Source organism: Scomber scombrus, chromosome 5, assembly GCF_963691925.1.
Source record: "Scomber scombrus chromosome 5, fScoSco1.1, whole genome shotgun sequence".
In the NCBI taxonomy this organism is placed as follows: Eukaryota; Metazoa; Chordata; class Actinopteri; order Scombriformes; family Scombridae; genus Scomber; species Scomber scombrus.
Genome location: NC_084974.1, coordinates 4,081,139 through 4,153,227, shown reverse-complemented (window position 1 = coordinate 4,153,227; position 72,089 = coordinate 4,081,139). Strand labels below are relative to the sequence as shown.

General features: G+C 40.4%; 3 protein-coding genes across 4 annotated transcripts; 2 read left to right on the top strand and 1 right to left on the bottom strand.

Annotated features, from left to right (window-relative positions):
- Positions 1 to 18,463: 18,463 nt before the first annotated feature.
- Positions 18,464 to 32,174, bottom strand: LOC133980242 (A disintegrin and metalloproteinase with thrombospondin motifs 15). Its single transcript, XM_062418902.1, has 8 exons — positions 31,203 to 32,174; positions 28,373 to 28,505; positions 25,688 to 25,855; positions 22,645 to 22,928; positions 22,376 to 22,553; positions 22,027 to 22,202; positions 20,816 to 20,991; positions 18,464 to 20,094 (listed from the first exon to the last, which is right to left on the bottom strand). The coding sequence occupies exons 1-8, from the start codon at positions 32,172 to 32,174 to the stop codon at positions 19,317 to 19,319; spliced, it is 2,865 nt and encodes a 954-aa protein (XP_062274886.1). The 3' UTR covers positions 18,464 to 19,316.
- A 1,747-nt stretch (positions 32,175 to 33,921) lies between these two features.
- LOC133980241 (A disintegrin and metalloproteinase with thrombospondin motifs 8-like) lies at positions 33,922 to 48,163 on the top strand. Its single transcript, XM_062418901.1, has 9 exons — positions 33,922 to 34,903; positions 37,187 to 37,426; positions 41,174 to 41,306; positions 41,486 to 41,653; positions 42,535 to 42,827; positions 44,236 to 44,422; positions 44,876 to 45,045; positions 45,456 to 45,631; positions 46,167 to 48,163. The coding sequence occupies exons 1-9, from the start codon at positions 34,163 to 34,165 to the stop codon at positions 46,933 to 46,935; spliced, it is 2,877 nt and encodes a 958-aa protein (XP_062274885.1). The 5' UTR covers positions 33,922 to 34,162; the 3' UTR covers positions 46,936 to 48,163.
- A 2,499-nt stretch (positions 48,164 to 50,662) lies between these two features.
- zbtb44 (zinc finger and BTB domain containing 44) lies at positions 50,663 to 67,817 on the top strand. Of its 2 annotated transcripts, none has more exons than XM_062419427.1 (6): positions 50,663 to 50,916; positions 53,181 to 54,281; positions 54,784 to 54,868; positions 55,971 to 56,122; positions 58,776 to 59,076; positions 64,351 to 67,817. In XM_062419427.1, exons 2-6 carry the CDS (start codon positions 53,219 to 53,221, stop codon positions 64,751 to 64,753), a joined length of 2,004 nt encoding a protein of 667 aa, XP_062275411.1. In that variant the 5' UTR covers positions 50,663 to 50,916; positions 53,181 to 53,218; the 3' UTR covers positions 64,754 to 67,817. The 2 variants fall into 2 exon arrangements, with proteins under 2 accessions (XP_062275411.1, XP_062275412.1); XM_062419428.1 differs by having other exon boundaries at positions 58,776 to 58,859; positions 64,351 to 64,520.
- Positions 67,818 to 72,089: the final 4,272 nt, after the last annotated feature.

Below are 72,089 nucleotides of genomic sequence, written 5' to 3'. Positions count from 1 at the left end.
CATAATACGATTAACCACATTAAAAGTAATATAAATAGTTAAATACATAAATATGTAAATAGTTTACATTGAAGACTATAGCTGGAATAATGCTTCTCTGAAGATACACATTTAACCCTCCTGTCGTCCTCCTGGGTCAAATTGACCCCATCTCTTTTGACTGTTCCGTCTTTCCTTCCTTCCTTCCTCTTTCTTTAATTTTTCCTTCGTTCTTCCCCTACTTCCCTCTTTCTTTGCTCCCTCCTCCTTCCATACTTCTTTCCTCACTTCCTTCCATCCTTCCTTGCTTCCTTCCTTCCTCCCTTCCTTCTCTCCTTCCTTCCTCCCTTCCTTCCTTCTCTCCTTACTTCCTTACTCTTTCCCTCCCTCCCTCCCTCCCTCCTTACTCCTTCCCTTCCCTTATGTCCTTCCTTCCTTCCTTCCCTCCTTCCTTCCTTTCTTCCTTCCTCATTTCCTCCCTCCTTCCTTACTCCTTTCCTTCCTTCCTTCCTCCTTTCCTTCCTCCTTTCCTTCCTCCCGGCCTTCTCTCCTTAATTCCTTCCTTCCTCCTTTCTTTCCTCCCTTCCTTCCTTCGTTCTTTCCTTCCTTCCTTCTCTCCTTACTTCCTTCCTTTACCTGAGGACAACAGGAGGGTTAAGTGAGAGAAGGGTTTTTATGGATAACCACAGGTAGCAGAGACTAACTGAGGGGGTTCCATGTTCACACCTTCCAGATCTCAACATGTAGTGTGGTCCTGCACAACAAGGAAGTTGAATGCTGGATTCAGTTGCTGTCGGAAGGCTGGTTAGAAATGGAGACGAAAACTAATGGAAATGTGCTACACACACAACAAAAAGAAATGACCAAACATGCATCTGCGAGTAACCCTTATGCACATTCAGCTAAATGCGGCCCAGAAGACCCTTTATTAGCCTTTATGCTAAACAGTGACAAATAATGGACAGAATAAACGGAGACACAACCCAACAAACACTGTGCAGTAAGAGAGCTACCCTAGCCATCGGCAGAGCAGTGAGATCTTAAGTCACTATGGGGATCCTGATTACACAAAAGCACTTAGATGTTCATAAGTTTTGTTTCGTATCAACTCATCGTCAACATGCTAGTATCGTCCAGTTTGGTAGATATTCAAAATGGTTAGATGGATTTATTGTAGTTTTGATTGGGCATTCAGCTGGTTCTTTTTGTTTTAAGTTGACCAAATTCTCGTGCTCTCAAGGATACAACCACCACCACCACAATAACCACATCCATAATACAACTTTGGATACAGATGGGAATCAAGGGAATGGTGTGTACATGTCCTTTGCTACAGTAGCTCTGCCAGCATATGAAAGGTGAGTCCCGGTGTGGTCACAGGGTTGGTTTCCACGATTTGAACTGCTGTTTGTTTAGCCACCACCACATGTTCCTGTCTTCACTGCTGCTTCAGAAGTTGTCTTTGTGGCTCGCCATAATCCCCGACCACAAATCCTTCACTCCTTGAATAAATAGAATAAATGTAGCTACAAAGCCACCGCTTCAAATCTCCATAAGATATATTCGATGTTCAGTTTTGCCTCAGTGTGATGAAGATTACCCTTTAAAATGCTTCATCTACTATGTCTGCCTGGAGCATCCAAGCGAAATAACATGTTCCTACATGACACAAAAGTCACTGTTTGATTATTTAGCTTTGATCAGCAATTTGTTGATAATACTGGAGTGGATCCAGATGCTTGTTCACTCCCTTTCTTTCTTTCTTTCTTTCTTTCTTACATGAACACAGACTCCACAGTCTCTTGATGCAGCTTGGCAGAGTTCACGTGTAACGTAGAAGAAAATAGTGTGTAGATTCCCAAGAGCAGAGTACTTTTTTAAACAAGGGAACCACGACATAAAAGGAAGACTCCGTTATTGGTTCCAGCGCCTGAGGGCCATGCACAGTTCACAGATTACAAGGTCTTCATGTCCCTAAAGTGTTAGCACATTTTACACAAAATGTCTCAGGATCTTTTCATATGCAAAGTTCAAGTTATATTTGGAAGGTTTTCTTTTTGGAACACATCTGACCTTAAATGGTTGTACAATGTAGTAAAAGGGATGCTGCCACAGATACGGGTGATATAAAAAAGTAGCAACATAACAACTGATGTTGGGTAATTTAATTGAAAAGAGTTATCAGTTACTCATTACAATAGCAGAAGCCATTAACACTCTTAACATTACTTTCAAAAACTCCAAAGTTCCCAAACCCAATATACATCTTTAATATGTGGTGGAATTAATGTGTTGCTATAGGTAACTAACTTCCTCATTAGAAAACATTATCATTCACCTATTTTTGATGGGAAGCAACAATTAAATGCCATGTCAGAGTTATCAGTTGATTGATTCATAAGATAAAAAAAGAAATGCTATCTCGATTTCTAAATAATATATTGGCTCAAATGTAGTTAATGGAAACACACACTGATTTACATTTTATTGAGTTGGAATTTGCTTAAAATGTGCACAAAACATTGTTTAAAAATAATAACAGAAAAGAAAAGAGTAGAGACAAGGCTGAACCTGCCTTTGGGCAAATCTGCTGTATATGGTTTTACTTTGGATCTCACTTAGTTCCCATCCCGGCTGGACTAAGCGGTCCAGTGTGTGGCATGAGACTGCTTTGAAGACGTCAGTGATTAATGGTCTGTGTAGATCCAATCCATGAAAGTCTGCTGTTGTGGTGGTTACATCACTCTGTCTCTCTCTCCAACGTGACACCTGATACCTTGTCAAACTGAAAAAGATCATGTCACCGGCATCGGACTCTAGTGATTTCATATGTTTTAGTGTGGTGGTCTTTGATCCAATGTTGTCACATTGAAAACAGACCCTGTGGATAGCATGAGAACACTCGTCATAAAAGCACCTTTTACTGCTTGTGCGTATGCAGGCTTGACCGCATGTTTTCCTCACTCCACTATGTTGTTAAAATCCAATAACACACACACACACACACACACACAGACACACACACAGACAGGGCAGTTTAATGCCATGAGCGTGACTATAATGTATGTGCACGTTTCCTGCATGTGAGAAAAAAATGCATTATGTAATATAACTCTCAACCCTGTGATTTAGACAAAGGTGCTCCGCTGAGAGATCAAAACCAGTGATTCATATGAAAATGTTTTGTTTTTGGCAAGGAGAGAAAAGGAAGTTACTAAAAATATGATTGATAATAACCATAACATTGGCCTAAATCCGTGGCCAGAATTTAGCTTCAGATGATACTGTCTGGACTGGAGATAACTCGGGTTCAAACCCGGTCTGTCATAACAGCAAAAGACATCTGTGAATTTATCCTGATAGACTATATGGAACAGAACAGGCTGGTTAGACACCAGAGGAAGAAATAGAAATACATCCAGATGTTGAACATGTTCTGATTTGCATATTTATAAAAATGGGACCAAATATTCAGTCTTTTTCTTCCTAGCGTACTGTTGCTGTCATCAGAGAGAACATCAAGTTTGACAGAGCAGGTCACACCAAACAGGAAGTCAGACACACAATCAGCATAAAACTTCCGGTCAATTTAAAAAAATAAAAACGATCCGTGCAGACTCCCGATCGTATCTCAGCAACAAACACAAATAAAACAGACAGGTAAAGAGACAGTTCTTCTACGTAGCCTACTGACCCACAGTAGAAGCACGAACATCAAAGAAAATGACCAAATCAAACTAAATTTGAACAAGTTAACAAAATCGGACTATTTAGTTGTGATGCTACTTACGGTAGCCTACGGTTGCGGATCGGATTTGATTGGGCTGCTGTAATTACTGTATTAACAAGACAACCTGTTTAAAAGGTGGATTGCTGCCCTAACTACACTCCGACATCGGGCAGAGGATGGAGCGTTCCCCGGGTAACATGTTTTTCTCACAGTGTCACACACGTCACCTCGCATGAGCACAGGAAGCAAAACTAACGAGCATCCAATGAATGCACTTTTTGGATTGTAATTTACAAGGAGAGAAACTATATGATAGTTTTGTCTCCTCGTTTTTTGACGAAAAAAGAGATTTTATTGAAGTTTTTATTTAATGAAGTAGGTTTAGTCTTGTTCTTTTTTTGTCAACAAAAATGTGTTTTAATTTAGTCACAGTCATTGTTTGAGGACATTGGTGCCGTCTCGTCATCGTCTCGTTTTAGTCATGGAAAAAACGGTTGTTGACGAATATATTTAGTCTAGTCTCGTCTGATGAAATTAACACTACTCAACAGAAAGAAGGAGAGGTTTAATTTCTTTAAATCAGTGTTCTTGTCTGTGTGATTGCTTCTTCCCTGCCCGACGGACTTGCTGTGAGACAGTCCTCTCAAACGTTGCCTCCCCTCAGAGAGGCTCATCAGCGCGGGCCGAGGCAAAGTGCTCTAGTGTGAACTTGTTAAGCAAACACAGCGAGTTGCCAAGCTGTCTCACTCCATGCCTTTACAGGATAGCACCACTCAGCGTTATTACAGCTGAGAAACAAGCTCCCACTCTGCATCTCTCTCCTTTTTTACCTCCTTAAACTTTTGATTATTTCTCCCTCTTTTCTGTCTCACTAAAGCAAGTCCAGCTCAAAGTTTCAACGCGCCATGGCTGAAAGCCAAAGTGGTGCAGAGGCCACTCTGTGGGATCAAAGCCTATTGGCATCTTTGGCGGATTCCTGCCATCCATCAGTTCCATCTCCTTCAGATAACAAAAGGCGTTTTTGTTGTGTGAGAGCAAGCAAGCGTTTAAAATGTGCAAAGTCTAAGTGGGGAGAGTGAATCACCCATTGTTGATGTCTTCAGCAGGACAGCAGGCTGGGTCCCAAAGGTGCTGCTCTCACTTTTTCATCAACTCGACCTTTGCTAACCAACTGGGATCCAGCGTAGCATCTCTGAACACACAACCTTAACACAATATGTGCATGGATAAACTGTTTCGGAAAAGCTTGTAAATAGTATTGAGATGTTTTATACAGTATACACGTAATATTCACAACATTTAAAGAGTCCAAACTGATTTGTAAAACTGTTATTACAGGCACAAAAACCATAAAACTGAGAGAAACAGACTGTAAAGACCTGGTGACACTGTCCTGATTTTTTTTTTCTTTAGCATGCTGCTTTTCATTACAGCCAAGATGATTGCTGAAACATTAGGAGAGCAGTTAACTAAGCCCGGCCCTTATTTTGCAAAGTCTCCATGGCAACTTAAATCTATGTAGGCGCTGGAAAAACCCCAATTTAGTCCTCATTAAGTTTTTCTCTTTTCTTTGTGGGGAGCAAGGAGGTGGAAGAAGTGAGAGTAAAAGGATACAGCAGGACTAATATCTTTTTAGATTGTCATGAAGGCAGATCTCTGTGGACAGCAGACTGAGACAGTTGTGTTATACAGTTGTTTAAGATGGAGATTGATGTTTGAAGTGTGTTTGTAGTGGAGGCTAAAACATTTGCAAGCTAAGATGTTTTGTGGTCAATCATTACTTCTTAGAAGCACCACTGGCAGCGTTTATTAAATCCTTTTCGGTTATGAATCTGCTGTCTTCAATCTGGATTTGGGCGGCTTCTTTGTTGGAGACTGCCTCAAATTCAGGGTGTGTCAGTAAACTGTAATCTGCAGGTTTCTGTTCTGGTATTTTCAATCAAATTGGTGTCTGAGCTTTGGCTGAGAGACAAAAAAGACATTCAGAGAGTCATTCTGGGACAGATTGTCTTCATGGATGTCTCCATATTAGACTCAATTCATTTCTCTCTGGTACATTCTTCCTACTCAATAGAAAAACTATTGTTCCACTGACCATACTAGTTATACCAACTCTACATCAACTCTATTTTTCAAAGATGGAGACAAGTGAGTTTTCGCAATCTTTCAATGCTGTTCTAGATATTGGTCTGTACACCTCAACAAAAGTCTATCTTTTAAGGAAAAATATGGTTTACTACATTTTATGTTTTGTGTTTGTTGCTCTTGGTGCCATCACTTATGATGACATTGTATCCAAAAGGTAATTACTGAGAGTTTAGAACATGCCAATATTGCCATTATTTAGAGGTAAATTTAAAAGGGAGCATACCTGTAGTGTTGCTAATAATCCATTATTGCACAGAAAAAATGTGCATTGGTACTTTTCGGCCTCTGTGGTCCACTGACTGCTAGGGCTGAGTATCATAATAAATTCGATACCGTCACCAATCCAAGTACCCTTGAAGTGATACCGATACCAATTGAGTACTTCATTCTATACCCATTACACATTTTGTGCACTTGCTTTTATCCGGTGTAACAGTATCTATTATCATAAGATGAATGTACATCTTGCATGGGTCTGTTTATAATGTGGCCGAAAGAGTGGCATATAAGAACATAAGTGAGCCAATGATTGAACCCTGTGGAGCCCCAAAGGTAAAAAGGTCTCTGACGAACTAGAATCAGGCACCCTGTTTTGCAAATACCAATAAAAGGTTCATAACCAGACTTCAATGAAGGGTTTGGGACATTAAATCAAAGTTTCAATTCAAAATAACAGTTTTGAACAGCAGACTGAGGATCCAAAAGAACTGAAACCAGTGTTACATACAGAGCAACTTCTTTCCTCGGGGTCCTAAACTCATCCTCTGCACTTCAATATAAAAATAGATTTATTTTAATGACTGTTATTATTTATTCATCCATTTATATCATTTCTGTTTTTGTGAGCATAAAGGGACTAGACAACTACATTTAACTATACAACCTTGTATTGTAAGATGATAATAATAAATGAGTCTTGACTCTTGAACTGTTTCAAAGCTATTTAAGATCATCAAGGCCTGAAGATTTCAGATCATTTTGATGTGCTGTCGACTGCCAATAACACATAATTAAAAACAGTCACTGCTGAAATGACACATGTGGCTGTGGCTTGAGTGTATATTACAGTATATCATCTCCAGTTGAAGGCCCTCAACCCTTCACTTTAAAACAGGACTGGTACAAGATACCACCAATAAATTCTTGCAGATGAAGTCTACACTCTTAACCCCACATTCACAACCCTGATCCTTTAGATTTATTGATTTTCGACCACAACCTCTCCTCCACCAGAGGAAGGACTCCTGTCTGACATGAGCCAAGATTGAGATATGCAGACACAGGCGCCAGCAAAATCAGCTAAAGATGTTTGTGTTGACTTTGAAGCCCCAGCTGTATAATTTAAGGTTCTAATAAACAAAGAGATAAATCACAACAAATCTCTAAGAAGTTCAGGTGGAACATCACACTACCACCAAATGACAGCGCTAATACCAGTCACCATTAGTCGTGAGACCTTTGACCCCATTGACCCCACATTGAAACTGGAATTATGCTTCTTTAAAGATACATGTGAACATCTCTGTGATCCTACACAGTAAATGTGACACAGTGTTGAATATCATCACATTCTATCCAGATATTAAACGGTTTGTCCAAGAAGCATTTGAGATCTTTCCTCCTCCCAAAGTACCCATTTATAGGTGCTTCTTAACAGTTAAAGTAACACTGAAATGATCCATTAACCTTCCTGACAAATACAAGGTGAATTTAACACATAATGTTTACAGAGGGTGTAAACAACCTAGGTTGTACGAAATCGACAATACGACAAGTATTAAAGAATACAGCGGCCTTAACATGCTAATGCATCATTTTCTATTGTTTTCAATGATAATAAACTTGTGTTTTTGGACCGTAATTTGAAATTGTTAACTTGGACTTCAGGGAATAATTACCAGCATTTTCCCCCATTTTTTGACATTTTATAAGTATATATAAGTATTTATATAAGTATCATACTGAGAAGGAATTGTTGCAGCCTTATAGTTCTCCTCTTGCCCTAGTGTGGTTTGATGAAACACAACTTTATAACAACTGAGCACAATATAAACTAAAACAATTCAAGTATTAAAACTAGATTTTGACACAGGGCCCATCTGTTAGACCAGGACCACAATATGGAGTATGGAATACCTGCCATAATTGATTGTACTTCATTGGTGCAAATTTGCATTTAATCAAATTATATAGACCCAACCGATATAGAGGAAACATGGACCTCTGGTCAGACTCGATTGGTCCAGCCTTGGGGAAAACCAAGAAAACTACAACCTGATTTGTACTCTGGCCAATGGAGTTGCATATATGTAGTTAAATGTAAATCAATTATATATTATATATTCTACTGCTGTGAGTGTTTTTTGAATGCTCCTTTCCATTTTGAAGCAGAATGATCTGTCCTTCTACTTTTCACTGTAGTCTTGTCCATCTCTCTGTCGCCTTCTCTTGTAACACTAATGTGTTCATTCCATTCCCAGCTAAGTTAACATTACATTTACCATTATTCATTTTACTAAACATGTGAATAAGATGTATGTTGGTGGGATTGAACATGAGACTTAGCAGGTACAGTATGGAACAGTCTTTGAAACTTCATAATACACCATGCAACCAGCTTCCATTTGTCAGAATAACATCATGAAAGGCCCGATCCCCTAAAAGCACTAAGCACCAAACAATTCCCATTCCCAGCATGGAAAAATCTGTCTCCCATTCCCTATAATGGTATATATTCTATGCAAGGGGAGTTGCAGGACAGGAGCTACCGTATAGGTCTTTTGAAAAAGCACAGAATCATTTGTCACACTCAGGATCCTCTCGAAGATCTCAGGTTGTCCAAAAATGGTCTTGGTGTCTGTGGTCATGATCACCTTATGAATCCTGTTAAACTGGAGCCGGACAGATCAACAGAGAAGTAGAACTCTTGTACATTACCCTTTAAAGATATATAGTTTATACCGCTCAATTTAAGTAATCACATACTTAAGAGTACACTTCAGTATAATTGGGTTGGGCAGTGACCCATTGTATTGCTGCAGGTCTCAGGTCTGTATTATTTAGACTCAAGATGAAAAGTGTGACCATGAGTTGCAGGGAAAATGACATGCTATACATCACACTGCTGCCAGTGGTCCCTCTTTACTTGGGGCACTCTGGATTGACCACATTTTTAAGTTAGTTGTGAATGTTCCCAAGTACTTTTTAGATCAGTTTCCTTCTTGGATATGTATTCCAAAGGTCAGTTCTGAATGGTGTCCACAATTTTAGATAGTATGTACCTGAATGAAGGATTCATTCACACACAAAATTTGAATGTATTACAGAGCAAAATACAAATATATCATTACATAGAAGTTAACATGTTTGTTTTAACATCACATGGCTTTGCTTTAAAAGCAACATGGTGCATTACAAACTGAGCATGGAGGTTAGTATCAGTTGTCTTGTTCTCTGGAGAGAATATGTAGAATATGTCATTTGGACCCAAATTAGAACACTCAAAGTAAAAACATTGTAGTTTTGGTGTCTATGTACTTTTGTATAGCACAGATTCTATCATGTCCTATTGTACTCCACAATGCATACCTAAGTGAATGGTGGTTGATGTCAGTTATTGCTTGAATTCATTGTTTCCTCCCCACAAAGAGCCTCTGTTAAACAAGTGGTGATCTTGATGTATGGATCCTTACGTCTTGGCTTAGCAAATTAACTTCACAGCCAGTTATTTACAGCCCTCCACATGTATTTAATTCTGCAACGCTGGTCATTCTGACTTTGCGGTTCAGTCAGTGTAAAGAAAGGCCAACTTAAAGCCTCAGCAGTTCCCATGGACTGGGAAACATTAACCCTTTATGCTCATTAGCCACGTGAGCAGGGTCTGAATAGGTGGACAGACCTCCGGTGGGAGAAGAGGGGGCAGGGGGAGCAAATCAGAATCCCCTCAGCTCTTGGCAGAGGCCACTGTCAACTGCTGTGTTGTTGTGTAAAGCAGATAATGTGATTTCCGGGCGAGAGCTCTCGTCACACCTCTCTGCAGTAGTGGCCTACTGTGAGTTAAAACTCCTTAAGATGAACTCCAAGAGGGTGATTTACTAAATACACTGGACCAAAGCTCATCCATTCAGGATGCTACAGGCAAAGTCCAGGCCCATGAAAGTAACTAAAACCAACAGTAATGACACAGGAAGACATTGCAGGTTATAATGCTCCTTTTACTATTTTTAAGCCCAGTGGTGTGAGGAGATAAAGTGGGTGTAGGTGAGTGGAACCGAAAAGTAATAGTTGTCTCTAGTCACTTAATCTAATTTCCAGACACATTGAAATCAAAAACTTTATGGCTGCAGTGTCATACAAAAAAGCATTTCTCACACCTCACCAACAAGACGTCCAGATCGCCCACTGAGTCACAAACTCCAATTATTATTTTAGTACCAAGAGCATTTTTAATCTACTTGGTCACTGTGGTCATGGCTCATTGAACCTATTCTATCCTGCCACACCCATCATTATGAACATGTGTTACCTATCCGAGCTTTGTCCCAGACTCTTGGAATCTCCACTGTCATTTAAAATAAAGTTAAATCATTTACACAAATACAGAATGCGTTAGGCTGTCTTACAAGGCATGTTGAATTGTTATTGGTAATGACATCCTGTGCTGTAAAGTTTCAAACAAGCTACGTCACAGAGTGGAACAGAACATTGACATTAGTCGACCAGGTACTCAAATGTGGGTATTTGCTGGACAAAGCAAGATGAGCAATGATTTAGCAATGTAATGTGACAGTATGGATAATATCAGGTTTTAGGAGTCTAATTTAGTCAGACAGTGAAGTCATTTAATACAGTTTCAGTTTGCACTTATAGACCACCTTACATGCTGGAACTGAGCACTTCACTGCTGGCTGCATTCCATCTGCAGTGAGTACTTGCTGAATGAAATGTTTTTCAAATCAATGGCATTATTAAAACATAATAGAGAACTCAATTTTTATGTTTTTTATACTGTTTAAAACCATGTCAGGTAATAGTCATAAGGTCTCATAAGGCACTATAGCTACAGATACACGTTTTAACATAAGATTAAGAGTTAAAGGGGCATTACACTGATTTCACAAACAAAGTCAGTTTAGCAGTCATGGTAAGTGTTACTACTCGCTCGTGGAAACAGTTAGACCGAATCACCATGACAACACGCTAACAACAACAATCACCTCCAGGTAAACAACTTGTGGTAAGCTAGAATTGCATATATATGTGAAATTAGCAAACTTGTTTATTTCCGTCGTCATTTTCAGCCACGACTGGAACATTTAGAGATATATAATTAAACACGGTGGTCTGACCTCTCTGACGTTCCCGCTGTGCTTATTTTATTGTGTTGCTTTGCTTGCGTCTTTGCTTTGTTTTGTTTTGTGGGGATCAGCAGTAAATATAGGAACTATGAGTTGTCTTTCTTTTGTAAAACTGGATTCGGGGTTGTGGGGAAAACAAAACAGACTCTTTATTGAGTTGACTGAACTCTGACTGCGTGGGATGAGTTACACACATACAAACCTTGGATGTATAAAGAGAAATGGATACAGGGTTGGGGGGCCTATCCCAGTCCCATCCTAACCCATTCCTATGAAAGTTGCTCAGTGGCGCATGAAGCCAAAAAAATACTTTTGGGTGTGATATTACTCAAAACTTCTGGATCATTAGTCCCATAGAGCAGGGGAGTTCCTCCAGTATTTCCAGTTTAGCCCTCCGACTAACTTGAATAGAGATTTTTAGAATTTCCAAATGTGATCAAGTTATGATAATTCAGGAAAATGTAAGTCTATGGGAAAAAAATTCTTTTTGGGCCCAATAGCATCACGTGATGTTGTAATTGCACAGTCTGGCCACTATGTCAGTTTGTTTTCAAAGCCCGTCACTGTTCCTGGGGGCTTGGTACACATTCACACACCGAAAAACCAGAACCCTTCTCCACTCGTTATCGTTACCCACATATCCTCCATACACAACAAAGACTTAACCATGTTCTCTACAGTTAAGAGCATATATCGCTTGTTTCTTGCCCCCATTTGCTGTACACCATCAAAAATATATGTACGTGATGTTTCTTCTAAGAAATTATTGTAAAAAACATTGTGATTGGTTCTATTATCAGGGAGGGTCAAACAAAAGACAAAGAATCTGAGAGGGAAACTGGAGGACAGGGTTATGTTGGTATTTATAGGAATGCCGGAATAGAATGGTGTAGTTCAGACTGCAGGGGGAAGTATCACTGTGACAGCAAAGCGGATGAAACGAGAGATGATTACACATTGTCGCATCATATCCTATTCAAAATGATTTAAATCAGAGTAACCTGATCACTCCAAATCCCAACTGATTGGATAAATGTATGTAACATGCCAAATACTGTGATGTTTAACAGGAAGAGAAAAGAGAAGGGTTGTGATATCATAAAAGAAGAGCTTTTTGACATATATTTGGGCTATACTAAGAGAAAAATTAACACCAGGGACACAAAGATTAGAACTTGGAAGATGTATTTTGTTCTCTCTGTCTGTTTTCTCACTGGATGATCAGGCCCCATAATCACAATCATACACACACAATAAACATGGCCAGTGTATTAGCTTTTATCTCTAAAAAAAAACACTTGAGATTAAAGCCATTGTTCCAAAATGGGGTCAAGAGTAATGGAGAAATCTGATAACTGACCTACTTCATGTTGACAAGCATTTAATAGTACTGTAGTGCACAGAGAAGGAGAGAGAAAACACCCATTCGAATCTTATCCAGCTTTGGGTTCACTGATCTCCATTCATCGCCCTTCGTCCTGGTTCAACCTTTCCACCCAGCATGCCATCACATCACTTCATCTCACCAACATCTTCTAGAGATTCTCCAACAAATGATTTAACCGTCGCATGAGGATCACTCTGTTACAAGACAACCAGGACTTATAAAATGTGACATCATTCGATTGGACACAGTTTACCAACCCAGCCTGTCTGTACTGCTCTACTAAAGGAGGAAACCAAAAGAAAACATCTAACACTGATAAAAAAGCTATTACAGTTGAAGAGAGTGTGTTTTAGTTAAGAACTTCACCTACTGTGGTTGGAGAGAAACACATATTGGCACCACAGTATCATTCATGAAAATCTACAGCATCTCAGTTAGTAGATATGGGTTTCTCTTCTCTAGCATTCAGGCTGACAAGTCTGTTTTGGATAATTATAGTGCAGCTTTAAAAGACAGCTTTTAGATGTCAAGGGAATTGTGTTTGTGTTTTTAGCAAACTGCCCTCACAGACTGCACTGACGCACAGACTAAACCTGCCCCCATCAGACATCATCTACAAAAACAAAGCAAAAAAATCACATCTGCTTCACTGGCTCGGTTTTTTAGGCTTTTCAGGTGATATCTGGTGGAATTCAGAGCATGTGGATATTTGGTTTAGTTGAACATGGACTGGATGCTTGGCTCGACATGAAGACTCACTTTACCAATAAACAAGTGAGTCCAAGCTTCGCTCTCACAGTCCAACACGTCCACTTTAATCTCCTACAAACCCACAAGCCGATAAATATTTACAAATAAATTGTGAAGAAGAACAAGAGAACAAGACAGCGCGTCCTAATTAGGCTGCCCAACAGAATGGAAATAAATGGCATTAAAACTACAAAGAGAGAGTAAAATGTTTGGGACATGAAGCTAATAGTACGTCTGCATTAAGCCAGATGACATTGTAAAATGCATCATTTTCTCTCAGTTGCAGAGCTTTTCCAAAACGGCCTCCAGAGTGAGAATCTTAAAACTGAACACGCAGGTGTCGTTACTTTTGTCAGATGACATCACGATTACAAAAGAGTGGTTTTATCACCACAGTGTAGCAGTTTAGATAAACAGGTAGAGTTTATGATGTGTGATTAAATCACTGTTTCATTTCCACTGTCTGACAACAGAAACAGAAAAATATGCAAATGGGAATTATATTGTGAATCTGAGTAGCAGAGGACCGAATGGAGGTTTATTGCTTTGGCACTCACAGAGTAAGCAGCTGTGTCTGTAGCTGTGTCCGGTCAGGGTTGCATCACGCATTTTAAACGTCAATATAGCCGAACATACAGCACAGCTATTGTCGTTAACCTATACTTCAGACAAACAACTTTCTTGTTACTAGATTTTAGCTTTAGTGCAGTTTTGTTGTTTGCCAACTGAAAAGAGACCAAAGAATGGAAGATTTAGCAATTTTTATGATGTTCAGGTGTTTCTATGTGAACAAAGGTCTCACAAAACGACTTTACTTTAACTTTAGAGACTTGGTGTAGATGTTGTTTCATATCACACTGACAGTCACAAGTAAGTCCCAAGTCTTGGCTACGAAGTCCTGAGTCCAAAGTTAAATCAAAGTCCTTGACTTTGTGTTTTAGGTGCTAAGCAAGTCACTTTGCATCTTTCCTCAAATGTAATGCCATGAATTAGTTTTGATCAGCGTAACAGTTAGTATATAGCATGTTTACAGGAATAGAAACCCTTTACTCTATTGGCCTTGTTGAACATCAAAAACACACAATCCACTCCTGATTGTGGAATGATGTTACAAAATGATGTTTCTGTGAGCTCTCAACTCATATCTTGATGCCAGCTGGCAAAGGGGACATTTGCCAGACAACAGACTAAAGTTTTAATTTAGCTTTTAGGCAAATGAAGCATGGCAGTAATGTGAACTAGCCACAACGGATATAGTCCGCCGCACTAGAGAACCTGCCTCTCCCGCTCAAGCTGTCGAATCAATTATTCAAAATATATGTTGTGGTCACCTTTTTTGTATTACATCAGTTTTTATTGAGTCATTCCAAAGCTGAGGTCCAAGTGAAGTAATGAATCAGTGGTGAAATAGTCAAATTTGAGTTGCGTGTCTTAAGTGTAGAGTCATCAGAGTCATGACGCGAGTCCACACCTCTGTGCACCAGATCATAAATCAGGAAATTACAGGGAGTGTTTAGATGATGCAACGGTCTCAGTTCGGGAGACGGTCAAGAAATTTACTGGATATGGACATTCATTTTCCGTTTTTGTAATGACACTAAGCATGACTTTCAAATTAATGTATTTAAATTGCAAATATCTTTTGTGTCTGGACAACATTTGAGTGACAGATGCTATGGCGTCGACAGAAAGTGACAAATGTCCATGTTTGGAGGTGGTGGGTTGGCAAAACGTGGAATTTTGCTGCAGGAGATCACTGTTCACATCCTGTTTCCAACCGCGAGTGTCATGTTTACGACCACACTTTGGAACATTATTTTAAAACACCATAACAATTGCCACGGTGTTTATGTTGCCATGATGACAAAGTTTGCTAGTGAAGTCATCATTTATTATTTTAACCCACACCATGATCTTCCCTTAACACTAACCTAGTGGTTTTTGTGCCTAAATCTAACCGGACCTTAACCACAGCATTGTCACATAATGAAACATCATTATTTTTTAACAGAAATTTGTAACGGTTACCAAGTCCCAACTGACAGAAAAAAAACCTGGTGCAAGCACAAAAAGGCACTAACTATTTCAGTAACAGGAACCGTGCTCAGGCCCTAATGACAATAAAATAAGGTGTTCTAGACTACTCAACAGTATTAACCATTGCCCATTGCGTGACGTTTTTAAACCAGGGCGTTCATGTGTCTACCACAACAAAGGATCCTAACTGACTTTCCACTGGCATTGTTTCTGTGGAACTGACACTTTATCTGAACACATTATGTACCATCACGTGAAGCAGTGTTAAGAGGTCGTGGTCATTTAACATATTTCTGTGAGATCAGGCCCTCCTCCTCTTCCACTACCATCAAAAAAACATCTCCCATAGTTCTTAGTCATTACCACAGAGTCAAAGCCTCAAAAAAAGCTTTAAGTATTAAAAATGTGTCAAAAACAAACTTAGGGATTCACAGCTTTTATCCAAAAATATTGCTATCAGTATGAACCTTTAAACCCTCTTATGAGTCCAGTACTTGGGCAGAGGGCGTGCAAGTCTGAGAGACGTCTGTCCAACAATGCGTCGGGCTTACTGGGCAAGCGCTGGCCAAGCTGGGTGTGTTATTACAGTACAGCCGGGACAACGGAGCTTGAATCAGCAGAATACCAAAGTGGATGAATGAATGTGTTTTTATCGGCGGTCATGCTTCAGTTAGAGAAGAGCTGAGGTATCAATACTGTCTCATCTCATGTGATGGAAGACTGCGTGGCACAGCAGTTATCTGCTGTAACAGATACTGCTGGAGTGAAGGGAGACCAGCAAAGAGACAACAGATATACATCCAGTGTGTCATTCAGTGATGTGGGATAAACTAACAGTAAGAAAGTGATATTTTTCTTATTTTCTTAATGTTCAATAATACAGAGATACATGAACACCTGAAGCTTAAGACAAATCATCAATCATCATTCAGCATGTGGTTATATTCATATATATATATATATATACTTTATTTTATACAGCTAGATGAATGTATACATAGTATACAATACAAAAGACAACTGATAAAAAATAACATTATCTGTACATGGTTTGAAAAAAAACTAACTGTACAATACCATCTCTTAGATGGTAGAATTGGTCCACCTGAACCAAAATGCACAAGGAATGAAAAGTACAAAAGAATCTGTTGTTGAGGGAGAAATAATTAAAACAGATGATGTTGGGATTGTGTCCATTAGTTGTGAAATTGGATATCAGTGGATATCTATCAGTTTGATTGCTCAACATCGTAAACACGTAACATTGTATGTCCAGAGGCCCTTGCATATAAATTCTTAGGGTGTGACACCACAACTGGACTTCTACCAAATAGTTTTAAGATTGCTTATCCATTTTCTGTTAAACTCCACATATTTTCAGTTGTTCTGGAAATGCGGTTATCAAATGAAATGAAAACAATCCCAACCAAGCAACAACATGGATTGCCAGGATGGAAATTAAATCAATTGCTGTTTGATTGTGTACAACAAGTACAACAATTGCTGTTCTGTTGTGCTGTTGCTGTTGTGTTCTAGGATGGATTTCCTCCTTAATATCATCATATTGTTTCATAGAGAAAATAAGTCATTTTCTGCTTGCATATACAGCAGGCTTCACTCAAGAGTTCAATAAAGAGAATAAGTGTAACACCGGGGCTAATGATTTAAACCACCATTTTGACAGTTGGAACATTGTAATGATTGGCTGACATGATGCATGAGCTTGGCAAAAAGAATGAAAAATGTATGGATTATGTCATCTCATTAAGGACTAGAGGTATTGAAGCAGCGATGCAGAAGGGCAGAAGCCTGTGAAGGCAGAAGAACTGCCAGCAGCAAACAAGCATTATACCCAGAGCAACACAGCATTGTTTTTTTTACATAATATTAAACCAAAATAAAATAAAAATAGAAATAATTTTTTTTTTTAAATCAATTGAACAAACACTCCCTGTATTCTTGAAAAGGATCTGTGAAAAGTTTGTAGTTGCTGGATTAATGTCAGTTACAATGGGCACCAATGACAGAAACTGTTGGTTACCGGAAACTGAAGATTATTTTCTCAATTAATCAATTGGTGTATAAAATGTCAGAAAATAGTGAAACATGTCCATCTCACAATTTCCCAGAACCCAACATGACGTCTTCAAATTTCTTGTTTTGTCCAACCAACAGTCCAAATCCCAAATATGCTTAATTTAGTATTGAATACGGCAGAGAGAAGCTCTCACATTGGAGAAGCTTGAACCAGAAAGCTATTGCATGATAATTATTTAACCAATTAATTTATTATCAACAAAGTTAACATTAATACATTTCTGTCTATTGATAAATGGACTAATTGGTGGAAGAGAGTGTTTCATTGAGGTATCGCTTTAAGGAAGTGGTTCCCAACTCTTTCAAATGTGGACTGTGGGTCAACTCTGTATGGGTCATTAGCGGGTCAACTTTGTCAAAAAAGCACTTTGAATTGTAGCAAATTTCTGGAACAGCGCATTTTTTTGAAGCATGATTTCTTGCTTCCTATAATGTACAAGTAGCCTATCGGTGCTAGCTCTGTTGGTGACCATCGGCTTGGACATTCATTGACTGTAGCATACTTTCTGAGGCTTTGCTACTGCTAGCATAGACTAGGGGAAGATAGCGCTACGCAACAGTTTTACATGCAGTATTGGCTGGGGTAGAAAGCTAGCTTGAAATGTCCTTTTAAAAAAAAAACCTGTTTACATGTTGCGCTATGTTGTTACTACATTGCTTGTTATTTTATATTAAAGTGTAAGTGATCCAATCGTACTTCAGTTGTTTAGTTTTCAATTTAAGGCTTTGCCAGTTGGGAAACATTGCTCGGCGGTGATCACAGAAATGCACAGCTCTGGTACTTTGAGTAAGCCATGCTTTTGTCTACTTCATGCAGACAGACTAAGACTATTGAAGGTTATAACTCTTTGGCAGTGCAGAACAAACAGCTGAGCTTCAGCATTGGTCACTTTGCTTAACACAGAACAGACACAGATGATTGCACCATATAAACAGCCTATATTCACTGTATAGAATGTGTTAACAGCTGATCTCTAACTAACTTCGTTATAAAATGTTATAAATGTTTTTAGATTTTTGGTCATAAATTAAATTTAGGAATTCTTTGAACCAATTAAAAATTGGTGTGAAAATGAAAGATTGTATCAAGTATGTGGGACATATTAGCAGTTTTTTTTTCATTTTGGAAGGACACACTGTTTGTAAAGCTAGTAGATAAATGAGCTGACTCTGAATGGCAGCGTGACAGACTGCTGATTTTCATTTGGCTACATCAACAAGATGGTTTGACAACAGCCAATAGCACTGAACCGAGAAAAACAGAAAAATAAATTCCAGGTGTTGAACGTTGCAGATACAGTACTGTGTTTCACATTTCGATTAGTTCCTCACTGATATGAGAAAAATGTCATTTGCTTCTGATAACAGCACAGTGTGAGTGTTGAGCCTCACCATTTCATCAGTTAGTCCTGAACATTCACTTCTCACTGCTTTTGGAACCTCGTCCCATTCATAACAAGTAATGACATGTGTGTGCAGATGTGTCTCGGTCTCTGTTTGTTAGTGTATACACACAGGCATGTGTCATCTATCCTGGTAGAGGTAGACTAACCAAATCAAACCTGCCACAGATGGTTTGACAGTTTAGGAGACGACAGCTTTCCTTCTTTTCTTTTGTGTAAACAGATGTCTGTCTTTGCAAACATACAGGAAGTCCTTTTCCATCTCCACTAGCTTTCTTTTGAGCACAGACACAGTTGCAGTTGCATTTAAGTGTACTTTCACTCAACAAAAGCTATACAATCATTAGCATGATGATTTTGGCTAATGTCCATGTCAAATTGTCATTTCAACTGCCAAAAATACATTCTCAGGCTGTGTCTGTTCTGCTCTAACATGGCTTCAGATTGCAGAGGTCAAGTTCCTGAGGCTTCCTCCTTCCAGAGCAGTGGTCTCTGGGTAGATTAAGACCATTCTCGGTTGTGCAGCGCACAGACCGCCTTTTAAAGCCCCTTCCACAAGACTTGGAGCAGAGAGACCAGACCCCTACATCCCATATGGGACATGGATCCCCACATGCTCTCACTGCGACAGGCCTGTCAGCACTGGCACAGTCCGCTGCAAGACGTCCTTCCATGCTCTGGCACTGTACCAGCCTCTTCTGCAGACCGTTACCGCAAGTCACCGTGCATGGATCCCAACTTCCCGTCACCCAGTGACTGACCGGCCTCTTACCCATCACCTGCTTCTTTGCTTCTACTTTGTTACTATCCGCCAAGACACTATTCTGTGCTGTGTGACTTCTCTCCTCTTTCCGCAGAGTCTTCTCCTCCTTACTCTCCTTGGCCATATAGAAGGAGTAGCGCACCCTGGGCGGAGTCATCTTCCCCACTGAGAGCACCTCCACAGTCAGAGGCTCCTGCAGAGGTCTGGTGGCCTGCAGAATCTCCACAGATGTGGAGGTGCCACTGTAACGCAGTAGGCTACCCTTCACCAGCAGGTCACGCTCCACGGCTGACACCACGTAGTTGCCATTCAGCAGGTACTTGCCGTGCCGATTCTTCACTGCTAAGTAGTTTTCGTCATTGACCATTCCTCGGTAGCCACGCTGACGGATGTCGATGTTGGAGGCTCCGATAGGCAACACCACCACAAAGTTGTAGCCATGACTGGAGAGAAAGAGTAGAGAAAAAGTTAAATATTGAGTCCTGACTAGCCAATGGTTATTATGCCCCAACCCCTTGGCCACCAGGGATCCCCAGTATTGCTAGTTTCAGTACTGACCACATTGGCCACAGGACCTGTTGTTTCTTAATGCTAAGGGGATGTTATTATTTGTCTTTATCACTGTGTTTGAACAGTAAGATTTCCCACCAAATCCAAAAACATAATTCCAAACGTGATCTCCAATTAAGGAATGCTCTATCACTTGGTCTTAATCAAAGTCCAGTGAGAATATTAATTTAATCTTTGTGCTTTTAGTAAAGAGACTAGTTTAGGACATGTCTAGCCAAACTGAGCATGCGAACTGGAAAGATGAAGAAAGACCTACACTATCTTTTATCATAAGTAACAATATGCCTTACTGCAGCCCTAAAATTCCCTTATTAAAATGTTTTATCTTGTTAGCTCACAAGCTAACTGCTAGTTAAAGATCCCCTCCATACATGTTTTAAGATGTGTATCAAATACTCTACTTTATTGTGCTCCAGGAAGAGTTCCTATCTTAAACACACATCTGTTGATCAGGTCTGCATGATCAATCAAAAATAAGATCATTATCTTAATTCAGGTCTCTATGTTGGTGTTTATGTTACAAATATTCTGCCTTTGCATTAGCAAGGAGATTCCTTGCATCAAGCCTCTGGTATGTGCTGACACATTACTTACATGGGTTTGGTGAACATCCCAGAGACCTTCTTGCAGCCCTGGTTGTCACCGCCACACACACCACACTTGTCAAACTTCTTGTTAGAGTCCAGCTTCCCGTCACAGCCTGCTTTGATGCATTTTCCCTGAACACATACAGCTGAGGTGTCTGGAGAGCAGGGTGTACCATCCACAACCTGCAGGGTTGGAGAATTTAGACATTACATTACACACATGACATGCTGGTCTTTGGGTGGACAACAGAGAGAGAGAGAGAGAGAGAGAGGGACACAGAAAATGTGGTCTACCAATCTTTACATGCTTCATTCCTTTTACTAAACAAACATAATGAACAACATGAATAGGAAATCAGAAGTAGCACCAGAGGGATTGGACAGTGTCCTTTTGTGTAAACGAGATGTTGGCTTGTAGAGCTGCATGAGCTTGTTTCCTTGCCGGTTGCATAAATAGTTGCTGACAAGCCAAAGCTGTGAAGTGATACTGTCCCGGCATGTTTCCCTTTCCCGACCACTCTATCCATCCTGCAGCAGCAACCACTTTGTGTACTGCCACTAACACATCACCTCTCACTGCTTTGCTGCTGTTGTTGCTATTACACGTCTAACATCGTGGATAAGGGCCAATTTGTATTGGACAAACAGTTGCACACCAAACCTCGAAAAATATATGAACTGTTCAATATTTCAACCTCTATAAGTGTTTCAACTACACCTCCCACAAGGTTTGGACTCATGACAAGGTGTTCAATGACAAGGTGTTTAGAATGGATTAGCGAGTACAACAGTTGACACCCATTTTCGAGCACAGAACATTAACAGAATTCCCTAATGTCTTGGCTTTTTCTATAAAAATCATTGAAATCACAAGTGTGGCAGGACTTTGCTTTCAGCGTAATGAAAGCTGACAGAGCTGCATTTGCACCACAGATAGCAATTATCAGACTTAACTCTGCCTGCAGATGGTTGGGTAATTATGTTTTTCTGGTAATGTGAAAGCAGTCAATATGTCATTTGCCTAGAACTTCTTAGAACTCGCTGGCATTTCTCTACTTTATTAACGCAGCTTGCCCACAGGGTTGTCTCATAAATCTAATTTATGTTCTCGAACTAATTCAGTTTTAATTCAGGCGCTGGGAAATTGAACGGTTGATTAAAACGTCTGATGGTATGTTTGATAACTGAAATGGTGAAAACAGCCAATCTGCTTCATACCTTTGGTGCAAGGACATAGAAATATCCAGTCCCGTTGGCGCGGCAGATGAGCTTGCATTTGTCCTTGGGAGAAATTCCTGAATATTTGGGTACCCAGACCACAGAGGCACCAAGTCTGTTGGTGTTCAGGTTTAAGCCATTGAATGCCTCACACTGCTCCTCACGGAAACTCTTACCTGGAGGCATAGAAACAACTCCAGGTGAGATTGACTCCAACACTTTTGACATCACATAATTCACTTAAAGTTTTGCTATCACAGCATTCACTATACCTATTGTACACTTTTTTGTGTCTTGTGCTTAAGTTATGTCTTCCTGTGTGAATGTGGAGAAACAGAAACTAGTGTACCTGTTTCAGGACAAGAGTTGAGGTTGCAAGAGCGATATTTGATGCGTAGGCCATAGCAGTATTTGCCTCCATTCTTAGGAACAGGGTTGTCACACTCTCTCTTGGCCAGCTGGACTCCTCCACCACAACTTCGGGAACAGTCTCCGAATGCACCCCACTTTCCCCATCTGCCGTCCACCTGGAAAAAATGAGAAAATAGGCACAATGGTACATTGATTTGTACTAAAAGCGACCAAGCAATCCAGAAGTGCTCTCTTTCACAGTCTTACCTTGGTGTGCATGGTGCTGTTCTTATCAGTGCACACCCCTTGGTAGCAGACTTTGCTGTTGCCACAGCTGGTGCCATCTGCCCAGGGGAAGTGTCTGGTTTGGCAGACCAGCTGTCCTCGGGCCTTTCCGGTGCACCACAGCTTGGAGCAGGGCTGCATGTACGGGCAGGGCTTAGACCCGGGGCCAAATGCTAACTCACACTGACGATGCAGGCTGTAGCTGGAGCCTGGCAGGTTGTCTAGGAGAGACAGCTGCTTCTGAGGCTGGTCCAGCAAACAGTCTCCTACAGAAACAAAATCAGGGTGACTTTATGGCCAAAAGTGTGGAAGTGGTCAAGGATTATTTTATTAAAGCCAACAATGAACTCTTAAGGCTGCACTAATCAATGTTTTTACAACCTGTAACTTTACTTTTTTACTGTTTAGGTTCAGTGTCATCACTCTAATAAGCCTTGGTCCAAGCTGCTGCAGAAACGGTTTCCAGTGAAGAAGTTCTGATAAACTCACTGCTCGCTACCTGCTCAGCACCCACTAGCAGAGATACAAAGTTAATAACTATAGCTGGTGAACATAGCGGAGCATTTAGAATCTAAAGAGACGGATATTTTCCTCAAGAGTAAGTGGAGACAAAAATAGAGCTAAAAGGAGAATGGATATTAGCTCTACATTAATCATATGGACACAAAAACACAATTCTAAAAGGAATGCTGATGTTGCTTTGTGTTTGTGAAGGTTCAAAACTGTTCACTGAGGCATAGAAAAACTGTCATTCTTGTTGAGAGTGATTGCATCATATGATCAAGAACAGCTATTATTTGAACATATAAATAATGCATGAATGAGATTAAAGCAGTTTGCACTGTATGCTCAATAACTTTGTCTTCAGCCTGAACAAAAGCAGAATTTGCTTCACATGAGGCAGTGCAGGCACCTGATAATGTTTAGATTGAGCGAATGACTCATGTAGTGGAGACAGTCGTGTTAGTAAAGGCTCGTTTGTTTCTTACAGTAAGCAGGTTGGTCAAGGGGAGGTGATAAATTGGTGTGTTTAATTTAGTCCATTAAACAGAATCCACTTAAAGTTACTTATGGGAGTTTACACACAGACAGAAAAAAGACTTGGAGTAAGGAAGCTGCAGCTACTGTGGGGAAATAGTCAAGTGACATATTAATACACTTCTGAATGTTTTATTGAATGTGGACACAGCAAGTGGATACTGTATATCATCATCAGAATCTGAAATTAAGTACTCCCTCAACTTTATTCAATCCCTTAAATTTCTAGTATATATTTCACCCCCGTTTCAAGTGCAGTTCTGATGGATTGCATTCTGTTCTATTGAGGCATTTAAAAAAAATGAGCCATCTATTTCTGCAATTGAGTTGCATCAGTTAGGTTGGTACAGGATTACCAGGCAGATATCCAGAGTTAAGGTCCTACAGGTATGTGAGGAAAATTACCTTCAGTGTGTTCGTGTTCATCAACAGTTTTAATGTGCCTTAGGGGCAGATTTTCACTTTATACACCCTACAACTCTACACTACTGATGTATGTCCTCAAGAAAAAATATGCTTGCTGTTTACATGAAATTGCAACTGCTGTACAGATCTCCACTGTGTTCATCTCTCTTTCTTTCCCTGAAACTACGTTAATAAATTGTTAATTGTTTCCAGTTGGTGTCAGAACACCACAACAAGCTGGAACACACATGTTTGATATAGCGGCTTAAATTTTGGCGAACGATTCCCTGTTTACACATTCAGCAGACATAGTAGAGCAACATTAGCAATAATGTGGAGGCATGTTTTGGGGCAACCAATAAATAAAAAGAAAAGTTAAATCTTGTTTTAGCTCTGTTCTGTCCTGAACCTACTGGAAAATCCAACTTTGAGCCGGTAAGTGAATTGACCAGTTTGAGCTAGGTTTTTGACATCTGGTCAAAACCTAGCTTAAACCAACGTAAACCAGCTAGAGGCTCAGAACTGGTTGTTTGAGCTAGGTTTATGACAGCTCGTCGTAGGCCGGCTACCAGCACTGAGTTAGTAACTGCTTTACAAGCTGTCAAAAACCTAGCTCCAACCTGCTTAAACCAGCTACACAAAACTGGTCTATAAGCTGCTCACCAACTAGCTTGAGTGAGCTGACGCAGGTAAAGCCAGCTAATGAGGTTTGAAGCTGGTTCTGGCTGGATTTTACAGCAATTGAGGAAAATATCAGTCTTTTTAGATGCTAAATGCTCCACCGTGTTCACCAGCTAGTCACAAACAGGTGCTGGATATATAGTATTCAGGGTGTTTATAAGAACTTTTTCAGGGAAAACAGCTGCCTGATATATGAGAATGGTGGAAGTTAAGCAAAACAGTTTAGTTTTTGGGCCTGAAAACCAAAACAATGAGCTGAAAGGCACTCCATTGAGCTGAGGAAAACTGCAGCGTCAGGTTATAATTCACTGTTGGCTCATCTCTGAGTGACCCCCTTTCACATTACACATTGTTATTGGATCCATTGTTAATATAAAATTATTGATTAGTGCAGCTTTACGTAAGCCCTTTTTAATTTGAGGAAAGCCTCTGTTGTTGTGATTCACTGGTCAATGCAGACATGATGTCAGCTCTCTTATTATACTGGGATACGCTTTTATCCTCTTGCTATTGAAATTTGCAGTGTTATTTATTGTAAAGTAATGAAGTGTGTTTACTTTCAATATATCATGTTTTTTGAGGATTAGTCTCAAAGAAGACACTAAAAAATTCAAACACTTGTTGCTTTAGCCATTAAAAGAAGATTATAAGTATTTCCTTGGGTTTGTATTGTTAGAATAAAACATCATAACCTAATCTAAAATATTTTGAAATATGTGACAGTCAATGACTTCCAAGTCCAAGCTGAAACTTGAAATTACAAATTCAACCGTAACACAAGGTAGACAAGGTCTGTATTTGTGTTGGTACAATTACATTACAACCAGCTGAGAACACGGAACCTGGACAGAATTAGTGTCCCATCTGAGTCCAGAGACATATACAGGAAGTGTTTACTAACCATGACCTCTGTCCAGGAACTCGGTAATGATGGCTGCACTGCATACAGACCAGGGCCGGCTCCTGTCGATCTGAATCAGCGTGGGAGACATCATGTGGTTGTCCTTTAGTTTCCCAAATACTTCCTCACATGCCTTCACATTGTCATGGGGCATGTTGAAGACGTGGCCTGGTGGGAGAGGACGGGGGTGGGAAGAGAGATAGAAGGTCACGTCTTTCTTAAAGTTTCTATTTTCGGCCCTGCTATGATTTAAAACACGATAAGCAGTTTTTGCTGTGATGACAGTGACATTTGAAAATATTAACACAAAGAGAAACTTTTGCCAGACATCGTTACACGCATGTATGTATAAGGCAAAGAGGACTCAACTCTGACTGATTTGAGGCTGATGTCATAGCAGACAGGAATGCAGTTGTGCATGGGAATATAAAGCGTGGCTTACGTCCATGTTGTAAACCAGGCCTGACAGGGGAATTTAGTTCCCAAGAAAATCATTTCATTCCCTAAATACGAACATGTACTGCTTTCCAAAAGAAAAAAGAAAACAAACTGTGGTTTCAGCATGTTCAATCATGAGACAGGATCATTTTAAGTGGAAATTGTGTAATTACTTAACATATATGAGAGCACTGTAAACCAATGCCTCTCTTGGGGCCTTGAGAGTTACTTGTGCATCTGGTCTCAGGCATGGGTCCTGCTTCGTTTACAGCCTTCTCAATCACTGCTTATTGTAAATTTGTAAGAAACTGTCACTTGTATTATTATTAGTATTAGGCTTTGACAGACTTAGGAGTGTTTAAAACTACATGTAATTTGATACATTCCATTAAACCGCATATTAAAAAAAACAGGGAAGGAAGTGTTAGCAGTGTTAAACTTCAGATCCTTTTTGAATTTTCACCTCTGACAGATTCAAACTGGTCACTGGAAACCGCACAAAGCAGGATTTTTTTTTGTAAATAGTTATTTTTAGCTTGCAAGTTAGCAAGAACATTAGAAACAACATTTAAAAGAATAGTTCATGATTTTATTTTTTAAATAGAAAGATTCAAACCAGTCATTTAAAATCGTACAAGGCAGGTTTTTATCTGTAAATGGTCATTTTAGCTAGCGAGTTAGCAAGAATATTAGAAACGGGACTTTCAAAAAAATAGTTCAGTATTTAATTTTTTTTTTTTTTTTTAATATGTAATTCATATTTCCTTCCTCTCCAAGAGTGAGATTGATACCAATCTCATCTGTGCTGGAACCAGGACATGGTTAGCCTAGCTTAGCACAAAGACAGGGGGAAACAGCTAGCCTAGTTCTGTGCCAACTGAAAAAGTATACCTATAAAAAACACCTTTACTGATGACTTATTAACACAGAATAACTTGTTTTTTTAACCTGTAAATTAAAAAAAAAAAAAAGAAGCTGGTTCAGTTTAGAAGCAGGTTTTTGTCAATGCTATTTCTTGAAAAACAACAGCGTATCCATCCGCCCAGCCCTTCTCTGCAGCATCTCCGGCTACAGCGCTAGTTGACAGATATGGTTGTTGACTAGAGATTTTGGTTTTGGTGTCTGATCAGTCACAGTGGTACTAAACTTGGCAACCTCACTGCGACAACAAGACTTCAGGGTGCTGCACATAGCCACAGGGCCCAGCTGTTCATCGTCAAGAAGTAGTTCCAGCATATAACCCAAACCACAAACAGCTGGGTCTTTTTTAAAAACATTTTTCTTCCTGTACAGGTTAAACAAAAACAGTCCATTGTATAAATTAGTCCACTTTAGAGATATTTGTGTGTCTTGTTTGTGAAATGTTCTTATTCCAGCTCTGTACTTAACACAGATGTGACACTTCTCTTCTGATACAGTACAAACGTATCACAAATGTTTCATTGTATTTCCCAGTAATGGTATTGAACAACTATGGTTGATATTATAATGGCAGAGTGTATGCTGAAATTCACTGGACACCTCCATACCCCAGACCCTACTCTAATACTGCAGAGGGGACACACCAGTGTTATTTCTTTTCCTTCATTCCTCTCTTTTCTCAGCTTATTCTTTTGTTGGCATAAAACATCACCAGATTAGCTGTCCTGCTAAAGATAAGTGTACATCTGTTAGTTCAATGTTGTCATGTGAAATACTTCATGGTGACATAAGCTCAGGTTTTTCAAACTGTTATCTCTTCGCTAGCCATTTGCAGCTGCCAGCGTGCAAAGTTACGTGGCGCAGCTGTAACGCTGAACATGCCTAGATCTCAACCCTGGTCTGTAGAACTCAGAAACCTGCTGGTTTTCATTCCGCCCACCTAATTAGGGACTGATTTAAAAATGCACGTTAGGTAAATGCAATTAAATAGCTGGTAGGATTGAAACATGGTGGTGATCTGGGACTAAGGCCGAGAACCACAGTCACATACAGATCATCAAGAAAGTTGCAAAGCCCTCGAGCCAGGCCAGTTTCCACACTGATTATGCATGTATACGTCTGTCAAAGCTAACTGCACAATTCCTTTGACATTTTAAGCTGAGGTTATACGCACTACTTGCCCTGAGCATATCTCACTCTGAGGCCTGCTGCACTCAGTCCAAGTGTGCATTAGCATAAATCTGAAATGCATAACGTGCGTGTGCAGTCCCAGCTGAACTGCAACATTTTCCTCAAATGTTACTGACAACAGGCCAACTTTCTTACCAAGCTCATGTGCAGTCGTGAAGGCAGAGGGCAAGCCATCATCCTCGATGACAGAGCAGCTCCTCTTAGGGTCACACATGGTCCCGACGTCAGCCATCCCCAACGTATCACAGGTTGTCGCACCACAAAGATCCTGGTGACACAAAAGCATGGGCGTTCACTGTTAAAAAACTTGATCAAATCTGATAGGCCTCAATCCATGTTCTAGTAGTTTTTTGTGTTGCTGAGCCATGAGCTACAGAATGAACAGACCGCGAAGGCCACTAATACAAAACACATGGGACTCTGCTTTGCTGGTCTTGCTCTGTTCTCAAAATATAACAATGCAGAGGGTCAAGGGAGATCTCTCACCACAGGTTTCCTCATGGTTAAGGAGGTAAGAGGAGAACCTGAGAGGACTAGATGAGTCCCACCTGCAGCACACAGCCCAGGGGAAACCATGTCCACTTAACTACAACCTTTTCTCTACTAGTTTAGCACCATCTCCTCTTCCCTCCTTTACTGCTAATTAGTCAAATCTGTCCTGTCCGACATACAGACCAAAACAAGGTTAGCCTCTAATAAATATATGTATATATGTATTAGACATCTTATGAATCAGTTGACTTCAGTTTTCCAATGACAAGTTAGCTAACATGTATTATTCTCAGTCCCTTATGTCCAAGATGTGGTCTGGTCCATCATCAGTTCATCTTTGGTCTTCAATGTTCAATTCTGCTCTATACAAAAAATTCCCTTCACTGAATCCATTAACTGCTATTTGGAGTATTACCATTGGATGTTGTAGCATATGCGAGTCAGCCATCTGACAAACCTACCTCCATTAGAATGTGGATACTGGAAGTAATGTCTCTTCTACAACTTGCGCTAATAAGGAGCGATGTACAAATATGACAATGACATGGATATTACTCACTGCTGATGTTAAGCAATTAAAGCAACAAACCATCTGACATGCAAAAGAACTTTTATCTTGATCCAAGTTGTGACGGGATGACGGATTTCTGCTCAGCACACTTAGCCGACTACAGCTGCTGTCATTTTTTTCTCCTTCCTTGTGATTGAATCGTCTTAACGACCGTGATGGTTTGTCATGACATTTAGTTTAGAACGTACATGTTCCCCTCAGAATGGTGATCTGGTGGTCCCTTAACGTCCTATGTAGCGTCATCATCGGATCAAAACTAACGACATTCACATCAGACTTAGTTGTACTTTTTGTTTGGTGATAAATGTTGGCATGCATGTTGACACACTATAGAGAACATGGTCGAAATTACACCTGCTAAAGATTAGCATGTTTTTTTATTCAGAGCTTGATTGATATATCAGTCAGCTGATATTGGACTATCACAGATATATCAGTATCGGTGAATATGTTGTCCAATATGCACCGATATATTTTAAAGTTATATAGGCAGCATTTTATGTGTGTTTGATCCTTTTTCTTAATTCAAGTTAAGTATATACATGATGTAATTTTATACAGTACAGTGTATTGTTAAACTGTAAAATATCCTGCCTGCATTACATATCTTTGTAACAAGTGTTTGATAACCACATTTGAGGAACCATTGTAAAAAAAAAAATTGGCATTTATGTACAGTATATATATTTATCAGCCAATATATCAGTATCTGCATTTTTTTACTCCCTAATATCAATACTGGCATCAGCCACAAAAATCCAGTATTGTTTGGACCCTTGTCTTTTTAGAATTAGCATTTAGCACAAAGCCCCACTATGCTTGAGTGCAGCTTCACAGAGCTGCTACTGTAGACTCTGATGATTTAACATTACAGGGAAAGTTATGACCTTTTTCTCACTGGAACAATTGAGTATTATAGGAACAATGGCCATGACTCATTGGTTATCAGGAAGATAGTTTCAAGCCAAGCGGAATAGGTATTTCTGTGACTAACACCATTTTGCCACTTTCAATATTTCTGGTCACAAATTATATTTATAATAAAATGAATTTCCTGTGCTTTCATACTGAAAATATGAACTCACAGTGGACACTGAACTTGTTAACCCAGTGTTACAGTGAGACCTGCTGATGCCAGAAGCACCCTCTGCCAGCCATGTGTACACCACACCACTCACTCTCCATAACCTATTACAAGACTTTTTCCAAGGCAGCAGCTGTTGTGCAGCAGCTCATTGTGCCCTACAAGGACAACAACACTGGACCTGGACTTTCCTACATATAATTGCCCTTAGTGTAAATAAGGGATATTTCCAAGCACTGGGATGATACTTCACTGACTTTGACCTTGAAGTGTTTTTGTATGTTGCTATGCAGTGAAGGAGAGAGGCTGTGTATCAGATGGCCAGTCAGAGCCAAACTGGACCTAATGGAAAGCAGGCACAAGCGACCAAGGATCAGAGGAGAGAGAGAGAAGTTAGTGACTGTGGAAGAAGATTTACTGGCTGGTGGTCACAGCTCTGGTGGCCACATGGGATTATCTGACAGCTGAAAGCAGTCTGAATGTTTGCGATAGTGTCAGCTTACATCTGTTGGAATGAAGGAGGGATTGGTTTGGCTTCTAATTGGGGTTTTTATAAACATTTCGGATCATTATGAAGGAGCCTTTTATGGGCAGATAGTGACCCAGTTCTTATTCCTTAGCAGAGAGAAGTGAGGCTTGATGGAAAGAACTGGCTCACTTGCTCTTTTCCAGTGACTCATTGCAGCAGCTAACAGAACTAAATGGAGGAGACTTGCCGAGCTGTGCAGATGTCAGCCTGCACCAACACATGAGTTATGCATCAGTACATTTCTATTATATTCTTTGCACCACCGATGTGATACATTGCGTCTCTTTACCTGTTTGGTGAACAGTATAGCGGTGTCCCAGTACTCAGGGTGCTTGTCGTTGTGTTTATTCAACTTCTTCTGCCAGGAGCAGAAGTTGCGCAGAGTCAAGGCTGCGTTAGTGGAAACCTTTGGTCCCTTGTCAGCTTCATTTATCACCATAAAGCCCACCACCACGATGTTTATGGAGTTGAGAATGCTGGGGTGCTTGTAAAGCCTGGCTGCGACTGACATCAGGGTCAGGAGGTAATGCTTCAGGTCATCCCCGTGAAATTTAGCCATAGATTCATCTGCCACCACCAGCACCTCCACAAACCTGGGGATGGAGGCAAACCGTTTGGACCTCCCCAAAGTTTTCAACACAGTTTCAGTCAAGCCATCAATCTCAATCTCGCCCATGTACTTGTATTTCTCCAGGGAAGCGCTGTAGTTGGAGTCAGGTGTAACTCCACACCTGCTGGTGAAGTTGGCGGCCGGGTGCTCAGCGCTTCTCCGGCGGCGGATGACATGCGTCCTGTCGAAAGAGTTTCCAAATCCGGACGCGGCTGCAGCGTCTTCGCTCCTGGTCTGGCTGATGAAGTATTCCATGCCATTATAGCTGAACCCCCCCTGGAGACCTTTACACAGACTGAGCGCGGCGAAGGATTCCGGGTCTGAGTTGACATCACCGGAGTAGAAGCATTCCATGAGGTCAGCGCCTGCAGAGGTGTTGGATGCTGAGGAGCCGTTATCTGGCGGCATGCTGCCCGGTGCAAGGAAACTAGAATCCGGCGTGAGGTGAAGGTAGAATTCATGTTTAAATGCACTTAGCCTAAAAACAATTTGTCTTTCATTCATTTGCTCCGCACGCCGGTGCAGATGCTTTTCATGCTTTTGGTGATCCACGCGAACAGGTATGCAGAAATCAACCTCCATGCAATGTGTTAATTTCATATAAAGAAGCACTTTTGTAAAAACAATCAAAGAACTAATTAGTATAGCCATGTCTGCTCCTGTACTGCAAAATCCACTCTGTAATTCAGCTGCGGTGCGTTTGCATGCAGCAAGAAGTTGTGCGCAATTGCACAGAGCGCCGCTTGTCCTCAGAAAACTATGCACCCGCGCTGCTCTCCTGCTTCTCTCCCATCTTGCACCGTTTCCACACTGGCCACCAAGTTCTGTGAGCTGCTGAGCTTTAAAGTCGCGCATAAACACCGATGATCAGTGTCAACTGAAATCTGAGTATTAGCGCAAGAGAGTGCTCATTGGTTAGGCGTCTCGGTTTGTGCTGCAGACCGCAGCCACTTGTAACTCTCCAAATATTATTGTTGCTGTACAGCATGTGTGACAGGAGCTGGAGCACCATCACCCCTCCCACAGAGGCAAGGTTCAAACACAGAGGGAGCAAAAGGGATTTCCTCCAAACTGCACCTCTATGCACCTGCACCTTACAAACTTTATAGCACAACACGTCTCCAAAAAGCACTGATGTTATTTTCTTTTTCTGTGTGACACTTTTCTTTTCTCTGCTTTTATTTAATCATGTGAACAAGACAAAAGACACAACTCATTAAATGTGCGACCTTTACATTAAAACCATGAACGTCACATAAAATTAATGTACATGAATTTAAAAAACAAACACGAAAATTCATTAAAAGAGTCAACATACAAATACTTAAAAGTCTTCTCTGCATATGCTCATAGAGAAGAAAAGCTTAGAGCAAAGAGCGACACCTGTTTGCATCTGGAATCTGATGGAGCTTCAGCGCGTCTGTGCGTCTGGGTACGTTGGTGGTACTCTGGCGCCATCTGGTTGTGAAAGCGTTAAATTGCAACCCCCTCAGGACCCTTTTTCTCTTTAAAATACTGGAATTCTTCTGGCACAGTCTGTAAAGTGGTGCCTGGCAGAACATGTGTTTAGTCTTGAAACACAGCAGAAGCCTTTTTAAAGCCCCCTATAGCACCATGAATAAAATGATTCTGTAGTACTCAGTCTTTATGGTGCTGGAAAGAAAAACTCATGAGTAGAGAAAATGACTCCGAATCTGCGGTAATTTGACATTATTTACACTTTAGAATTGCATTTCTTTAAATTTTACAGTTTCATAAAGCCAGCGTGACTTCATTAAATAAATATATAATTGTTTTAAAAATGTTCTGCTGTTCAAGATTAATCATTTCTTCTTTTTCGTGTTTTGTTTGAATTTTCCTAAATACATTTCTGTGGATGATATGGTGTTTGGGGAAAAAAACACAATTAAATGATAATATTCTTAATAGAGGTCTACTTATGTGATTATACATTTCTCAGCCTTCAAGGTGGCGGTCATTTCCAAGCACACAGTGTCTTTCTCTGTCCAGCGGTGGTGCTTTGTGTAAGGATAAAGCAGATTGGTCTTAGGGGGGGCTTCTGGCTCTGTGGGGGCCTGCCACTCACACACGGCTCCGAAATAACTCGAGTAGCGGACTTCCAGCTATGCGTAGTATAGATGTCCTGCCACTGCCATATAGCACGCTGGGTTAATAATAGGAGCGCGGTTGTCAAGCTATTTCAGAAGGGGGGAGTGTCGGCCTATTCTCATTGGGTCTGTTTTATCCGCGACTTTCTCATGAAGTACGAGTGGGAGGAGAATTTCAAGCAGCGGAGGATATCAAAAATAAACCCCCTCATGTCCAGGGAAGAGCAGAACGTATAAATACCCCCGATGTGTCCACACTGCAGCGGTGCTGGTGAGTGGTACAACAAGACTTAGCTTGGTTAGAGTATAAGAAACGAGAACTCAGACAGACTGAAATGAAATAGCAGACATATTTTGACCAAGACTGACTTTACAGCACTGGAAAAATTACTTTCAATTTGAAACGATTGCTGATTTTTACAAGATATTTCTCCGATTACAGAAGACGCGCCACTTGCCAGCGAATAAAGGACATACATTGTAATAAATCCTTTTTTAAATCAATCTCGAGTGCAATTTCCATTGCAGAAGATGTGTTCCACTGTGTGTTTGATCTTTTTTTCCCTGTGCGTAATCAACACAGCACTTCACGCTCCGTTTGAATCAGAGGATATAGTACCTGTTCGGATAAATGGAAGAATCCGCGGTCGCTTTTGGAAAAGAAGCGAGGAACAGCCGAGATTTGTCCTCAGTGCATTTGGCAAGGACTTGACTCTAAATCTTATACCTGATACGAGCTTTATCTCGCCTACCTTCACCATACAGCGCATCAAAGCCAGAGATGTTGAGATTTTACGCAGCGCTTCAGGTGCGCAATCTTTCCTGGACGCGGATCTCCAACAATTAATCAACCAGACCGAGGAGAGTGAAGGACAGCTGAGAAGTTGCTTTTACTCGGGGAACGTAGATTACGATCAAAACTCGCTTGTTGCTGTCAGTTTGTGCTCTGGTATCTTTGGCTCCTTCATAACGGAGGGGAAAGAATATTTAATTGAGCCCAAACTTCGCGGTGGCCTGGGGCCTGACTCTGCCGAACAGCTGCATGTCATCAAGAGGAGGACATTCACCAAAAGCCACGGTGTTCCCCTCCTGTTTGATCACGCTGCGGAGGAAAGCCGAGCAGAGAAGCACAATGGGGAAAGTTTTACGCACAGCGACAGTGACGCACAGAGGGAACTTCGCCGGCGACGCTTTGTTTCCGCGCCACGGTTCATAGAGACCCTGGCAGTAGCAGACTCAACCATGACCAACTTCTATGAAGATGAAATAAAGGTCAGACGCGATGAACTCATTCTTTCCTGCACACACTTTTGATAGGAACCTAAACAAACATTTAGTTCAATTTCGCAGTTTAGACCATCTCATAAACAAACCCACAACCGGCGACTGCGTCATTTAGTTCTTTACTTTCTCTGCAAGCCCACAAAGTCAGAACACATAGCTCACAATAATGTAGTGGCAGTGAATTGTTTTGCTGTGCTGCTTCATAAAAACTGTTTGGCACTGAGGAGCTTGGGAGGAAATCGGTGGGCTCCCAGTTTTCCACAGGCTGAGTAAGAGGTCAGGCAACAGAAATGCAAGCAATGCTGTACCACATTCCTCAGGACTTGGTCACGATTTGGCAGCAGAGCTTCAGCATCATCCAGGGAAGCTGCTTCACAGGGATTACAAAATCCATTAAGTCATATCTAGTATTAATTACATTGATTCATTAAATTAATTTCCTGACCCTTTTCCTGTAAGTCAGTTACAACATCCAATCTGTAAATTAAAATAACATTGAAAAGCTTCTGAAATCATCCTCCATAACACATATCATTCTTGGTTGAAACCGGAACTCAACAAAAAACTAAACGTAAGTAGGGCAGTCCTTGATCCTGCCACAATCTGGACCAGCCAACCTGTAGTCTGTTTGTACTTAACACTCTCCTTAGCTGCCAAACCCTCAGTAGTATTCCACAGTAAGACACAAGTAACAAAAGGTCAAGTGGCCGAAGGGTAGACTGATAAATTGAGTTTATATTTGCCTTTCATGATAAACCAGATGCCAGGCAATCAGTCTATATCTGATATGATGGATGTGATACATCTGACAGATTGTCCATCTATATTACACTGGATGTCTATGAGGAGGGGGCCGTTTTAGAGATTTGGAAGCCCCAGGCAAAGATCGACATGTGGTTCTGTGGGTGTGTGCAAAAACATGTGGAAAAACTTTTTATGAGAGCATATCATCCCACCCTAGAAAAATTGATTTCAGCAAGGCTCATGGAAGACTTCACAATACACAGAATGATAGAATCCCCCCACATTCACTATGATTTATCAGCTGTCTACAAGACACAACACCATGACAGCGCTGTGGAAAATCATGCCCATCCCTACCCCACAAAATAAACAAAAAACTATTTGGAGGCAAGTCTCTCCAGCGAACAAAGTCAAATGGGAATTAGTACTAAATTCTTCACTTAGAAGAAGAGCTTGTGAAGACAACATTGTACGTTGCAGTCAGACGTCAGTAATTTCCAATCACACCTGCTCCTCCCATCCTCTCTAAAGGCAGCAGACAGTTTATTGGGCTGGGAGGAGACTCCTTGGCAACCTCGTAGAGAACAAACTGAGACACAAGGCACATATTTTGTTTAAAGCAACATTGATATAAATACACCGCAACCACAAATATCATTACACCACAGTCAATGCTTCTAATTCCTCTGTGTGAGTAATGATGCACACCAAGTTGTTTCTGTTTTTCCTGCACCCTGTAATGTGATGAACTAGTTGTACAGTTGTACTGTGTTACCTCATTTTTTGTTTAATTACAAGATATAAGTGTTCCTATCACATAACCATGGTAATCATAGTGAAAGTGACTTTGTGTGGCTCAGCCAACTAAAGTCATGAAATATGCTTTTTGAATTTGCATTTGTGGTAAGAGGTTGTCTGCGCTACAGTCTGACTGATGAATGAAGTATATCTGCTTATTCTAGCTTGTAGCAGGTATATTTTATCGGTCAATAAGTAACAAGAAATTGCAGAACCAAAATGTCAAAATATGTTTGCTATAATCTAGAAACAATCACAGTCACCAATACATAGTTTGAGCAGAAGACAGCAGTGATGAGTGATATTTTTATACTGCCAAATTTCAATTCCTTAATCATCAATAAGAAAGAGGAAATAGTCAAGCACATAACCCCCCATAAAACCACAACTTATCATTTTTACTATGGATTTTGCACAGATTTAACAAATGAGATATGATTTGTTAATACATTTAACAATAGAGTTGCTAGTAGATTCATTCTGTTGTCATTGACAAAACCAAACCAAAGCTGTTTTCCCCTATTTCAATTCTTTATGCTAAGCTTAGTTAGGCCTAATTGACTGCTGGCTATAGGCTGTCTTTAATGGACAGATATGAGAGCGATATTGATCTTTTCAACTAATCCCAAACTGTCCCAAATGTTGAACTATTCCTCTAAACCAGACTCTTGTCAATCCGCCACTGTTCAAGCTTTTTAAATGTCTTCTCCTGTTTCTCCTCCTTTATAGCACTACATTCTGACCCTGATGTCAATGGCCGCCCAGCTCTACAAACACCCCAGCATAAAGAATTCAGTGAACATGGTGGTGGTGAAGATGTTGGTGGTAGAGGATGAGGAAGTTGGCCCACAGGTCTCCAGCAATGGAGGTGTGGCTCTTAGGAACTTCTGTTCATGGCAGCAGTTCTTCAACCCACCAAGCCAGAGACATCCAGAGCACTATGACACTGCCATGCTCTTCACCAGAGAGGTGAGCGATAAGAATGAATCTGGTTTAGCTCTATTTCACAATGCCCACGTGGCTTTTAAGATCTGTGCAATAAAATACACCATCATCTGCATACCATCTTTTTTTAAACATGTAATATGGGAGATTTGCCAGGGTTTGAGCATAAAAGTTCAGTCTTGAATGTGCAAGCAGTAGTTTGATACAAAAATCTTACTTCAAGGTTTGCTAGTTTTCAACTACATCATGTAATCTTTCTCAGTTGTCTCAGAAACTACATCTGTAAAACATAAAGGACCCTTGACAAGAAACTCTAGAAATATCAAAAATAGACAAGATCAGCTGTCTGAGTATCACACTAAAACTGATCACAGCATTGACTGCGAAGGGGTCAAAAGTTATTGACCAAGAGTTGATGGATGGCTAGATAAAGATCAAGGAAGACATTCATATCCAATGCCAGAGACAATTCTTCAACAGACACAGGGGTCATGATCTCTACCCATATATGACCACCTGTTATGGTGTGATCTTAAGGTCACATAATGACTGTCTCAGAGACAACTGAGCAAAGTCCATCTGCAGAGCATACCACAAGAAGCAGCTGGAATCTCCAAAAAAGCTAATAAGTAGACATTGAGTTAAGATTTCTTTGTCAAATTTGCTGGAATGTAAATGTAATGTAATGTAAATTAAAACAGCAGTGGCCTGAGAACTGATCCTAGAGGAACACCAGGTATTGTATTATTAGGAACAGTAGTATCATGGGGTTTTATTGGAGCGCTTTGGCTTTCAGTGTCCGGGAATGAAATGTAATTTCAAACTATTATATAATACTAGTGTAACATATCTTAATGCTGGTATCAGGCTTCAAGAGTCACAGTGGTTTTAACACTTAGACCAAGTATGAACGCAATAACACAATTTTCCTCAGAGCATGGTTTGGACACTTCAGTGCATGAAACAAAACATGAAATGTGAGAGTTTAAGAGTGTGTTATTAGAATGGGTCTACTCACCCATGATAGTCATATTTGCTTCCCATTCAAACAGCAACAACCCAGCAAGGGTGAGTCACAAATTAAGCCCTGGTGGAATTCTGTCCCAGGCCATCTGTGGTCCACAATGTGGTTTCAGAGGCAGCCGACTCAACCACGCAACAATTACTTGAACACAAAGCCTCTTACAGTAGCATAAATGCACTTGAAGGCCACTTGTGTTTACTGTGGGGGGTCCCGGCTGCAAACGAGCCCCTTGGTTTTGGGTGGCTATTGTCAAATATATGTGGGGTTAAGAAAGAAAAGATGAAACAAGGTAAAGGAAAGGAAAGCCTTTTTCTAGCTCTTTTGGCATACTACAGATACTGAAAAGGGATCGTCAAGATGAAATAGTTGTAATCTTTTCCAAGCAGGGGGAATGTCTACAGACAGCAAACAAACTGCTTTATGGATGCTCAACAGGAAATAAGTTCAGAAGTCCTTAGGGTTTGAACTGTGATTGGCTTGTTCTGCTGTATTTGGCTGCCTTCTTCCATCTGGTATGTGCATGCTGACAAGGTGTTAGCAGACAATACATTAGGCTAGCAGCTTCTCTATTATTACATTTTTATAGGTGATTGCCCTGGTTGCTGCTTGATTTGATGGCAGGCTTAGCAATTATCCGCCTACTGAATGATGTTTGCATGTAAAACTGACCCTGAATCAGAAAATGATGAGTAGAACATATGGGCTTCTGCAATTTTGTGTTGGATTTTCTGAAGCGGCTTTCACTTAGGAAAGCCATCATTCACGCAAACCTGGTTTGTTTGTTTTTCCATTTCCGCGGAGATATGCTTTGAAATGTAGAAGATGGAAGTCTCCTCGTGGATGAGCTAACTTTAGTGCCGCCACAAATCAGCCCTGACATGACGATGTCACTTTAAACGGTCAGGGTTTGAGTGTGCGGCTTGGTCAGGCTGAAAATGTGTGCCATGTATTCCACAGTCGCTAGAGAATGTTTCGGTACAACTGTGGGCTTGTTGTGAAACTTAAAACTCACCCGCTATTGCATGTAGTGGAAACATGTTTCTCATGCATTTTTGTGGTCTTATGTTAAGTGTGTGTTTGTCTTTCCTCTGTCTGCACTATCTATGAATGCAACTCTGTGACCTTGTGCTCAGGCCCCTACATACGTAGATTTGGCTTTGTGTGTGTCTGCATACATGAGTGACAGATGCTGTTGTGGAACAAGGTGTACAAACACATGCTGAGCAGCGTTCTTCTGCAGCTCCAAGTCCAGATGTGTTTCGAATCACAGAGGGTTATGCCTTGTGGGTTTTTTTCGGGGCTGAGGCGAGGCCATGAATGCGTCCGTCTCCGTCCTACATAGCCAGGCGTCTTCTGGAGCAGGGAAAGATTTCTGATACACACCACACTGTTAATTTTCCCACATCACAGCCCTGGACAGCTGCATGCTAGGGATATTTATTTGCTTTATTTAATGATGGAAACACTGAGCAACATGTTTTGATTTGTTTCTTAAAAATGGCAGAAAAACAACTGGACATAAATAGAGACGATGTTCTGCCATCCTACGTAATTAATATAACAGTCATTCCTTGCTGCCCGTACTATTTACTATTTGACAGAATAAAGTCTTTAACTTCAACTGATAGTCTACTCTGCCAGCTGTTTCTGAGCAAATGTTTACTACTTTTCTTAGTCTGTGTTGTCCATTGTGTTGTTGTTGTAAATTGTTATTGACGAATTGCTCAATACCTGGCTGTCTGTGAGAGGACCTTTACTTGAGCTGATGTGATTAAAATAATTGGATAGGACCCAGTACAAGCATTGCATTTTCTTGGTTTCAATGGAGAATTTCAGTGTTCCATAACACTGAATACTGAGTGGCATGTCAATGTTGACTATTGCCCAGGCTGTTCGACTGACTTATGGTTACCCAGATACCACTTTTCACTGTCATCTAACAGTGGTATGCAACTATTGTTTGAGTGTCACATGTTGATTCTTTGGCATTATGCCACTCTGAATGTGTTGCTGCTGTCCTACTGGCATAAAGCACATGATAATTGTATATAACTTTTGTTCCACTCGGGCACATACCACCCTAATGGCAGATGATGGTTCTTACTGGCACACGTTGCTGCTGTGCAAACGATACACAGCATATCACTGCTGTTCCACTACACTACCTCTTACATAAAACAAATAAGTAAATGAAAGGAGTATTTTGATCTAAAGTTCACTGGCTTCTAGCTAGTGTTAATGGTCAAACTTCCAAGGCTACACTCGCTTCACAAGTCATACTCGGCTAAATGTGTACCTATTTGGCCCTGCCGGCTTAGCTAACAGATAAGTATATCCTGACTGCTGTCCACAGTGAGGAATAGTTGTCCAGTCATAGTGTGACATAAGCTATCAGTTTTACACTGTAGTGGAACATGAGTGATATTCAAATCCCAGTAGTTAGCAGAAGCTTACTTACTGCATGCCAGTAAAGAATTGTCATACACTGTAAGAGGGTGGTATGTGGCAGTGTTAGAGTGTGCCTTTGCTGGTCAAAGCACTAGTCAACAGTGACATGAGCATATGGGACTATAATAAGAGTAATATACCACTAGTGACAAGCTGTTTTCTACAGTCAAATTCAAGATTCTGAACACCTTTTTTTATTGAAAATATTTCTCTATTGCTGTCATCATTTGAAATTGCATATCACCCTCTTGTTGAGGATGTTCCGGTCTCAATGTTTTCAATGTCTATTTTCATTGCAGGACATCTGCGGACAAAAGAGCTGCGACACATTGGGCGTGGCCGATGTCGGGACGATGTGCGATCCCAAGAGAAGCTGCTCCGTTATCGAGGACAACGGCCTGCAAGCTGCCTTCACAGCTGCACACGAGCTCGGTTAGCTCAGATTTACTGTCACGTGTGGGCGGGTGTGGGTGTAGGATTTATGAAAAAACTTTAGAAATGTGGTGTAATAGTTTTAACAAGTCTTTTTTCAATCGGTCCTGCATAACCACACTTTTTTGCATCTGTGAAACCGTGTCACATTTTAATCCTGGCATCCTCCCCTACTGCAGGCCATGTGCTAAGTATGCCTCATGATGACTCCAAGACCTGTGAGATGCTGTTTGGCGATCTGGGAGGAAATTACCTGATGGCTCCTCTGTTTGTGAGCCTCAACAAAACCGCACCTTGGTCTCCTTGCAGCGCACTCTTCATCACTGACTTCTTTGACAACGGATATGGTAGGTAATGTTTCCGGTTATCGTCCATGCATGTTAAAAAATTACACAATGACTAAATCAGAAACTGCGCAGCCCTGTAGAGATCTTCTGCCAATGTGGAAGTCTGCCATGATGTGGCTCTGTTATTACGGCTGATTCAGAGATGAATAAAACATACTGTTATTCCTCTTGCACTCTAACTATGGCTTTCCTGCTTAAACATGTTCTTCTCCTTAAATAATGGGTTGTCAGGATAGTTATCTTGACCTAGATTTCCACATGTTCTCTTTCCACATCCGCTCCTCTTCAGTCTCTCCTTTTCTTTGCGCCTTTTCTTAGCCTCATCTCTGTGGCTCTGGCCCCCCCATCTCGTGTCGTGCATCTTGTGTTGTTTGTATCCATGCTAGACCTATCAGTGAACCTTCTTTTCCACTGAGTCATACTATGGACATCTTCCTGTTCTCCACCTCTGCAGCCAAAAGCAACAGCTGGTGTCAGCAAAATATGTTCTTTATCAGTTGGAAAATGTCTCCAAAGAAACTCATGTGGCTGAGAATGTTCATTCCGAACTGCCGATGTCATTGACAACTCGGGACGAAAAGCTTATTGAATGTAATAAAAAATAATTAGAGAAACAATGAATAAATGCAGATTTAGACTGGCTGTCAAATGTCCAAATTCAGAGTACTAGTTTGCCTATAAAGGCGCACTGCATTTGTTAAATTAAAAGTATTCATTTTTATAGTCCGGACACAACTTGCCTTGAATATTTTCCCCCTGTTGTCATTACCACACATGAAGAGTAACACATTTATAATCACCACACTGCCACAAAGTCCATAATCCCCTTTTACCACAATATAATCAGTCTCATACAGTGTTGCTTTATATTGTAACCACAGGGGACTGCCTTCTGGATGTCCCAGAGAGTACCATGCCGTTGCCAAGAGAGCTGCCAGGCACCAAGTACAGCCTGGACCAACAGTGCCAGCAGATTTTTGGAGAGGAGTTCATCCACTGCCCCAACACTTCAGACAGTGATATCTGCAGCCAGCTGTGGTGTCAAGAAGACGGGACATTACAATGCTCCACCAAGAATGGCAGCCTGCCCTGGGCTGACGGCACCACCTGCAGCCTCAACGGGACCTGTCTCAATGGAGCGTGCATGTCGACCCAGGAGTTGATGAAGCCGCTGGTAAGACTCTTTCTGTATGTGAGCGGTCATAAACTAGCAGTAAAGCTGTATGAATCAATATGTATGTGTGAACAGTGGGTTAGATGTCCCTGTGTAACATAAAAGGAGTGGCATGTAAGCAAAAGGAGAGTGAATAATGGATTTACATTAGCCCAGAAACATGACTCCAAATTAATCATAATGTTGTTCCATATCTGCTGAATGTTTAAATAGGCAAATGTTTTCTGATGTGTTAAAAATGCAGCTTTAATACAACTTTAAGATCAAATATTTACTCACAAAAAGCTGCAATTGAACATTTCACACCTTGGCTTGCTGGTTCCAAGGTGATGATGTTTATGTACTTGCACCTTCTCGCTGCTGAGAACTGCCTGTAAGGGTTTCGGTGAGTCACCTGCTTGGAAGCACTCTTGTGGTTTACTAAGAAAATAGAGGAAATAGAGGTTTGCAATTGTAAAACTGGAAAGTCAGCAACTTGAAACCTGCAGATTTACAATGTTTTTTTATTCCCACTGGGTTTCTGATAGACACAGAAAAATACACATGAGAACTCTTTAAAATGTTCTGGAAAAAAAATGTATTTCTACTACAACTGCATGACAAATGGGTAAATTCAATACCATGAATAGCACAAGAACAACTATCATAGGATTTGTTTCAGAATATTTAGTTAAACAAATATTCAAAACACAAAATCTGCCTTTTGAAGCAAAATCTTTTACACTTTTCTCACCTATATGCAGAAATATATGAATGAAAAGTACATGCTAAGTGTGCTATGATACAACAATGTTTGAAATTGGTGAATCCAGCTTCTTCATGATGCCTTTTTTATATTTCCTTAAAGAACATTTGTACATCTCTATTTCACTCTAGCTCAGTTGTCCTGATATCTGCTCCTTGTGTTATGATCACACATCTGTTTATGAACCCAGACGTGCTGGCAGTTGGAATAGTAGCTAGTCCAAACTCATAAAACTTCTGGAAAGGACACCCACACTAGCAATCACACACACACACACACACGCACACAGATGCATACACACACAGACAGACAGACAGACAGACAGACAGACGGACAGACATACACACAGACACACAAATATACACAGTTACACACACACACTTTCAATTTTGTCTTACAAAGCTGCAGCATGGCAGGTTCCACTAGTGGTGAGTGACACATGTGGCAGGAATGTGGGTAGAGGCAGACAGCAGGCGCGTGCCGAACTTCAACACAGATTTAGCCTGGAGTCGCGGCACGCCAGCACACTGTGCGGCCTCAAACCCAGAAGCCCAGACTGTGGTTTAGGCTGCACAGCTGAGATTGCCTTTGGCACTGAGCTCTGACCAACTACTCTTGACTCTTTTTCTTTTTTTTTTTGTTGCTTTCTGCGTTTTACCACAGGTGGTTGTGGACGGCGGCTGGAGCTCGTGGGGACCCTCGCAGCAGTGCTCCAGGACATGTGGAGGTGGGGTGGAGTTCTCCTATAGGGAGTGTACCGACCCTGTGCCTCAGAATGGAGGGAAGTACTGTGAGGGACAGAGGGTTCTGTACCAGTCCTGCAACACGCAGCAGTGTGAGGGCAATGATGGTAAGCAATCAGTAATATACAGGTTTTGAGGACCAATACTGTCATAATAAGAATATCACTTATCATCAACATTCCTGTGTAATATCTGACTGAAATATCTTAGTGTAGAATACCAAACTGCTTAATATTAGTTAAAAATCAGAAGTGGAGCACACTGATTGCACTGCATCTAATCTTTAATGCCGTCATACCTGATATCCTGATATAAGGTGTACTTGAGGTCATCCATCAAACCTTCCAGTCCTGATCCTCCTACCTCAAAATTCCAAAATAAAAATGGAAATATAGACTTATTCACTTATTTGACTATTTTATGAAAATATGTTTTATTGGAGTAGTTTTACTCACTGGATTTATATATATGCAGATATCAAAAGATGATCGTATTTATAAAAACTTTCTGTCAGCAGTTTGATCAAAATGTGTAAACTTTATCCAATCTGTGACATTTAGGAAAGAGTTTCAGAGAGGAGCAGTGTGAGAAGTACAACCCCAACTACATCGACTACAACGGAAACATGAAACAATGGATACCAAAGTACGCCGGAGTGTCTCCCAGAGACCGATGCAAACTGTTCTGCAGAGCCAGAGGCAGCAGTGAATTTAAAGTGTTTAAATCCAAGGTACTGTTTCTCTCAACTTCACAGTTCATACATTTGGTTTACACTTCAACTAATGTATCACTAGTCTAAAAAGTAAAGAATCTCCACTTACTGGCTTTTTCTGGAGCTTTCAACCATATCACACCGTCTTCAACAATGGATGGAGGTTAAGTGTTGTGGCTTGGACCTGATTGTAATCCTGAACTTCTACGATCGGATCATAACTTCCATCCACCGTTGTAAACCATGAAACACAGTTGAAACCTCTAAGAACGCTACTAAATGGTCTTTGAGTTAATGTTAGAAGTGTCACTGCATCTTAGTATCAAATATGAGCAACATTCTAGATAAGGACTGAGATATCGTTTAAAAAAATGTGCAATATTCAGGTGAATCAGGATTAACAAGTCATACCTAACGTGTCCCTGCAGGTAATTGACGGGACGACCTGTGGTCCTGACACCACATCGGTGTGCGTCCAAGGCCAGTGTGTGAAGGCAGGCTGCGACCAGGTGATCGGATCCAACAAGAGAGTGGATAAGTGTGGAATTTGTGGAGGAATTGGGCTCACCTGTAGAAAGATCACTGGTTCCTACAACAAGGCAACGTAAGTCATCTTTATTATACATTATAGGAGCATTTTGCTAATCAAACTGTGGTGAAAACAGAGAGTGGCCGATATTTGGAAATGTATGACCAAAGATTTAGTGACAATAATGTGATAACCACTTCAAGTCCACTTCATAAGATGCAAATTTTACCAATGGTGTAATCTAGAAGGGTTTCCTGAGTTTACGGGGGGTTGCATGCTGTTACTATTTCTTGATGAGCAACAGAAGAACAGTGAGGATTTATACTAAAAACTGTCCATTAGATTAAAGACAGCCAGCAGCTGGTTAGCTTAAATTAACACAAATTACAGGCTCTGTCTATTAGTGTACTTTCTAAATGTCAAACTGTATTGTATTAAGTAGGAAAAATTCCAGAGCCAGGCACATTCTTTTCTTTGTTCTTGTCTTTGTGCTAAGCTAGGCTAATTGACTTGTAGCTCCAGCTCCCTACATAATACAAACTATGTCTTTAAAGTCAGCAAACAAAGTGTGTATATTATCTAAACCCAGTTCTTTTTTTCTCTCTATCAGCTATGGATACAGCGACATTGTCACAATTCCCATTGCCGCAACTAACATTGACATCAAACAGCGTAGTCACAGAGGAATCAAACATGATGGAAACTATCTTGCTATCAAGAGAGAGAGCGGTGGTTACATCCTCAATGGTAACTTTTCTGTATCCACGGTGGAGCAGGACATTCCTGTGCTGGGTGCTGTGCTGAAATACAGCGGCTCCTCCACCACTCTGGAGAGGATCCAGAGCTTCATGCAGTTGAAAGAGGCCATCACCATCCAGCTTCTTGCCACCGCAGGAGATGCCAACCCTCCCAAGGTGAAATATACCTTTTTCATCCCTAGAGATGTGACATTCAACAAATCCAAGGAGAAGAAGGGCAACTCGCCATCTTTGCATATGATCCATCCGTTTGGTGTGCCTGACTGGGTGCTGGGGGAGTGGTCTGAGTGCTCCAAGAGCTGCGGTTCTGGATGGTCCAGGAGGAACGTCGAATGCCGAGACAGCGCGGACTTCCCCTCCCGTCTGTGCGACAAAGACCTGAAGCCCGTAGACATCAGGCCTTGCGGGGATCTGCCCTGCCCCATATGGCAGATGGGACCCTGGTCCACCTGCTCACGAACTTGTGGCCAGGGGGAGCGTCGCCGCAGCATCTTCTGCATAGACTATACTGGGAAGACTGTTGAGCCAGAGAAGTGTGATCCGAACAAAATCCCAAAGCCGGTCTCCGGAGAGTGTCTCAACCAAGAGTGCCATGAAGAACATGAGTACAGTAAACTTTGAACGATTCCCTTTCCAGTCTGACTGCACTTAACAACTGGTTGCATCACGTCACGTCAAGGGCATTATGCCTGAATATTGTTTTGTAGTCGTTTGTTGACTATTGACAACCACTATTGAAATTTGAAACAATGGAAATCTACCTCAGGATGTACATGTGATGCTATGTATAGATGCTAGATGAAGGTGCTGAGTTTGTGTTTTCTCCAGAAAGAGAAGTTCTGAAGCCCCACTCTAAATAGAGACTAAAGTTTTCAGATGAGGTCTGGTATAATCTACAATATGTCCTTCTGAGTTAGCTGTCATTTAAAGTGGGGCTAGAACAATAGCATGAAACCTGCTGTCAAACACCAGCACAGTGTAAATATACCTCCAATTGTCCTCCACAGAACTCAGTCCCCTATAAAGCTTTGATCGAGCCTTTAACCTAATTTATTGAGGTAGGTACATAAGATTAATGCATTGGGGTTTTAAGCCTCTGGGAAGTACGCTCCTGTTTGATTGCTTCTCTTTTCTACAAACATGCGAATACCAAAATGTGATTTGTGTTAAATAATTGTAAATGTCATATTTTTATCCTGACCATTTTCATCGTTTGACTACGGGACAAACCCTTCACTAATGCCAAATCTGACAGTATCTTGGACTTTAAAATGTGCCAGTTTTAGAATACAACAGAGCAAATTGTTTCAATGCTAAACTAGATATATATATAAATTGATAGAATTTGAGTTTACACATTGTGTAAAATGTTTAGGTTAGCAATAACTGGTCAGGATCCTGATCTGAATAATCCCTTGACAGAGAATTCCCTCTGCCCTCTAGTTTAATATCACTTTTTCCCAGTTGAGAGGAACAGTGGTACAACAAATGGTATTACTAAGTTAAGTGATAAGCATACTATCTATCTTATATATGAAAAATAACATTAATTTTATTCATTTTCAGACATCTATTTGTTGCATCATATGCAAAAACTCACAGTTGTTTTCAGACTCTTGTATGTATATTTGATTCTTCATTCTTGTTGTTAATTTACAGATGTCATAAAACAAAAGAGATGGAGCATTAGGCCTATATCCCTTCAGTGAAGGACTATACTATTTTATTATTACAGCTTCCTTTTTAAGCTATTTATTTTTGTAAAGTTTTTACCTTGGACATGTAATTAACATGGCAGATGCTGCTGTCTTTGAGATTTTTGTCTATAAAAAATGGTCAAATAAACACATTTATGTCAATACATGGCTCTCTTTCACTGTTTCTTATCCTCCATGACAACCAAAAAGAAACTCAGGATATTTCTCCAATGTCCTGCATCAAAAATAGTGTAAAAAACCCTCTAGTTGACCCCAGAGGAACTGACTTCTAAATGACACATAAATTCCAAGCATTTTGCCATTTGTATTCCATGTTGTCTAGAGCACCCTTTTAGACAAGTGCGGAACACTAAAACCCTCCACCATGTCCAGACTAATGGAATTCTTATAGGTGGGTCGGGAGTTATTTTAAAAGCAGGGCGAGGCAGATTTCATTGCTGGTTTTACAGACTGAAACCCCTTAAGATGTTCAGTAAAATCCTCCCACACTGGAATAACTTCTCCACTCAGACGTCTGAAATAAAGACAGTCATATAAAAACATACTCAGTAGCTGCGGTTAGGAAGGAACATCCATTTAACAGGCAACACCACTGACCTAACAATATCCTATTTTTAATAGCCTATAATAGTCTTCTTATAATAACAACTGACCAAGCTTGGCAGATGTAAACATCATACGCTGTGTTGAGTGTATGAGTGCAGGTGTAGAGGGTAGGGTGGGGGAGGGGGGGTTCTGAGACACCACACCTGTCGACCACCAGTTATTGACATGGTCCCCACCTCAGGACCCAATTTCGCCATGTGTATTGTTCAAATGGTTACAAATACCGATACATTATAAATAAAGTATCTCAGCTGAAAACTGGGAAATTGGGACATTGCAAGTGCACAAATCGATAGATAGAGAGCAGCTGCTGTAAGCAAGAAATAGAAAATAGAGCAAGTTATAAAGGCTATACAGACATATGACAAATCAATAGAATCAACATAGAAGCCTCCTGTTGCAGTATTGGTTAAGAACTATACCGTATAATCAAAACATCCCCGGTTCAATTGTCAAAATGCCAAAAATATAATTTTGAAGAAATAAGAACCAACGTAAACAGTCCTAGTAAGGTGTTGGACCACCAATAGTTTCTAAAATAGCTTCAGTCCTAGCTTTGGCATAGTTTGTTGAAATCTACTGGAGGGACAAACACTTTTCTTCCAAAATATATTGACATCATTTATACACTTATAAAACCATTCATTGAGCCCTCGAGGTCTCCATCTGCATTTGTTTGTTTTTTCCACTCATTTATTCATGTATCCCCTTTCATTTGTAATCCATCTGTAAACATGACAAAATTGAACTTTTCAACAGCAGAGTATGTTAAAGGATGGATTAGACATTTTTCAAGTCTTAAATAGCATAATAACAATTTATGAACATTGAAAACAGTTTTTTCTTGCTGTCATCATTCCCCCTGTTCATACTTGCAATGCAAGTGACACACTCCACAGCCCTCCTTCTGTGCAAAAATGTATTTAAAAGTTTATTTGAAGCTGATATGAAGCTTTAGCCGTCCAAATGAGTCATATCACGTAGATATCTTCAAGGTTACAGTCTTTTTAGTGCCAAAGTCTCTCTTTTTGTTACTATACTTCCTCGCAGATATATGACTAACTCATGCTGCTGAAGCCTCATAAAAGTGACAGATAAAGTTTTAAATGGATTTTTGCACAAACTGACTGTGTGGATTTTGGCCCCCCCATCACTTCCACTGAAAGCACATTTGAAGGAGATCTTTTAGTAGTCAGTATGAACAGGAGGAATGATTACAGTGAGGAAAACCTCTTTCACTGTTCATATGGTCCAGCGTCCTGGATGGATCCCATTTTGTAAACCTGCACCAGCCCATACCCGTTGTGCTTAAAACCACACCTGACCCCGATATCATGACAGCATCACTCATTAATTTCCGTACCCAACCACCCGTACCCTGACCAGCACCCTAATTAAAATCAGTCTACTACATCAGATACAAAAAAAACCCTTGCTTTTCTTTTCTCAACTCGTCAAGATCCATTTCAACAACTGCAGATTAGGATTTTTTTTTAAATGAAAGCAGACAGTTCATGAACAAACTATATGATTTCAAAAAGCTTTTATCATCTTGAATTGCAGGCATATTGTTGTGGGTGTGTTACTAAAAATATATATTTTTATATTTACAAAAGTTATGTTTTAAAAAAGACCCACGGTCCGCATGTGTCCGACCAGACCCACACCCGCAAATTACACAGTAGGGTATTTTTTAGGGTATTTTATCATCTGCGCAGGACCCTGATATTGACACCTGACTGTTGTTTTAAGACACACTTGAACAATTGTGAACCCACCCTTTATGAATGAATGCATTAAAGTGAGCCAAAAAAGTAAAACACAAATGTGCATTATAAGTATGACACAAGCTGAATGTAAACACGTAGACCACAGACTGTATGTGAGAGGTTAGTTGTGGTTTAGAGAGGAAGATAAACAGTGTGAGCTGTTTGACATGCTGGATGTGAGGCTTCCTGTTTCTTACAGTACAGTACAGTGACAGATGCGCGTTGCATTGTGGGGATACAAACAGCGCAGAAAGGACAGCGGGGAAGCAACAAAGGATCCAAAACTGCACCTCGGAAACTTTTGACACCCGCTTGGTGTGATGTGAATTCATGTGAGCGTTCATTAAACTGTGAGATTTTAGTAACAGGCAGGCTGGCAACTGCCTCAGAAGCCCGGGGAATGTGAGTGAGCGGGGCGGAGCGGCAGGTCTCCCACTAACCGCTGCTTTTTGTCCACTGAGCTGTTTGCATCCCGAGGCCCGGCCGTTCCACAGGCCTCGTCCCAGAAGGTAAACGACCTCCGTACAGTCTGACACTTAACAGGAGTCCCTCAGTGGGAGCTTTAATGCACAGACTTTGTTGTCTAAGCGTTGCTTTAGGCTGAGGAATCAACTAATAGCGGGGTGTTGTGTCAACTAGCGGTACCTCGGTGGCTAACAGAGGTTAGCTTGATGCGGCTGCGTTGATGCAGCCGGTCAAACCGGAAATGTGACTGTTTCGGCTTCAAAGTAAAAGCAGAAATAGCGTATCTGAAGCTACAGCGGGAAACAAACTAATGTCAAGTCAGTGTGTTTTATGTTTTACGCTCATATTTATTGTAATGAATTCATTTGAGTGGACACCGTATATTTATATTTAGTCTGGTGCAAACGACACAGCGCATATGTGTAATGCTGACTCCCCTTTTAATGTTGATATCTCTTTATTTTAACATGTAACACTAAAGTCTCACAGATAACGCTATTTCCACACATTGATTTACTCCAGTGTGTTTAAACATGTTTTCTTACGCTGATTTCAAATCCAATTCCACGCTAGTCTTATAAACAAAGTGGTCTTTATCTTTTATTTTGACAGATGAAATTGGATGTGCTTTTCCTCTCCTGGCTGACTTGTTGTGTGAGCTTGACTTTGTTAGCTAGTGTTTGCTAAACTGTGATTGTTGAAAACACGTTTGATCAGCATCCTGTTGACTCGATGTTTTTACCTACAAGCAGACTTCCTGCTGTTCTCCACACTTTGACTGACAGGCTGTTTACAGCTGTTTAGCTCAGTTCCGTGCTAGTACATGATGTAAACAGAGGCAAAGCTACGCCTCCTCTGCCCCATCGCCATCATACATATCTGTGAGGTGCACTCTGGTGGAAGTGAACAGTTTATTTACTGCTGTTGAGGACTTAGTTACACAACCTCTGACTAATGAGGTGATCTAAAATGTTTCTAACTAATAGAAAAAACACCATCATAAGCTACCCCTAGGCCCTGTGGTGTCGTCAGGTAGCTTCTGTGTGACAGACCCCTCCCCACACCCCCACCCCCAAATGAAAGTGTAAATAAGTGATTCAGCTCTGGATCCTTCAGGACTTTCCTCCATGTTAGCTTTAGAAAGAGATCGCAAATGAATCAACAGTTTGTAATTCAGAGGAAATGACAGAGCAACATGTTTTTACTTTTTCACAACAAAGTTTGACATTCCTGCAGAATAATTTAACATCTTAATGTTGTTTATGTCAGAGGGTTCACGTTTGACTCGAAGGAAAATGTTTTTATGTGTTCTCGGACTGTAAAAAAAAACAACCCTATTTATCAGCAGAAGCTTCACAGAGATCATGTAACTAAATGATTCTCCCACAGGAGATATTTTAGCCTTGAGAAAAGGTCATGGTGGAATCAAAGCTCTTTTCTGTTTGGTGTTGCAGGCTAGGCACTCTCCTGTTGCCTCTCCACAGCCCAGGTCTATAATTCACTTTGCCTTTTACTGGGCCAACCTAGCCCAGGAGTATTTTCCTTTGGTCTGTGTATGCGTGTGTGTGTGTATGCGTGTGTGTGTGTGTATGTGTGTGTGTGTGTGTATGTGTGTGTGAAGGGGAGTGCGCTCTCCCTGCGAGAGCCCCTTCACTTGAGCTTTTGTTTGATGGAAAATCTCATGCCTCAGAGAATCCACGTCTCGCAGACAGCTGCTGAGCATCCTGTAGTGCACTGGCCTCCACATGGGTCTGGCTCGCATCGCTGCGCATCTGCTTTGATTGTTGTTACATAACTTGGCATTTTGTCCTCCGTGCTCCTTACCCTGCTTTTACCCCCTCTTACCTTCCCTTCTCCTCAGAGAGCACCTTAGTATTGCTGTCTACCAACACCCCATGCCTTCAACAGTGCGTTTTACCTCATGTCCATCACCATGTTGTCCTGTCTTAATGCACTCATAAGTGAGTGATGTTCTACAAAAGTGAAATTCGACATCCAACTTTGACTCTGTGCTTATTAATTACAAAAGACGTGGCTAAGGGAGGACATCTGTTATTTCACACCCAGTTATTTAAACTCTGGATGTAGTCTAGTTATGTAATCATCAGACACACTGGCAATGCTGTACACAAACATTCAGAAAGTAGGAAAGTCGTCAACATAAAAGAACAACAAAGCTTATAAGAAATGGTTTTTCAGCATTGATTCATTTGTGGAGTTTTGACTTCGAAGACAAAAAAGTGAAACAAATGTTTTCACTGTTGAAAACAGAAGTGAAATGTTTTTATTTTTCCCCGTCTCTCTACAGGACGCAATTTCTCCTCACCATCAGAAACGGACTCCAAAATGGGGGTGAAAACCTTCACCCACAGCTCGACCTCCCACAGCCAGGAGATGCTGGATAAGCTCAACGCTTTGCGCAATGAGGGTCACCTATGTGATGTCACCATCCGGGTCCAGGACAAGCTCTTCCTGGCCCACAAAGTGGTCCTGGCCTGCTGCAGCGAATTCTTTCGCTCCAAGCTGGTGGGCCGGCCCGAGGAGGAGGACAAGTTTGTGTTGGACCTTCATCACGTAACGGTTAGCGGCTTCGCCCCCCTGCTGGAGTACGCCTACACGTCGACCCTCTCGATCAGCACGGAGAACATCATCGACGTCCTGGCAGCAGCGAGCTACATGCAGATGTTTGCAGTGGCCAGCACGTGTTCAGAGTTCATGAAGTCCAGCATTCTGTGGGGCCCGGGTAGCAACAACAACAACACGATGGCGGCAGACAAACCTCACGAGTCGGCACCGGAGAGCGCCTCGTCAAACTGCGCGCTGACGCCTCTGGACGGCAGCGTGTCCCCCGTGTCGTCAGACTGCAGCGTGATGGAGAGAAACGTTCCCATCTGCCGGGAATCGCGGCGGAAACGCAAGAGTTTCGCAACGATGGCGTCGCCCGAGAGTCCGCTCAAATGCACTACACAGATGGTCACCACCTCCCCGCAGATCCCCAACCCATCCCCCTCGTTCTCAGACAGCACAGGCCAGCCCGTGGAGTCCTCCCTGGCCTTCCCGTGGACTTTCCCGTTCGGCATTGACCGGAGGTTCCACTCGGACAAATCGAAGCTCCCGGATAGCCCCCGGTGTCTAGAGCAGGGCGCTCCTGGGACTTCGGAGGTGGTGGTCGGCCGACGGCTCAGTGACTTCATGACTTGCGAGAGCTCCAAGGCGGTGTCGTCGCCCGTGCCCGCCGAGGAAGAAGACGTGAGGGTGAAGGTGGAGCGGCTCAGCGACGAAGAGGTCCAAGAGGCATCTTCCCAGCCAGTCAGTGCCTCCCAGAGCTCGCTGAGTGACCAGCAGACGGTGCCAGGGAGCGAACAGGTCCAAGAGGAGCTCCTCATCAGTCCACAGTCATCCTCTATAGGTGAGCCTACACTCTAGTGTGTTAACTCAAAGTTACATACATATATTAGTTTAATCAAAATCGTCAGTGGAATCTATCTCCTGAGGCTTTGTCTCTTTTTAAAATGTGAAACCAAACCTGCCCTCACAGCTGCCTACACACACTCAAGATTATTGTTTGTGTTGGTCTCAGTGGAAAGTTTTATTGTCCGGTGGCCCAAATGCAGCTTGAAAGGCTTTTTTTTTTTTTTTTTTCGCCCTGCCATAAATAAAAAAAGAAACTGGAAACACTCGTCATTTTTTCCAAAGTTGTTGAATAGCACGGCGCGCTGGTATCCAGCAGCATCAATCGTTAAATATTGGGATTAGCCTTCAAAGACCTACAGTATATTGTTCTAACCTCCATTCAATATGAGATCGTTCTGCTCTAGGCTTCATTCTATAGTCAGAAACTCAGAAGACAGCTACTATTTGAGTGATTTTCTTTTCTCCAACCCACCCCCCTTTTCTCTTTCACTTTCCAGGGTCGATGGATGAGGGAGTGTCTGAGGGCTTGCCGTCAATGCAGAGCACCTCTAACGCTGGAGGACACGCAGAAGACGATGAAAGGTATCGAGATTAGTTAGGACTTGCAGCGAGGGGTTAGGGATCATCATAAGCACTAAACAATATATAGACATAAACTTTATAACTGGGTGTCTGGGCCACTCACCCATTTTAGTCATAAACTTAAATATCATGTTGAGATTTTGAAGACGTGATGCACTGTCATCTATTATTGTAAAAGCCTCCAGCAAAAAACATGCTTGATAAAAGATTTATGTGAAAACTTAACGTGTCTCCTAACTGGAAAAACTTTTTTTTTTTTTTTAAATTGAAGTGAGCAAGGACACAATACAAATATCCTTTCAACATAGCGGTCATTCCTTCTAGAAATTAAATGACATTAAATTGCTCATCCACTAACTTACAATCACAGGTATTATACTATCCTCACCCACCCAATTACATATACACACACTTTATACATTCCCTTTAAACCCTCCAATAGAGAGAATCACAATTACTCACATATGCAGACAAAAATAGAGCTGACACGCACACATACCCAAAAAGACAAAGACGACAAACAACCAAAAAAGCACCAAAAGCAACACAGGAACGAGACTCCGCCCACTCTACAAAGATTCATAGATGAGACTTAGGCCTGTCACAATAATTATGTTATGACTTATAGTATATTAACTAAATTAAATTAAATCATCATGAGAAAAACAAAAGTAGTTAGTCATGATAACTACTTTTGTTGGACGATAAATCATATTATTGACATTTGAAGATCATTTTATACGACTGATATAATGATAATATAATAGCATAATGATGCGGGGGGCCGGGGGTGGGATTGGAAAATGGGCGCTATGCTTCTGTAAAAACACAGACTGCCATTATGGGCTGGGACAGAGTTATTTACCTTTAATTCCATATAAGTGGTGCTGCTCACTTCTGCAGTCTCCACTCAGGACATACACAGTGAGGAATGGAGAACACTACTTGTTTAGCCAATGTGACATGAATAGCCTCTTAGCTGCTAATGTGAAGTGTGACAATATTGAGGTCAATAAAAAGTTACTTGATGTCATTTAAGTATTCAGATACGGTTAGTACGGTGTTGAATTTCTGTCAAATTTTTCGTCCCTTTGTGTTTCAGGCTGGAAGGGATTCAGTATCCGTACCACCTCTATATCAGCCCCTCAGCCCGGCCCGGCACCAACGGCCCAGACCGACCCTTTCAGTGTCCGACCTGCGGAGTCCGATTCACACGCATTCAAAACCTAAAGCAGCACATGCTCATACACTCCGGTAGGTGAGATGTGGGAAATGGAAAAAAACCTTCAAGAATACGAATCAATGGAAAGTTACATGTTTCTTGGCAAGTGATGAAATTAAGTTTCTCTTTTCTTTTTTTTTCTCTTTGACACTGTTCACTCAATACCAAATAGGTGTTATGCTGAAGAAGTCGTGTTATGTTTTATATTTGTATTCAATATAGATTTTATTTCAAAGGAAAATATTTAATGTAGATTTGTATTCATTTAGTGTAATAAAAATGCCATTCCATCCACTGATTTGAAAAAGAAAACACAGACAGGATGAATAGTTTTAAATGTATCTTGTGTACCAGAAAAAGTCAAGATATTATTTGAAAGCATTCTTGTTGTATGATGTTTTAGATTTTCTGTCCTCACTTATTTTTAGAGCGCTGAGAAAGTACGAATTACCATATTGGTGCTCTTAACTCTGGTGGATTTCATCTAGCGTTAGAACTTTTCAGTTTAGTTACATCACAACTTAACTGAGATTATAAAACAGTGACATAAGTGTCACAGCGACGTCAAGTTTGAAGCCTGAAATACAAACAGCGTTAAATCAAAGCCAGCTCAGGTCATTAACAGGTTCTCTGCTACAATTGGTCGTAAATACTAAAAATAAACATTACTAATATAAAAAAGAAAAGAGAACAAACATAGAGCATGAACATGAAGTATGTTCACATGTGAAAACACTTAAAATGTAGTTACAATTGAGTTTGACAGCATGCTATTTAAGGCATCTGAAACAGCTACAAACACAACAGCAGGTTTTGTTGGCACTCCTTCAATATCAAAGGACAGCAGACTGTTTTTCTTTCTCCTCTCAATTTTTCAAACATGTATTCAGAATTCTACAAACGGTAGTTTTCATTGATTATGAGATTTAACTTTTCAGGGGTAAAATTGACAGTATCGCATGAGTACAAAGGCAAAAATAATAACGTATTCTGAGAAAAAAAAAACCTCTCTTTAGCTGAAATGTTTTTATTACATTGTAATACAAAATTAGAATAAATGAAACCTACAAAACCACAAAAAAGTTTAAAATGTGTAAAACTAGTGATGTTTATTTCAAGAAACCTTTGTGATGCTACAGTACACAGTGAAATGGAAGGCAGTGGAATTACTGCTGTATATTTACTAAATATTATAACTATACTCTGCTTAAAGTAATTCATCTCATTTATAATAAAGGGAGTCAAAATTATTCACAATCACATTTACAACTGAGTTTGACAGCATGCTATTTAAGGCATCTGAACCAGGTACAAAAACAACAGCAGGTTTTGTTGGCACTCCTTCAATATAAAGGACAGCAGACATTTTTTTTTTCCTCTCAATATTTTAAAACGTAGTCATTAAAGTTTTTTTTTTTTATTGATAACGAGATTATTTTAAATAGTTAAATTACTTTTAGGGGTAAAATTGACATCAGCAAACAGCAAATATTAGAAAATATTCATACCTTTTATTTTCTAGCAGAAATGTTATTATTACAGTTATAATTGCAATACAAAATTACAATAAATGAAACCTACAAAAGGGCAAATGTGTTAATATGTTCTTTAGTTTTGGTTTAGTTTGTATAAATAAAATAAATAATCATATGTTCATGTTTTCTTCATCTCTCTCAGAAATATTGACAAACCAAAAGGGAATAAATTAAGCCGAAAAGGCATTTGCTTGTACCCTTTTTTTTAAAAAATATCAGTCTGTTAAATAGATACCAATGTACATAGCAAACACAAAACATTTATAATAATTGGTATACATAATAATACAGTGAAAATATACACATATATACATGTTTCCTTATGTATGCATCTTTATATATATCCCCAAGTACTAAGGTTCTTATATATAACATAACCCATTACAAATTAACTTATACAATAATATTGATGCCTCAGTTATGTAAAACTAGTGATATTTATGTAAAGATGATTTTTTGATGCTACAGTACACAGTGAAATGGAAGGCACTGGAATTACTGCTGTATATTTACTAAATATTATACAATACTCTGTTTAAGGTAGTTAATCTCATTTATAATAAATGGAATCAAAATCAGTCATCCGATGGTTTTACAAAACAGAATACAACATGAGAACAGATGACTCATTCATTCTCTTCAGGTTATGTCAGTTTCTCCCGAAAACCTGTTTCTTAATAAAAACAATCTGTATTTTGTATTTTAAGTCATATTCTTATGTTATGCTAAAAAAAAAAGAAAAGGGGGTCCTAATTATTCAAATAAAAGTACTAAATCTCAAATTTCAACATGTAAATAAAGTATAAGTGAAGGTAAATAGGCAAATGACCAGATAACAGTTTTAGACCTTCTGTTGTTCAGTAAGGTTGAAATCCACCCGTCTACACAGAGTTGTTGTTATTGTTAGTACAGTTGCCAATGGAGACGTTAAATAAATAAAAGGTGCACCTTGTTTATAGCTTAGTGATAAATGAATGAGCCTACTTCTGTGAGCATGCTGGAAAACAGTAATTTGGACATCAGTTGAAGCAGACTGTGGTAAGATGTAGTCATTACCTCACCACCTCGCCCACACTGATACAAACACTTGTGTGATGCCGACGTACGGATCATCTAAGCATTGTTTTTTTTTTTCCCTCCTCCCCCTCAGGCATTAAGCCTTTCCAGTGTGACCGCTGTGGGAAAAAGTTCACACGGGCCTACTCCCTAAAGATGCATCGGCTGAAGCACGAAGGTAAACGCTGTTTCCGGTGCCAGATTTGTAGCGCCACATTCACGTCCTTCGGTGAATATAAGCACCACATGAGGGTCTCCCGACACATAATCCGCAAGCCACGGATTTACGAGTGCAAAACGTGCGGCGCCATGTTCACCAACTCTGGCAATTTAATTGTACACCTGAGGAGTCTGAACCATGAGGCATCCGAACTAGCAAACTACTTCCAGAGCAGGTGAGGAGTCTGGGGGCTCTGACCCCCATCATTTACTCAGATCTCACCTGGATCAGAAAATAATACCTCTTCAGTTTAGATTCTAATACCTGAGGTTCATTTGATCGTTTTTCTTTTCATGACTTTGGTTGTGTAGAATTGTTTTTGAGTTGATTACAATTGATTTGAATGCCCGGATCAAGTGTACCTGAAGTATTTGACTGTATTTATGTGGGAGTTTTAATTTCTCTCATGTAACATTCATCATTTAGATGAGACGATAAATACCTCATGTCCGTTTTGGCTCTGTTGGCTGACAAATTCCCATGAGATGTGAGGATGGAGTGGGTTATTAAGTATGCAAAAATTAAGAGAGTTAAATCTTCTTAACAACTGTCGAAACCAGCTGTGCAGTCGTCTGAAACACTGTAGAGTAGTTAATGGTTTTATAGCCCTACTTTTAATCAAGTCCTTTGGTTAAGAGAGAAACAGTTTCACTGTGAAAACTGAAGTTTGTTTAAGCTTTGGTCACACAATACCTGCAAAGCACAACTTTAATCATGTTGTCATCTCTGTTTGTCTCTAATGGATGGTTTTTCTTAACAAAACGTAGGAGTGGAGTTGTTTGTTTTTATCAGCAGCTCAGCCCACAACGCCTCATGAAAGTCAGAACACAGTGTCTTTATAAAGTCAGAGTGTGTTTTTATTTCCCAGACTTTTCCACTTCTTAATCAACTCAAACCCTCACAGGTCGGCAGAACTCAAACGGGCCATTGACTCCTCAAAAGTTTTATAGTAGAAGGTCTATGTCTGAGATCATAACAGTGTGGAAAATTCTCTGGCAATCCAGTCAGACTCTTAACTCCCATCCTCAGTCTTCACATAAAAAGATATGTTAAAGGTGCAGTGTATAGAATTTAATGGCATCTAGTGGAGCTGACTTGGCAGAAATGGAATATAATATTCATAAGTTTGTTTTGATTCGTGTATAATCACCTGAAAATGAGAATCGTGTTTTCGTTATCTCAGAATCATCCCTTTATATCTACATAGGGAGGGGGTCCTCTTCCACAGAGCCCACCATGTTTCTACAGTAGCCCAGAATGGACAAACCAAACACTGGCTCTGGAGAGGGCCGCCCCTCACGTTTTTTTGAGTTTCGAGGCCACTGTAGGTTCTCCTACACGCTTGGAAGAGGAGGGTGATGGGAAGGGTATTCAGTTGGAGAAGTTGCACATTGCAACCACTAGATGCCAGTAAATCCTCCACACTGGACCTTTAACTACATTGTACAAGTTACTGATTTCTTGACCAGTTTGTCAGATTTTGCTGTCGTCTGTTTGATAGTCAGTACATGTAAAGCTGCAGGACTGGAGACTGATCTGTTTTACAATCATGGTCATGCTGTGCACTCACATTTAAAGGGCCACTTTTACAGGAATTCAAATGTACTTCTTAGACTATTATCACACGCAGTGAAAACCAAGCTTAACTGTTTGACTTGTACTAATTTCCATATATAAATCCACATTGACGCACTTACAAACAGTCAAATAACATTGCAGATGTACCTTTGAGTTATTCAGATGGTTGATGGTTACTAAAGAAGCCGTACCCACAGATATGGATCAAATGTAAATGATATGAAAGGAAGGTTGGAAAGGACATCTCTAGTTATTATCATAGATTCATTAGTGAATTTAGATTAAGCTTTGTTAACCTCTGATCACAAAGTTATCTTCCCTTATGAGGAAATGGACAGATATCATTTTGTGGTCTGTCTCAAAGGTATGTAATAAGGATTACAATTATTTAATCATTTCAAAATTATCCAAATTATTAGGGCCAAAAAATGTAAATACAAATCCTATGTCTTTGTGTATTTCACAAAATAATGAGTTGTTTATATCATGGTCAAGAAAAACAAGATGATCATGTCAAGATCACAAAATCGACTTTGAGTTTAACAGGAAAACTACATTACACATGTCCTCTCTGGCCTCCCATAGATAAGGCATCAACATATAGGATATTTACAGTGTTTTATAGTTTGTCGAACTGTAGTGGTTGAAATTCAGCTGTCATCCATCATAAACAAGGTGTAGTTACTTCAGAGACCCAAATGCAATGCAGTGCAACACAATTAGTGTTTTTAAGCAAGAATCTTTAAAAGACAGGTTCACAGTTTTTCAAGTCTCTTAAAACAACAGTCAGGAGCCCAAATGAACATTGAAACAGGGTTTTCTTCCTGTAATCATTCCTCCTGTTCATACTGACCATTAGAAGATCCCTTCATAATGCACTTACATTGCAATTGATCCACAGTCCTTCTTCTGTACAAAAATGTATTTAAAAGTTTATTTGGAGCTAATATGAAGTTTCTGTCGTCCAAGTGAGTCAAATCAAGTAGATATGTTTCAACGTTAGTCTTTTTAGTGCCAAAGTCTCTCTTTTTGTTACTATACTTCCACCACAACTCAACAAAGGAAGCACTGTTCAAAGAACACACAAAGATACCCTTCACACGTTGCATTAAAATGTGTTTTGGGTGATAGGATTGCAATTGGACAGTGTTTAATCACATGAAAGTACAGGTGTAAATGCGCTCAAGATGCACTGAGGATGGATTGTGATCCAATCGGCCAAACCACCTCCAGAGGTGGTCAGAGACACATTGTGACCACATCCAACACAACTGTAAATGCCATTGCGTTGTCAATCCACATACAACAACCACTTGGGTGGAAATACATACTGCACATACATTCCAAACCAGGGAAGTAGCAGGCATTAGCCAGTTAGCGAGCCAAGCTATGAGCAAGAAAGCAGTGAGAAAGCGATAGATATTCAAAACACTCGTGGATTGAGTCAAGACAAGACCATGTGTCTGCTTTCTAGGGCTGTAATCAACCAAAGAAAATCTTGGTCGACTGAAGTCCTGAAATTTCGACAAAAAATCTGAAAAAAACGTTAGATTAATTAGCTGCGCAGTACTTGGTAGCCTTGTCCGCCTAAATGAATTATAAATAAACATAAAAAAACAGTAGGCTATTTGCAGTATATTAAATCGTTTTTTACCTAATTATTTTGCACTGAAATGACACACTGGAGTCTGTCGGCTCTGACAGCGTCGCATCACGTGCACCTGCTCAATATCATAGCCAATGATTTCCGAAAATAGTACTATGTCAATTAATGATAACAGCACAAGAACTGTTGAGGAATATGTAACATCATTTAGACAATAGTTTTTGTCATATGTTATAATAACTGACAGACACTATCATTTCAGCCGCTCTGTGCATGTCCTCGCACAGAGCGAGGGCGGGGGGGTGAGATCGGTATAATAAGCAGCAACACAGAGGACACTTTGCTCTCACACGCGCTGCATTTATAGTCACACAAACACACACACGCGCGCGCTGTCACTCTCTGGTGCGCGCTCTTGCTCGTTCACTCCAGATTCCAGGAGAATACGTCTCATTTGCGGGCGTCCGTTATCTATTTTTGTAAAATGCTGCCACACTGCCGATGTCTTTGACATGGTAGAGGAGGACTGACTGTAAATTAAAGCTCACAATTAAATAAATATTCAGCAAACCACCAGACCCAGGCCTTCTAGTACTTTCTTCAATCTGTCTCCAGTGGGTTTGGCTAATCCAAAAAAAGTGAAAACAAGGGGGGTGTTCTGAAGACAGACTGTTAACTGTGAAACAGGGGTGTTCTGAAAACACCCCCATTAGCAATTAGTGCTTTCCACCTGATGAAATTAACACGGCTATAAAACGACCAATCAGAATTTTGGTCGAGCCAGAAACGTATCGACCAATAAATCGACTAGTCGACTGGGAGATTAAAGCTCTACTGCTTTCCATTTGGTCCAACGAAAGTATACAAGCGAAACCTGACAATTCATGTCGCAATATTTGCTTTGCCATTTATGACCATAACAAATGGTGGTCAACGAAAAGTTAAACACACGAAACCGGCATAATGAAAAGCCAAGGACACCAACAAAACAATTGTCAGTGGCAGGGTAGCTTGTCCCTTTTTAAATGAACTAGATGCAGTGATCGTGGATGGTCCCACATTTTGCCCTGGTGAAAGGGATAATTTTTTTGGACCTGCGCAAATGAGAGTAGGATATGATCATATTATGATATATTCCTCATATTCTGGTTTGATCCTATTGGGCGAATTCCGGCTGCAGCGTGGCCACCAGAGCTGATCATGGCCAATGCTTGTGATCACAGTAGATGCACCACAGCGTGTTTCAGAAACAGCTCTCCGCTTCGCTCTGCTAAACATACGCACTTAGTTTATTTTTGACAGATGACCCATCAAGCTACACAGTGCAAATTGAGTAGTAGATCAAGTCAAGACACAAAAAACAGAAGATTCAGATAAACTTTTAAATGCATGTTTGCACAAAATGACTGTGTGGACACACTGTGGATTTTGGCCCCATTCACTTCCACTGAAAGTTCGTTTGAAGGAGATCTTTTAATAGCCAGTATGAACAGGAGAAAGGACTACTTGAAAATGTGCGAACCTGTTCTTTTAAAGCAAGTAACTCTCATCTGAAAGACCCAAAGTTTCAACCTGTTTTGTCCCAATGTACCCGCCATTCAGTAAACAACAAATTACAGCTTTTTTTCTTTTGGCTGTGGAAAAGGCATTCTGGCAAATGTAGATCATAATTTATTACAGTTGTAGGAGTAGATGAGACTGTCTAGACAAAAAAAGTTAGATTACTAGAGAATGCAATCTTCTCTCCTGATGAAAAAATGTTCAGTTATGTAATGTACCCTGTTACAGCCAACAACTACTGTTAATAGTTTTATCGGAGTTCATTTTTGGATGCTTAGACACGCGATTTGTTGTGGAATGTTTTGCCCTTCAGTTAGTTTAGGGAAGAGATTAGAAACGCCAAACCTAGATCCAACTCGCCTCTAAAACCTGATTAATGCTCCTTTAGGGCTAAAGTCTATCCGTCAGCCAAATGTGTTTTGAGGTATCTTCCTAACAGACACTAATGACATCATAACCTCCTTGATGGACGCAGTAATGTCTGGAATACACTGAATCACAAATTGGCTGTATTTTTTGTATCGTCTACTGATACAGTCATCAGTTCTTTATGTGTATGGAGGCTCATATCTCCAACTCATTTAATTTTCATACCCTGAAACTTGTGAAGATTAGTTGAGATCTTTCAAACTTGGCATGTACAGTTTCAATCTTAAATGAGTGTAAGTGAACACTGAACTCAACTTGTTCTCTCCATCCTTGCAGTGATTTCCTCGTGCCCGACTACCTGAGCCAGGTACAGGAGGAGGAGGAGGCGCTGGGAGTCCAGTATGAGCTGGAGGAGTCCCAACACCACCCCGTCTACCCGGGCAGCACCTCCACCACCACTGTCGCCTCGTCCTCCTCCTCAGTCCAGATGCCCGTCATCTCCCAGGTCTCCTCCTCTACCCAGAATTGTGAGAACTCCTCCGGCTTCCTTTCACCCGAGCCCCTGGATCCCCTGGAAGCCCCGGCCTCCCTCAAGATGGACGCAGACGAGACGTCGGCCATGACAGAGGAGACCAAGATGGACAACAGTGTAGGAGGCAGTTCCCCAGAGGTGTTTGAAGAAGAGCAGCAGCAGCAGCATGCCCCGGCCAAGGAGCTGGCTTCCATTACCATAGAGTGATTCAAGTCTTCTACTTGCCCATCATGTCTTATTTTGCAATCATGTCATATGGGAATATCCAGTGAAACGCCTTGACGGCTAAAAAGGGACGACTTGGACGTGGTCACATGTTGAAAGTTCATCATGTGAAAGGCATCAAGACACTGTGATTGAAGTTTTCCAAAGACTTCAGTTGCCTTGATGATGTTATCCACAAGAAACACACATGCACTTATTTGATTTTTATGTTATACACCAAACCAAATCCAACAAAGTTCATGTCTTCAGTGTTTCCCCTAGGTTGAATGCCTTGGGGCGGTTGGGAGGGGGGAGGGAGTGAGCCTGCTCTGGTTAGGCTAATCTATTGTAGCTACCTTCGGGGCTAACCCCCTTCACTCTTCCAGCAGTTGGGGAAACAACTGACGAGACTTTTCTTGGTGTTGAGAAGCTGCAGCATTTATTAACACACACTGACACACTGTAGCCTGTACTCTACATTTACTGCCAGATTGACAACTTCCTGCTTTCCTCTGTTCCGCTCACATTCACCGTCACTCGCTCAACCGCACACACTCGCACACATTACGCACTGCCCCTATTCCTTAAAGGAGCCGTGCCACCAAGAGTTTCCCACAGAGGTTGAGTCACGTTTCGGAACAGCACCACACAGAGGTATCAAATGCGATCCATTGTTGATTTGGCGTTATGTTCTGTCATTAAAAAGTATATATTTTTGGCTTTGTGGGGGTTCTCATTGGCCTTCGCAGCCCCGCCAGGCCTGTACAGTTATAGGGGAAACACTGGTCTTTTTTTTTTTATTTGCAATGATTGTATCATTTTCCTAAAGTTGACTGAAGCAGTTTCCTTGTCAATGACGTAAGCTTCGAGTAGGTCAGAACATCTGGGTTCAGTCCATCTCCAAACCTGAGTTTCAAAGTCGTATTTACCACCTGGAAATGCGAGCGAGCAGTATTTTTTTGGAACAATAAATTTAAGTAGGAGGGTTGTTTTTTTTCCCATATGACGTGAATGCAGCACTAGCTAAAGTCATTTCTGTCTTAGCCAATTTGAGGTCTGTTAAATCCAAGCCTTGCCCTACTTTTGGAAAGTGCCTGAGAGTTCCCATTTTAACAAGTAACTTGTAGAGGAAGAGGAGATCTTGACTTTGCCAACAGTGACAAATCAAGTCTGTGCAAACTGAGCTAAAGAAAAAAACATTGTATTTCCTTTGTAGTGATAATGCTAGTTTGTATGGGCAGAGACTGTGTTATTCCTTCAGTGCCGGCGCTATAGGCAAACTGTTAAATGTCAATATTATCTATATTGCAATAGCTTGTACTGTAGTTTTACTATTTGAATGCTGTGTATGTTGGATGTTGTGAACTATGATATGTCAGGTGTGCGTATGTGCATTTCTTTTTATCAATATGAACACAAATGTTTAAAACTTGAAATTATATTGACAGAGTATTCCCTTAAGACGTTTGTGCAGTATATACTTTTTTTTTTTTTTTTCAACTGAATGCTGTTGTTAAATCAAACCTTGTGTCTCCAAAAAAGAAAAAAACAACAAGGCAACTATAGCAGTAACTCAGATGATGCATTTTTTTTTGTTTTTAAATCCAACCAAATAAATGACAAAATAAGACTGAAATTTATGTTAAAACATTTCAAATTTGGAGTTACAAGGTTTTTTTTTTCCTCACAACTGCAGTGTTATATATATTTCCAGATGGGCTCTAAGATATGTTAATGTAGCATTTCATCCCCAGTTGAAGTAAGGCCTGCTTGTCAAACGGCATCTGATATGTTTTTTTGGGTTTTTGTTTTTTTTCGATTTTTCAGTTTCTGTTTCTGGATCCTCAATATCTTACATGGCTGTCACATTTTTGGTCATCTTGATTTACCAACAGGTTACAATGCTAATGTTCCAGGATATTGCATGACTGTTGAAGTGACGTTTCACTTAGGTACAACATGATTGTCTTTTTAAAAAAAACTTTTATCCTCATACCGAGAACATTATGTGAACCCAAACGTGTGGATTAACCACCAGCATTCTGTTTTGTTGTCCTAAAGTTGTCACAAAGGGGGAAAAAAATCAACATTGTGAATATTCCCTGACTTAAAAGTTATATTTTGACTATACATCTGCAGCCAGGGGAAAGGGGAAGCAGGAAGCAGGTGCAAACAGATTACGGTGGGGATGTTATGCGATGATATTGCTTCAGAAGCAATAGAGGCGTGCTGATTGTGTGAATGCATATAACTGTGAGTTTTAAATCATTCTGAATGATAAATGAAACATGTGTTAGGCAAGAGCTGGTTCTTTACCTGAAACTCATCAACACAGTTTTGCAGTTACTCATTTCATTTACTTTTTCTTTTTTTTTTTCTTCTTTTGGTGCCGATTTTGGGTCAAACCTCCAACTCGTGTTACCTTTGTTACAATCCTGTACTTGGACATTGTCGTGCCTGTATTTTTTTTAGAAGATAATGATACCCATGGTGATAATCCATGAGTTGAATGCTACTGACTGTGACTGGCTACCTTGTTCAGTGACATCTTCATTTTCATTTTTACACCCCCCCTCCCCTTTCCTCCCGCTCCTGAAAGTAGTACTAACAGCTGACATTTAGGATTACCACAGCAGGATGCAAGAGCTCATATACAGGATTGATTGTAAATGTAGAAGATTCATATTTGCTGCGATGAGGGGGGGCGTCAATACAGCTCTATCCTGATCATTCAAATTCACTGAGAGCTGTCTTAATATAAGACTATAAGAGCTTGTGTTACCCTGTGCAGTCACTTTTCAAAAGTTGTGCCATCTGCCCTTTTTATCTGGGTACAAATCAACCTTTTTTCCTACAGGACCAAATGTTCTCTATCTCATTGGGGATTTGCCATGGCAATCAGTAAATGCACATAATAAAAGAAAGAGATAATCATTCTAAGTGGTCCACGCTATTTAGCAAAAGGGGGTTCTGATGTTTCGCCCCTTAAAACACTGTATGATGTTGTGCATATAAGAGGCTAGCCTTAGTAAATGGACCTATTAACTCTAGTTGCACAATGTCAGATTTAAGAAAAAAAAAAAAAAAGTTTTCTATTCTCCATTTGTATGTCATGCTTTTTCTTCTGTTGTGTTCGGTGTCTGTATTCAAACTTTTTTATAATGAAATGCTGCTGTTTGTTGAAACGCAAAAGTGCCCAAAATATTTTTGTGAACCAATGGTGTGCAATAAATGGACAGGTGTTGTTTTTAAAAGTTTTAAAATTTTTCTCTTTGGAATGGTGAATTATAGAGAAAAAAAGAAGAAGAAGAAGAAGAATGTATCATCTTGTTTTATTCAAATGTGACTGAAGGTGAATCAAAGAGGCAAAGGACCCCATTTGATCTGTGAAACAAGGAACGAGGCTTCGATATCAAACGACCGGTTCTATTCAGCTCCTTTTCTGTTTTTTTTTGTTTTTTTCTAGAGTTGCATGTTCATATCGTTCTGTGAAGTGGAGAGCATGTCTTCAGTCGGCGATGTGTACCGTCAAGGCCTTATTTGTCGATGACTCTTCATCCATCGTAGCTTTGATCCGTTGCTCAGCATGCCCTCTTCTTTTTCTGTACGTTACCCCTTTTTTTATGTGCAATGTTTTTAAAAAAAAATATCTTGATTATATACAGGACATGCCTTTTCAATGTACACTCGGTGTTGTATACGTTTTCCAGTCCATATGGTTTATTTAAAAGTAGGAGGAGAAAAAAAACAGAAAAAAATGGTAGCTCTTCATATATTTTTGGTGACTTTTGTATTATGGTTGCTGTTTCATGGCATCTTTGGATATTCTTGTTCAATGTGAATAGAACAGCTTTGTTTGGGAGTATGGGGGGCCTTAGTAGTCTTCACTTTGTGACTGTCTGCAGTGTGTGTATATATATAAATATAGAGTATATACACTCATACTATGTTGCATATTCTTTATACTGTAGGCTAATTGATTACAACCTGCTTTCAGACAGATGTTGTATTTTGTGTCTTTGATACTGTATTTAAACTGTAGTTTGGAGAAAACTGTACAAAACATCCCAGATAGTAAATGCAACCTGCACATTGTATAGGGAGAACTGACGTTTGTGGTGTTGAGTGTTTTAACTGGATCATATTCCACAGTTGGCTGTTCAAAACTGACAAGACCACTCTGTATTTTTAGAGTTCATGGTTGTTCTGAATCTTTGCTAGTGTTCTGGCTTTGCAGTCCTGTTGTTCTTTAAAAAAAGAGTTGTTTTTTTTGTAAAAGTATAAAATGTAAATAAAAAAATGCCTAAGTCTGAATAAGTTGACAAACTTGTCTGAGGTTGCTTTTTGCCCATTCTGATACATGTGAGTTCATTCGCAGGTCATTTATACACACGTTGTTTAGGTAATACATGTATTTGCTAATCTACTCTATATCATTAATTATCCAAGACTACCTGGTAAGAAATGGAGCTCAAAGTCCAAGCTGATGTCCAAGATGTGAAAGGAAAAGAGTTGAGAGAGACAGGTGATGGCATGTAACAAAGGTCCCCAGCCTTTGGGTGTTGGGATTTCACACTCAGTTTCTTAAGAGTCCTAAAACCAACAGGACAATCTAGAATCCTTAAATGTGACTATCTTCTGCTGGTGTCTGGATAAACCAATATCCTCACAGATGTTCTGAGGCTGTTGGCAGCTATAGAGGGTTAAAGAGGTCAAAACATCATTGTTATGGTTTTGAACATTCAGTGTTTTAATGTTTTGCAGGCACTAGCCCAACATCATAAAATCACTGAGTACACAGTGTAGAGAGGAGTCACATCTGCATTGCTTCTCATCATGATTTCTCATCTTGGAGTGTTTGTTCTCCTGGAAGGCCAACACTAATGTTAACTGTAGTCTTGGCTCAAAAATGGTTGTAATTTTTTTTTTTTTTTTTTTAAAGCTCTTAGCACATGATGAGCTGCACTCTGTAGCTGCACTCACTGCTAAGTTAAATGCAAATCTATGGTAAAGACTGAGCCCATTGACTGTATATAAAAATGGACAATGCATTTCCACTTCCTGCTGCTATGCAAAAGTGAAGGCAAAATATCTTGTTTCTGAAAGCTGCCATCTTGCTTGTGTGACGTCAATTGGAGCCAGAGTCTCTGCAGTAGAGTTGGGCAATGGGGATAGCGGCCTGTAGGACACGCCCCCTCAGCCATTCCACTGCCTGACAGAGGTATGAGACTGGCTGGGACAACTGAGAATCATGACATCATACCTCCTTTTTATATCATCCAAACTAATTCAAAAGTAACTTATCAGACAAATGAGCACTTGGTCAAATATCAGCGTGATATGGACTATCTACAGTGGGGCGGATTTATAACCTACACTATGCCACCAGGGGGCATACTGCTGGCTACTAGGTCAGTCTTTACGGGGTGTTTTTTAGCAGGGAAGGCTAGGAGCTGTTGGTGTTTCATTTGCCCCAGCATATGGCTTTTTTCTCCATTTAAAACATACAGCACATATCAGTATCCATTTATGTTTATGTTGACAGTGGCTGCTTCTTTCAGTCAATCTGTGATGGCAGAATTATGTTGAAACAGTATTCAGAATTCCTTAAGACAATTACATAACGTGCTGAAATTGAATGCACTAAAATTGCTTAGCAGTTGTTCGCTCTGTTCCCTCCTTCTCACCAAAACTGAACAACACTAAGGCACATTTAACAAGCATCATGCCCTTTGGGGGTTAGGCTAAGTAAAGCAGTTAGTAAAGATTGCAGTTTTCCACATTCATGCACTTTTCAGTACACCTTTTCAGTACACCTTGGCCAATGTTTCTCAGTCACACAGAGGACTAATAGTGTGGCTCCCATGGATATATTATAAGAGCTGGATACCGCACTGAAAATGGCTCCAATTCAGTCCAAGAATAAGAACAGCTCGGCTGGCTCATACGCCAAAAAAGCTTCCAGTTTCCAGATTTTCTTCCATGTTGTGCGGCCCGCTAAATATGTGCTGTAGTGTTTCTGCAATACCACAAGTGACCACTAGGAAAACTTGCCAGCAGGGCTAAGCGGCAGAGCCTTATCAAGCTCTTATAATACATCCATGGTGGCTCTTAACGCCTGTATTTCCATTTAAATAAAAATTTGGTTTAAAATTAGAACTTCACACAACATAAAGGGACAAAAATCCCAATGGTCCACGTCACTCAAGGATGCTGCTATGCTGGGTGGCTGCTGTCTCCGAAAACAAAGCCCCAGACAGCACAAAATATTTTGAACACTAATCATATGCTGTCATAGCGAGCAGCCTCTGAGCAGTTCATCTGTTTCTTCTTCCTCTGTTTTCTGTTGATGAAATTTGAGTTCTGTCTTTGTCTGATTTGATGACTGTTGCCGCCAGTGCTAACTACTGTGTTTTTCTTTCATTTAACCGCAGTAGCTGTCTCCATAAACATAACAGACATAAGATCCTTTTTGGCTGAAGGTGATTTTGCAAAAGAGATGGTTTTTTAATGTCATTTATATATAGTAATTTATTGATTTTTGTACTTCCAATGTTAAATTCCATTTTTCTCAGTACTGTGCATGTGCCTCTTTCATTTTAGCCAAAATAAACCCTGGTATTGGATGTGAAAAGGCTGAATCTTCATAATTTAAAATGGGGATTCTAGAATTAATGAATCTTTTGTGCCAAAACATACTCCAAGTTAGGATGATGCATTTTCTTTTACACAGCAAAAGACTTTCCTTTTTCAGAATGCCAATATTAAAACTAATTGTTACTATAGCTCTATGTGAGAATCCCTCTTTTGGAGCAATTATCTGTCCTAGTCGCTGTTGTGCAAGCAGAAACAGGAAAGTAGGAACGTGATAAATGTAATTTATCACTTTCTAATTTGCTGTTTTCACACCTGTGTACCTGGCAAATCATTGCAGAAAGCAGGTGTAGCTGTCTGACTAAACTGTTGGATTATCTGTTTTGAAAATTTATGACACAGACTGTCTGCACATCGGAAAAGGAGCTTTTCACTGCTTTCAGACCGTCCAAACAAAATTCCAAAAAACAATAAATTGGCCTAATTCTACAGATTAACCCTGTCATTAATTAGGTTTTTGGCCTTTTTCCTCTGTGGAACCTTGGAAAAAGGATAAAAAATGTATTGAGTTTATTGAGTTACTTCAACAGTCTGCTGCAATAACTTATAAACATTAGAAATATATCGCTGCTTTAAAGCAACATTGATCTGATATAGAACTGCGAGGGACCCTTCAGTTGAAAGAGCAGTTGGATGTGATTAACGTGTCTGGCTCTGGTATAAATCTGTGTTTCAAAAACAACTG

What these genes read in the sequence shown, in the direction of transcription:
- LOC133980242 (XM_062418902.1), bottom strand. Translation starts at nt 32,174, where the DNA reads ATGGCTATACTAATTAGTTCTTTGATTGTTTTTACAAAAGTGCTTCTT. An exon ending in GTTCCTGGACAGAGGTCATG is followed by an intron (nt 22,929 to 25,687) that starts GTTAGTAAACAC and finishes TTGTTTCTGTAG; the next exon opens with GAGACTGTTTGCTGGACCAG. An exon ending in ACAGCACCATGCACACCAAG is followed by an intron (nt 22,554 to 22,644) that starts GTAAGACTGTGA and finishes CATTTTTTCCAG; the next exon opens with GTGGACGGCAGATGGGGAAA.
- LOC133980241 (XM_062418901.1), top strand. Translation starts at nt 34,163, where the DNA reads ATGTGTTCCACTGTGTGTTTGATCTTTTTTTCCCTGTGCGTAATCAAC. An exon ending in CACAGCTGCACACGAGCTCG is followed by an intron (nt 41,307 to 41,485) that starts GTTAGCTCAGAT and finishes CCCCTACTGCAG; the next exon opens with GCCATGTGCTAAGTATGCCT. An exon ending in AGGAGTTGATGAAGCCGCTG is followed by an intron (nt 42,828 to 44,235) that starts GTAAGACTCTTT and finishes GTTTTACCACAG; the next exon opens with GTGGTTGTGGACGGCGGCTG.
- zbtb44 (XM_062419427.1), top strand. Translation starts at nt 53,219, where the DNA reads ATGGGGGTGAAAACCTTCACCCACAGCTCGACCTCCCACAGCCAGGAG. An exon ending in CACGCAGAAGACGATGAAAG is followed by an intron (nt 54,869 to 55,970) that starts GTATCGAGATTA and finishes TTTGTGTTTCAG; the next exon opens with GCTGGAAGGGATTCAGTATC. An exon ending in GCACATGCTCATACACTCCG is followed by an intron (nt 56,123 to 58,775) that starts GTAGGTGAGATG and finishes CCTCCCCCTCAG; the next exon opens with GCATTAAGCCTTTCCAGTGT.